Below are 72089 nucleotides of genomic sequence, written 5' to 3' on the forward strand. Positions count from 1 at the left end.
TTCCCTATCTACCCTCCTCTGGATGCCACTCAGTCAAGACTTGTTTCAGTTCCTTAAAAAACTACTGAGTCTCCAGCTCACAGGACCAGCTGGGTCTCTCCTCCCTGGACACACCCATTTTGGCTTGTTTGACCCCACCCATCCTTCAGATCTGTAGCTTCTTCTGAAAAGCCTTTCTGCATAGATCTGTTTTCTTTTTCCTATGCTCTTACAGTATTTGTACCTTTTTTTTGAAAGATAGGTCCCCTAGTATGATAAGACATGTGTTTTATATTTGTTTGACTCCATATCTATTTCTCCCTCAAGATGTATCATAGGACTGGAGGTGAAAAGTAGAAAAACAGCCCGTTTTTGTTTTCCTTTGGATCCATATTGTCTAATACAATGATAGAGGGGTAGAGGGGTGAGTGTGTGTGTGGAGGGGGTGTGAGTGTGGGTGTGGGTGTATGTGTGGTAACAGTCATCCCTCGCATTTTAGTATTCCCACTAGATTTTTTTCCCCCTGGTTGTGGGGCTTGACCTCTGGGCCTACGCGCTGTCTCTGAGCTCTTCAGCTCAAGGCTAGTGCTCTACCACTTGAGCCACAGTACCATTTCTGGTTTTCTGGTAGTTAATTGGAGATAAGAGTCTCAGGGACTTTCCTGCCCAGGATGATATCAAACTGCGATCCTCAGATCTCAGCCTCCTGAGTAGCTAGGTTTACAGGCATGAGCCACTGGCGCCCGGCTCCCACTAGATTTTTAATTACTGACTTTCTTCTTTCTTTACTCCAGCTATTTGAACCTCAGTGAGACCAAAATTTTTACCACACATGTAAGGACAAGGGAAACCCAAGTGGGAACTGAGAGAAATTTCTCTTGACTTTCCATCTGTCTGTTTTATTCAGCAAAAGCTTTTAAGCACATATTGTGTAGGCCCTATTCTCTTCATTTTGATCTAAATTCAGGCTCAACCCAGGATGACAAGTTTATTTTCATCTCTCCTAATTGCTTTGCTCCTGGGAACCCAAGTCTGCAAGTTAAATCAATCTTAATTATCAGAAAAGTATACTGGGCACCATCAGCATGACATAAACCCAGGTTAGGTAAAGGTTTTTTGTTAGGTCCTTGTGTCCAGGACCAAAGGATGAGAGCTACAATTGAGACAGTGCTCAGCCCTCTTTGACACCTGTTGACAAGTTGAGTCAAAGAAAAGATGGCATGGAAGGTGCCTATTAAAGTCACATATCTGGAAGTAATGCCTAGTGAGTACATTGACATCCACGCATGCTGTGTTGAGGCCTAATAAGGAAGATCTTTGTATTCTCAACTTCATTTTATAGTTGCAGAAAACCAGACCCTGAAGAGATCAACAACCTGGCCATAAATTGTGCAGCTGGTAACTGAGTGAACCCAACATCTATCTACAAAGACTCATTGTAGATATGTTGTTCTTAACCTCCCTGTATATTAGAACTTTCTTACGTGCTTTCAGAAAAGAGCCATTGTTGAACCCTTAAGATTTCTAATTTCATTGCTTTCCTTTAAAAAAAAAAAAGGGAAAGAAAGCTGTTCAGTGAACTCTGTGTACATTCAGAACTGACTACCATTTCCTAGGTCCTAACAATTATTGGAATGTTGTCCTCCCAGAAAGTAAGTCAAACGTTCCGACCAAAGCACTCGAAAGGCTTAGTGGGGATATTGTTGAAGATCAGCTTTCCTTTTGGGTCACACAGTGTGCAGAACGAGTCTCTGGTCTACTGGCCACTGATCTCACAGAGGAAGAGCAATGTCCTTGTTCTAGTTGCTGGGATTCTATTACAACAGCTGTGGGGCGATTGCCAAAAGCCAGGAGACACTGTACGTCCACTATCTCCTAGACACTTAAAAAAAATGTCTCCAAAGTAGACAACAGTAACATTCCTCATCATATCCGATTTGAGGTTATATGCCCTACTTCTAGCCTGATGGTAGCAGGTTTCAAACCTTAAGTGTTTTGGCGTTAGTCTTTGGGATAGCCACTTTATTCCACAGTCTGTCACTGTAGAGGCCATGCTTGCCTCTCACCAGCTCAGACAATGCAAGTCTTTCTCTACTTGCAAGCAGTAGGGGAGAGCATGGAGAACTGAAAGAGATTTATTCTATCTAAGAGTGGAGTCTATATTTGAGGGTCTATGACACTCCATGCATGGGTATTTGGGAAATGTACGTTTGAAATTAAAATCAACAGCCAGGTTTCATCTGACAAAGCCAAAAGAAAATAGACTTTGCGTAGGAAAGAATACTCAGATGTCATGGTGGCTTCAGACTTCCTGGGTATCTACACGGCAGAGATGTTAACAGAGTGGGGTGCATGCTGCAGTTGTCTGCACACTTTAGGTATGAGTTGCTGTGATCCTATGATCTGACTGAAATTCTTGCACACTCAATCAGAAAGTGAGGGCTTGATCATTTACAGTTACACAGAGAGATGTTTCCAGGAATGATTTCCCTGTGGCATTTTAATAAGTACTCTATAAATAATAATTTATCGAAGTTGCCTACTGTGTTAGCAAAAGAATATATTAAAGAAGCTCAGCTAATTGAAGCTGGCAGTTAAGTTCCCTGAATCGAAACCAATCGGTTTATCTACATGAATTTAAAGATTTGGGATGAAAATTGCTCATTATAGTCTAATGTCCTGATACCCAAAGATCCAGATGTTTCTAAATATATTGACATGCCCTTCCAGGAAATGTATGTGTGACACTGCGTTTAAAGTGTTCTGATACAATTGAGAATACATTGGATCAGAAAGAGTCTTTATTACTTTTTGACTGCAAGTTGAAGGAACTAGACAGGTACTGAAAGATCTTTGGCCAAAGCTGGTTACATTGCTGGTTTTAAGTTGCATGAGCATCCCACCCGAGTTCCCTGTGATAGTCCAGTTCACAAGTATAACGCCTGTGTAAAAAGGCAAGACTGGGCTGGGAAGGTGGCTCAGTGGTAGAGCGCTTGCCTTGCATGCCTGAGACCCTGGGTTCGATTCCTCAGCACCATATAAGCAAAAAGAAAAAATCCAGAAATGGCGCTGTGGCTCAAGTAGTAGAGTGCTAGCCTTGAGCTGAAGAGCTGAGGGACAGCGCCCAGGCCCAGAGTTCAGGCCCCACGACCGGACCCAAAAATAAAATAAATAAATAAATAACATAAAAAGGCAGGACTCCCTTTCCCCTCCTCTGTTTAGATAACCGATTGCATAGTCTCTGTGATCGTCGCAGTTATTTCATGAGGAGAGGGATCAACAGGGCAAAGAAGGAAGTTGAGAATATCCCAGTTTCCAGGGATCAGGGGTGGAGGAAAGCACAGACCACAGACAGGATGGCAGAAGTATCTCACCATTGTTCCAGTATTTTTCCCCCTCCAGTGACTTAGAAACCTCTCAGACATTGTTCCTATTCTACTCTTACATGTATGCATGTCCCCAAAGGAATCAAAACTCTATAATGACTTGAGGTTCCTATTGTATTATTATAGGGTAGCTGAAGAAAATGACTCTAGAGACAAATGTATGATGTCTAAAATCCTCTGCAGATTCCCCCGCCCCTTTCCTGGTTTAGAAGCCCAGAGTAGTTTCTTCAATCCTTCCTCATGATTTCCTAATAACAACTCACATAACTGAATACTTGATGAATGAATGAGGGAAGGATAAGTATTTTATTTCAATTCTCATGTGAGTTCTGTAAGGTAGGTGTTTCCTTGGTCTTTTTTTTTTTTTTTTTTTTACAGTTAAACGAAACAAGATTAAGCAAACAACTTGCTGAGGTTGAACAGAAGATGGTGAGTGATTCTTACACAGGAAGTCTAGCTCATGCGCCTTCTGACCAATACTTTTTTTATTTCAAGCAAACTAATTTGCAGACTCTACCAGCAAATATTTACTGAGTGAGTTGAGATGAGAAGGGGAAAAAATAGTCCCTGTGTCATGACACTCAGTTTCCATGAGAGGGGTGTCATAGCCCAACCAGTGAGGATAAAAAGCAGAATGAGTAAGTAGTCTGAAAGGTACAAAGATCACTGCAGACATGTGTCAGGAGCCTTAGGAGTGAGCCTCGGTTCTCAGATCCTACATTGGTACTGGACTCTCATAAAGTTCAACTGCATTAATATGAAGCATGTAGATTCCCCATCATGGCCTCTCTCCCCTACTTCCCATTACACAGTTCTCTCCTGTGCTTTATTCTCCAGCCCTACATTATTAAAAAAAAATCATCCTCTATCCTTTCATATGGTTTTGATGCAATGATATTGTCCATAATTTTCTTTCATATTGAAATATTCTTTTTTTTGGGGGGGGGTCTGGTTGTGGGGATGAACTCTGGGCCTGGGCGCTGTCCCTCAGTTCTTCAGCTCAAGGCTAGCGCTCTACCACTTGAGCCACAGCGCCACTTCCGGCTTTTTTCTTTTTTGCTTATTTGGTGCTAAGGAATCGAATCCAGGGCCTCAGGCATGCAAGGCAAGCACTCTACCACTGAGCCACCTTCCCAGGCCTGAAATGTTCTTTCTATTGGTGTTTTCCAAGATCTAGTTTCATGGTTTACCTTAAATATTGCTCCTCCAAAAAAGTCTAAGTGGCTATCCTGAGTATGTAATTTCTTTTCTGCCTTGCACTTGAATAGTATTAAAATATGTTTCCGGTGCTACACGTAATGCCTGACATAGGTTAGGAGCTCAATAGAATGAAATAAAACCAGGGAGAAGGAGTTGAACGGATTAGAAAGATGGACCTTTGAGGTAGCAGTCAAGGTCAAAGGCTTTGTACCTTGGTACTAGTGAAAAATATATTTGTAAGAATATCATGGAGAGAAGAGCATGAGGATGAAGGATTGTTGAGATCTAATTCTGGCTTACGGAAATGAGTTCCTCTTGAACCGGTTAGCATGAGGAATCTAAACATAGGGAGAGCTTTGGAGCTAATCTAACCCAAGAAATATCCTCTTTGCACTTGTTAAACTTCCTTTGCAAGGATTTACCATTTACCCCTTTCTTCATAGAGGAGCTTTTCCAGTTATTGGAAAATCTAAGCCAAGAATTGCATTCAGTCATGCAGGCAGTCATTCATCCATTAAGTTAGCATGTGACATGTACTGATGGTCTTGCAGAGCCAGAACCCTGGGATGAGTAACATTTCCTCTCCTAGGAGGCTTAAGAGGCTAGTGGAGGGACACAGGCTTGGAACAAAAGCTTCTTTTTATGTGAAAGAGTCTATCTATCATGTCTCCCCGAAGTCTTGCCTACATGGTCTTCTGATATGAGGTCATTATTTTGTATTTGCTGAATTAGTTGTAGACACTGATAATCTCACAAAAATCTATTAAATGTCAACTTGTTCTTTTCCAGCAAACTTAACTAGCGTATGCTTTCTTAGAAGTGTGTGATGGTGGAGCCTGTGGATGGGGTTGGTAATAAACAGATGCAATGAGAATTCAATAAGAACATACAGAGCCACTCATGTTTCTCAATTAGAAGTTAAAAGGCAAAGCCTTGGGAACTGGTTTTTCTTCACTTTGGGGAAAGTGTGACGTAATAATCCTTCATTCTTAAGAAATAAAGAGAAATGAGTGGTTTGTTCAGTTCTTGATATAAAAAAATTTTTAACTTTAAAGCAGCATCTTATTGGAACCATAAGTTTTGTTTGAGAAATTTTAAAATCCGGAGTTTATTTTCCTTTGGTGTTGCTACAGAAAGTCAACAGGAATTGAGATAATTTTTTTCTTATATTTTTGCCCACTTATTAAACACACATGTGAGCTAGATTCCTTGCATAGGTGCAAAAAAGGATTGGAAAGGGGAGAAAGGTACAATTTGGTCCATTGACCTGTTTCCCTGCCCTCAGGACTCTTTCAAACAGCTGTGAGAAAAAGGAGGAGGGGAGAAGGAGGTAATTTAGCAGCTCATATCCAGATGTTCATTTCCAACACACCCTGAACAACTTTTGCATGGTTTATTACATTTTCTGAAACCATTTTTCACAAGCCTGTTTTCTCAGCTGGGAAACTTCTGGTGTAGTCTTTTCAAAAAAATATTGCATTTGGCATTACAAGAAAAAAAAAAGAACTTTGGAGACTCAAAGGACAATCTGTTTGCCTTGGTCTTCAGTGGGAGCAGGATGGGAATGCAGGCATCTGTACCACCCAAAGTATAGGTGGAGGAAAGTTCCACTTTACATTTTGTTTGTCTGGGAGCTCAAGAGCTCACAGCACTCTTTTAATGCTCTGCCATATAAGATTGGCCTGAAGTATCAGAGACAAGAAACTGGCTGGATACAAACAGGGCCAGTGGAAGAATCTACAACTCAAACCAAACCAGAAACATCCACATGGCACTTCAAACACACGAATCCATTTTGACAGCATTCTATGCTATTCCAGTTCGACTCACCTTCTGAGGAGAAATGGGAAGGACTGGAAGGAAAATAGCTACGAGTGCCCAGGAATCTCATAGAAAGACGCCCATTGGCTGCCCTCCCCGTGGCTGTGCCATTTGCTTTAAAACCCAGGCCCTACCACCAAAAGAGTTGGGAGTATAGGGTAGCCTTCCACCTCAACATAGAGGTGGTCTCCTCACCAGTTGTCCAACAGTTACAGCCACTTTTGATGTAAAGCTTGTTCAGGCAGACTTAAACCTAGAAATAGCCTAAGGTAGAAGTAAACAGTCTTAAGAGATTGAATCCACTTGGATTCATCTGTGAAGATCTCTCTATGTCTTTCTGTGTGTGTGTGTGTGTGTGTGTGTGTCTGTCTTTTTATTGTGTCACTGGGAATTTAACTCAGGGCCTTATGCTAGCTAGCCAATTGTACTTTACCACTTGAGCTACACCTTCTACTTTAAGATCTGTGTTTTAAAGGAAAGATGTACAAGAAATTATGTCAAAAATGAACTTTAAAACTTTGGTGCAGGGGTGGGGAGATGGGAAGGATGGGTAGGGGAAGCAAAGGAGGAGGCAACAATGCTTGATAAGAAATGTACTCATTACCTTGCCCATGTAGTTGTAACCCCTCTGTACAGTATTTTCACAATAAAAAAAAGGAACCCACAAAAGTAAAATAAATCAGAAGAAATGATAGCACAAAATTTTGATGTGGAGGAAGTAGAAAGTGCAAAGATCTTAGAATCTAAAGTCAGTCTTAGACGAATCCCTCAGTCCTCCCAGACTTTAGTTTTCCTGTTGTTAGAATTGGAGAACAATCTTTACAAATGTATGCATGCTTTGAAATATCACATTGTGCCTCATAAGCTGGTGTCAATATATGCAATTGAAAATGAAATAACCTACAATAAATATAAAACAATTGGAGTTGAGTGATATGATGTATGAAATACAACCAGTGGTGGTAGGATATTACAGTCTCCATTATTAGTTAGCTCTCCACATTAAATTCCTCTGATGTAAAGTGATCATAAAAATAATGTCAGACATCCATAAATGTTTGTGTTGAAGGCAGTTTGTTATACAAATCTTATTGCCTCTCTGGGGGCCTGATCTGAGGACTGAGATTCAGTGGCCATCTCCTATTAGTAATGAACACATTTGGGAGCCTCCAAGACCACAGAATGTTTGAGGTAAAAGGACACAGAACAAAGCTCCCAGGATACCATGTTGTAGAAAAAAAAACACAAAAGAAGGCCCTGCAAAGAAAATTGAACAAGAACAGTTAAAGTGAAAAGTAATGAGTGCAAAAGCAAGAATGTTTCTAAAAGAAATGAGAGGGAGCATTTCGGTAAAAGAGTGGGCGGGGCTAGGAAGGTGGCTCAGTGGTAGAGTGCTTGTCTTGCATGCATGAGGCCCTGGGTTGGATTCCTCAGCACCACATAAGCAAAAAGAAAAAAGCCGGAAGTGGCGCTGTGGCTCAAGTGGTAGAGCGCTAGCCTTGAGCTGAAGAGCTGAGGGACAGCGCCCAGGCCCAGAGTTCAGGCCCCACGACTGGACACCCCCCCCAAAAAAAAAGAAAATAGAGTGGGCAACAATAACCATTGTACAAACTGCTTATCACATTGTGGAATACCAGGAAGTTGAAGTGAAAGCCATAAAATGTGCTAAATCTCTCAACTAAAATAAGACAGAGCGAAGAAAACCCAGTGTTTCTTCTTGACCTTGATAATTAGAGGATTATCAGCTCAAGTGTGTTATTTGGCAAAACTTAGTAAAAATGCAAAACAGAATGATTCATCCCAAATTACTAGAGGAGATTGAAGGAATCAAAGCAATTCATCTAGCAAAAGGCAGGAAATGGGGGAAGTGATAGGAAAACAGAAGAAGGTGATCGAAGGAAGTACAAAAGTGAATTATTGTAATACTACCCTTCAGTATTTAGGAAATGTCAGTTGAGGCAAAAAGCAAAGAAAATACATCTTTGGAGTAGATAATTTTCACAAAGTGTTTCAAAAAGTTGAAAGGTAAATTCTGTGGGAAATGTGTACCAGAAACGTGCAAACAAGAACAACAGATGTGCCTGTGTGAATTTCAGATAGAGCAAGAATCCTAAGTAGAAGAAACAGATACAAATAGAGAAGAATTGATTTATTTTGAGTCATATACCATTATGGTAAATAACTATGAAATACTTCACTATTCTCACTAATACAGAATTAGTTATATTAGTTAATCTTTTGGTAATTCTAAGGGAAAATTATGTTTGAGATACTTGCATACATATTACTATCAATTACACGTATCTTTAGAAATTTTTTCCTGTAGTGTATATTTACATGTTCTAGGGGAAAGTATAACCAAATACTGCTTCAATAACTCACCATGCTTGCCTTATTCAAAATGGCCTCTCTTTAAAAGAAAAAGATAATGATTTTCCTGGGGCCACATGTCACCTTTCTACTCTTATCTATTCCATTCCTTTGCTCACTCATTTATCCATACATGTTTATTCTGTGGGTCAAGACTTCTGCTGGGTATTGGATGCACACCACACTGTACTAATTAGTTCCTGTACTAATGAAGTAGGCATTCTTGCAGGCCTCAAGGAGTCTAGCTTCTAGTAAAGAACCAATCAGCAAGTTAAAACTTGCAAAAGAATAGTATAGTTGTACTAACAGGGCCATGGGCCAGATAGGGTAAAGTATCATCAGATAGATTAGAATCCCACCCATGAGGCTCCTTGGCTCTTACACTGCTTGCCTGGCTGACCCTCTTGGCATTCCCGGACATGTCTGAATATTCAGGATGTACACACTTTAGGCTCCCACTCTAAGACCCTGTTACATTTGGAATATTGCCAACCTCCTTTTGGTTGGTATTGTGGTCTGGACATGGATGGAACAGGGAAAAGTTTGATATGTCACAGCATAAAGGTTGCATCCTTATACCCTTCCCCCACTTACCTATTTATCTTTCATTTTTTTTGGAGCATGACTCCAGGATAAGCAAAATCCAGTAGATTACTGGAAAAAAAATAGGAAAAGAGAGGATATAGCCCTATTAGAATAAGAAAACAAGGCAGACAATAGCAGGTCAAGGATTTGTTTGTTAATTTTGTAAGGTTGGTAAGGAAAGCTCACTTTCCTATCATAGCCTCCTTGTAAATATTGGATCAACTTTTGGAGAACCTTGTCTGGCCTCTACTTCTCCCAATGTGACATGCTCCCAGGACTGGAAAATTACTGATAACTCTATATACTTTTATTTGATGTTTTGTTAAACAATTATTTTGTTCTAGACCATACTAAGTATTTAGCCTGTATTACAGCCCCCAAAACTGTGAGACAAAGACTATTAGCATCCCTCCCCCAATTTATAGGTCTGTAGAGACATAAGAAAGAAAAAAGACTTGTCCAAAACCCCACCTTGAGTAAAAAGGTGAAATAAGAATTTGATCCTGCTAGGTGTTGGTGGCTCATGCCTGTAATCCTAGCTACTCAGGAGGCTGAGATCTGAGGATCAAGGTTCAAAGCCAGCCCAGACAGGAACGTCCATGAGACTCTTTATCTCCAATAAGCCACCAAAAAATTGGAAGTGGAGCTGTGACTCAAGTGGTAGAGTGCTAGCCTTGAGTGAAGAGCTGAGGGGCAGCCACCTAAACCCAGAGTTCAAGCCCCATGACCAGGGGGAAAAAAGAAAGAAAGAAAAGAATTTGATCCTGGTTACTTGATACCCAGAATGCTACACAGTCTTATGGAATGAACAGTATTCTATATGTTTGATTATCTGATTTTATTTTGAATCCTGTGGTAAGAGATTTACTGTACATTTTTGTATCTCTAAGATAGTACTTAAGGTGTTAAGTAGAACTAGGACACTGTGATTAGGGCTTTCTACCACGGGAAAGGTCATTGAAGGTAATCTAGAAGTTCCCTTTAGTAGTTACAGTAGAAGACAAGATAAATAAAAAATGGGATGTATGTATGCAAGTGCTGAGACTTATTTTTCATATTTAAGATGGGACTCCACTCCCACTGAGGTGATTTAGCACTCATCTATTAGCTTTTAATAGAAGTCTATAACAAGGTCCATTATATGTGCCCCTTGCAAAGGTTAGTGGTTGTGAGCACATATCAGAGGGCTGGACTAGCTGGGCCTAGATCCTGGTTCTGCCCCTGACTAGTCTGGAGGAGACTAAGAAACTCACTTAATGTGCCATGCCATGAAATATTGGTGCAATCCCAATTGCCATGTTGTAATGAAGGAAACTTAAGAACATGAGTGTTTCCCAACCAATAGGCCTATTTGAATTACCAGGACAGGAACCATGAATGAGAACAGGTGAATACTCAGGTACCTATATGAAGGGAAACGTGGGGCTCTGGCAGAATCATCCGCATGTTTAAAGAAATATATCCACAGTGGGGATGTGAGGTTGAATCCTTGAAGATACAAAGTTGTGCATGTCTCCGACACACAAGGTGAAGGACAGAAAAACTGCCATCGAAAAGAAAATAACCCAGCAGGGCACTCTTACACGCCTGCAAAAGGAGGACAGTGCTTGAACTACTGGGGCCTTTGTTAAAGGCAAACCTGGAGAGAAAGATGGGATTGTGCAGGAACCCTCAACCAGTTAGTTCAGACTTCACACTAGCACTGAAAATTATCCAAGAGGCAGTACTTAAGTATAAGTAAACCATGCTTTCTTAAGTCTCCTTTTCTTGTTCATTTGATTGTTTTTTGAACTTCATTAGCTTTTAATGAAAAAGTGCTTTAAAAATGTCCTCCCTGGAGTGAGATGTTGTATAGTTATTATAAATGTATCAATCTATAGAAAACTCATCAGTAACACTTAAAATTACATAAAGTGCCACAACTGGGGTGAGATACTTGTGAGCATTCTGCCATATCCCTCTCAGAACACATTCATGTAACTTTGGTGATCTGATTAATAATCTTTAATAAAATGTTTAAAAATCAATAATATGTTATGGCAGCCTTTCCAAATCAATAAATAAAAGCATACATTAACATTTTAATGAGTGCAGAGTTCTCTGTTTTATGGAGGTATTTAGTTTATTTGCCTGGTCTTTATTGATAAAAAATTCCCTCTCTAGTTTCTGAGCAATATAAACAATGCTTCAACAAACAGCTCAGAATGCAGTGCAATAAAACCATAAAATTATAGATAAAATGCAAAACATAACAAGAAGATTCCTGAAAATTAAAACAAACTCCCCACTTTAGCCTGCTGTGTCAGGGGAGGAGAAGGGAAGATGATGTCTTGTGCCTCAGGTGGGGGTTTATTCACTAGCTTTTGATTATTTCATTTTTGATTCTTTTTTTTTGTACCAGTATAAGGACTTGAACTCACAGCCTTGAACTCTTACTTGGCTTTTTGGCTCAAGGCTGGGTGCTGCAACATGAGCCACACCTCCACTTCTGGCTTTTTGCTCATTAATTAGAGATAAGTCTCACAGACTTCTCTCCCCAAGTCTCTGTCCTCAGATCTCAGCCTCCTGAGTAGCTAGGATTTCAGGCATGAGCCTAGACCAGGGCCTGGCTTCATTGCTTATTTACTAAGCATCAAACAGTGAGCCTAACGGAGTACAATGAGAATCATGTTAAAAGCTTTTCTTGCTAGTTATATTCTTAAAATGTTTTTTCTTATTATCATTCTAATTCTGAGTTTCTATGGGGCACACTAGTAATTCAATACATGTATATATTTGTAATGATCAAATCAGACATGAAGCCAACATTGTTTAAGGGAAAGAGATGAGAAGTTAGTAAACAAGAATGAAGTGGATTACTGGATAGCTAAGAGCACTAAATAAAGAATGAACACAGGACCACAGGTCATAGTAGAGCCCACCTTAGCTAGGCCATCTAGAAAGACTTCACAAAGACCTTTCCTTCAACACTGAGGAATGAATGGCCAAAGGATTCAGGAAGGTGAAGACAAGGTTGTGAAAAAGGATACGCATGGCAAGATGAAGCAAGAGAAAGAACAGGAGGATACTAATATGTCCTGGTGTATATTGGACATGGAGAAAGGCTTTATGAAGTGAGAGTATACAAGATCAGGAAGCATGTTGAATACCGGAGAGATGTTTAGATATTATCTTACTTACAAAAAACAGACCAGGCGGAACTTGATTTAAGATTTTAACAAAAGTTCAGGATAAGGAGATAGGAGGATTGCAGTTCGAAACCAGTGTGGGCAAAGGGCTGGTAAGACTGGATCTCAAAATCAAGCTGTGATGGCATGTACTTGTGATCCTGGCTACTTGGGAGAATGAAGTAGGAAGATCTTGGTCTGAGTCCTGCCTGGGAAAAAAAATGAGAAAACTTACCTGAAAAACATAAAATGCAAAAGGACTAACAAGTGCGTAGCCCTGAGTTTAATACCCAGTACTTCTAAAATACATAAAAATGAAGAAGAAAGAAGGAAGAAGATTGTTCAAGGGCTGGAGATGTATGTAGCTCAGTGGTAGAGTACGCATCCAGCATGCACTGAAGAGCTGGATCCATTGTTATCTGGGGATTTGAGGTTGGATGGGATTACAGAGGGAAGCTCTTGAGCCACCTGTATCAGGACCTTGGGGTCAGACTCTTGCTGACATTCAGATGCTGAGCTCACCCTTGATTAACTGATTGACATGTTGGTAGAGGGCAAGGACAAAGCAGCCTGTCTGGAACTGTCTCCAAAACAGCTCCTGGTAGTGGCCATTGAATTCTCAAAACAGAGGAAAGCGAAGTGGAGGGGGCCATATTTGAATACTTGCTGATGGAAATTATTTCTGGAGGTCATGACATAGGCCAGAACTGTGAGATCCTGGATTGAATGTTTGTCTTCATGGAGCAAAATGTTTCTTTTTTAAGAGGACATGGGAAATCGGAAGTAGACACTGCTTCTCAGTAGCAGTTGGACTTGGCAGAGAGCCGCTGCTCCTGGGCAAAACTTCTTTGGGAACCTTAGAGCCCACTCTGTCTTGATCAAGTGACCTGTACAAGGGTCCCGTGTACTACTTCCCCCAGCCCGGAGAGAGAGAGAGAGCTTCGATTGTTCTTGCTCTCTGCAAACTGCAGAGAGTGTGATTTAGCTGAATTTGGAAAATAAAATACAAAAAAGATTTTTTATTTCCTATTTTTTTTCTGTCTTCTTTGGTTTTATTAAGTGAGTGTCTGCCAAGGAAAACTGGTACAAACCAGCACCATCAGGAAAGCTGGAGATGGAGCCCAGTGCTCTAACACTTTTCATACCCAAGTGTATTCTTGATCTAAATCTGGATCCAAGTCTTAGTCAGGTTGAGATTTCTGTAAAAGCTGTGTCAAAATAAACCACGGACCAAAGACACCTTTCATGGGTTGTCATGTGGCTCTCAAAATCACTGTGCCAGGAGTAAGTCATTAGCAGCAACTTCTGGTCAGAACTTCCCCTGAGATTTTTCATGCAGCTCCTTCCCATAGCATCCTTCCACCAAGACAGAGTCCTGGGGGGTCCTCTTGCTACCTCTCAGCCTTGTGTTCTCTCATGAGAAAGCACAAGAGAAGCCCCAGCAGAGGCCCTTGTCCTTGGCAGCATTCTGTGCCAGCAAAGCGCCTCCAGCAAACATTTCCATGGGAAGGTCTTCCATCTGGTGCTTGGCAGAGAGGGGACATTTCCTTTGAGGCTCTGCCACCCTTTCCCCTTAGCTCTCCATTAGGTGCAACCTGGAGGCCCAGTCTAACTTCAGGAATGGTGCTGGTGAGTTTCGTGTGACAGTAAGAACACAAAAACAGGTCTTCCTATTTCCCTCTGCAAGTCTGAAAGGCGCTGAGAAAAAGAATGTTGTTTGTTCTGCCATGACTTCCCATCTCGGTGTGCAACAGGTCACAAGATGTGACAAGTTCATGCACCGATTCCTTCCTCTTCAGTTAATAGAATAACACAGATGGGAACACTTACCCTGGGATTGGAACAGCTACAGAAGGAAGACAGAGGTAGCCTGGCCCATTCTCAGCACTTCGCTAAACAGAAATTAATCTCTGCAGCCTTGTTACCCTCCGCTGGGAAGCTCCCCTTGGACAGGAAGGTGTAGGCCTCTGGTGTAGGTTGCAGCCTCACTCTTGCAAATGTATACAGCCTGTTACAGAAACAACCACAGCCCAATGAAACCTCACTGCTTCCCTGAAGTCTATGAGAAATGGTGCTTCAGAGTTGGTACTAAAATGGCCCCCGTGGGCTGCCTTGTGAGATGACAGGTCACTAAGGGGAACAGGGAAGAAAGAAGCAGGAGATCCCTGAACAGATGCCTCAGAGACTCCTGTTGTCCTCAGTGGTCCCCGGGTGACTTGAATGTTTAAGTCTTACCCGTCACCAAGCAATGACCTAACTTTTTATTCAAGGGTTAAATGATAAGGGTTCTAAAGTCTAAGGGACATCTTTAAATCTCAGGCTGCCACTGAGAAGCAATGAAAGTTGGAGTAAATTAGTCAATGCTTCCTAAGAATTCAGTTTCTCATTCGTGAAGAATTTGGGACAATATCTTTACTTTTATTTAGTTGTTGAAGATCAAATGAAATATCTATAATAGTGAACAGGATTAAAAATAGAAGCTATAATTTATTGGCAGATAGATAGATAGATAATAGTATATATGCTAAGCACTGAGTCCCCAGCACCTAATAGACATGCTCCTAACTCATCTTCACTGAAAAGAAGAGCTCTGAGGCAAATATCATTCTCAGAAGCAGAAGTTCAGGGCTAAGATTCCACAACTTGCAAGAGCTGGGTTTCGGTTTGAAAGCAGGTCTTCAGAGTGCAAGCGACATCCATATGGCAGTGCTTGGTAAATGACATCTGCTATCCTTTTCATCATCATCAGTACCACCAGCCAAACACAACGTACCTCCATGCCTTGCTCAAGTTTGCATGTGAGCATTTCAGCATTCACATAAGCATGTGAAGATCAGATTTGAATTGGAGATTTCAGAGAACAATCCCTCACTTGGAATTGTTTTGGAAATCAAAAAAGAAGGGAGTGACTCATACATCTGGGAATTCAAGAAAGCTTTGATTCTGTATATCAATTGTTATCTGCTTTTAACTCCTTTTATCATAGTGAGAAGTGACCTATCTCTGTTGCATGGGGATGGTATCTCCCATATGCCTACTGTACCAGGCTTCCAGACAGAAAGCAGTCATCATGGACCTGATCCACAAAGACAAGTACATGGGGTAAGACTCTGAGTCAAAGCCCCCATCTGGATTATGCTGGAAGATAGCTCATGTTGTTGTCAGAAGAAGGAAAGTGCATCTGTCTTCTGTCACCAGCAATGCTGGTATGATGCAAAGCTGGAGCTTTTTGGAATTATTTCTTCTTCTTCCTTTTCACATAAAGGGAATGAAAATAAGACAGGAAGAGCCGAGGGGTATTCAGATAAGTAGAGGAAGAGAAGAAAAGGGGATGAAAAAGGGGAGGAGGGAGAAAGAAGGGAAAGGAAAAACGGAAGTGCATACCATTCTTTTCATCTCGTGGCTCTCCTGTACTTAACATCAATCTGTCTCTGGGTTTCATCATTTTACATAGAACACTAGTTTTCCTAGCATGCCCTAGATTGGTTGACACTGAAGTCATGATTAGCCTAAGAAAAGTAGGGTTCTTTTTTTTAAAGAGTAGTTTCAGTGTTCTAGGGAGGATCAACTTTGGAATCCTCTCAGTCTTGGTACTCTATCCCCGGGGCAGACATTTGTCTTTCTCTCTCTTCCAAGGAATCCAGAAGCACATTTTAATGAAGTTTCTATTGTCACTGTATTTTGGTTGCATTGGGTGAGGGGAAGAGAATGAGCTTTGAAAGCAGATAATCTGAATTTCAAATATCAAGATTGGCAGAATATAAGTCTAGGATCTTGGACAGATGGTTTAAGATCTCTGAATCTTGATTTTTTTTCTCATTTTTAAATTGGCTTTGCATACTTGGGGCTGGGAAGATGGTAGCTGGGCAAATCAAATGCTTTTAAAGTAAAGCAAAAAAAAAAAAAAATAGTTCCATCCAGCTCAACTGTATACTTCTAAGGTAACACACAAGATTGATATTGCTTGGTATGATGGAAGTTCTACATGACCTTGATTTCTAAAAGATAAGTTGAAACAAATACTACAAAGCATCTAATTTGGTCACTAAGTGATAAATAATAATAACTATTATTATTATTATTATTGTTGGTCATGGGGGCTGAACTCTGGGCTTGGGCGCTGTCCCTCAGCTCTTCAGCTCAAGGCTAGTGTCCTGCCACTTGAGCCACAGTGCCACTTCCAGCTTTTTTCTGCTTATGTGGTGCTGAGGAATCGAACCCAGGGCCTCATGCATACGAGGCAAGCACTCTGCCACTGAGCCACCTTCCCAGCCCACAAATTATTTTTCACACATCATTTGACCCTTCTCTTATGCTTGCTGCCTTGTACTTGTACTTACCAGGTCCTCGGCTCTCACTGCCCCTCTTCCAGGGGTGTGAAGTGATGATGATCTGGTGGCCTTTGCTGAGTTCTGGCTATGAGAAGATCCCAGTGCTTTATACTGTCAGCCATGCCTTTGCTCAGTGAGTTTGTTTTCAAGAAGGAAATTTGTACATTGCATTGCTGGAATATTTTAGTTGATGCTGTTTTCTTGCCTTTTTAACTTCTCTAGAATCCTGTTCTGCAATGTCTCCGTCTGTGTCTCTCTCTTTTCTGTGTTGTTGTGGCCTGGTTCTAGGCAATAGGGGCAAGACTGAATAAGGTGCAACCTCTGACCTCAAAGAGCGTATAGTGTCTTTGAGGACACATTCTGAGAACAGTTTATGATGATGATTTCTTTAGCTGGCAACCAAGGAGGTGGAGTCAAGTCCCATGGCAGAGAACAGGCCTGGCTTCTCAACCCGGAGAGGTGACATCAAAGGGTACTAGTGCCTCACATGGTACCCAGATGCCTCCCTGTGCCCCTGTGAGCCAGTTAAGAAAAGAACTATCTTCCTATAAAAACAGAGAGCCCTAATGCCTGGCAGACCCTGGGTGGAAATTTCAAACAATGTGATTTAAGTAAAACTTATTTAAAGTGAAAGTTGTGGTCACACTGAAGATACAGCCTGTCTTTGTTTTTGTGCCTTCCACAGTTTATATGAAATTCCTCTCCTTCTCATGCTTAATGCCCATTGGCTATAGGTATCCTTTTGGCTGATTTAGAACATTCATGGAGAAAATCAGAACCAGGGCTTCATCTCTTCTCCTGAAAACCATTTCTCCGTTGCAAATAAACCTGCTGGTAAAATGTTTATAAGGGGGAGATTTCACACGAGAAGGAGAGGATCATATTAGCTGTAAGAAAGGGAGGATCTGGCACCTCATTCAAATAACATCTCTCCTACTTCTGGAGTTGAAATATGAAATCCATGGGTCCAAAGGAGAAAAAGATGGAGCAGGATGCTGAGATCCAAAGAAAAAAAATCTCAGAAGGAAGAGCTCCAACCAACCATCTGTTGAGCTCCCAGTCTTTTGGGGAATATGCTCATCCATAAACTCTGATTTTCAGTTTAAAGTTGGCCATTCCCTTCCATCCATCAAGTGAAATAAATTAATATTTATTTACTATCTACTGTATTTTATAAGATAGAAAAAGTAGGGAGAGAGGATGTTAGTCACTTGCAGCACTCAATGTGAATGCCTACTGTTCAGATATCTTTGACAACTTTGTGTTTGAGGTGCCATCTCCATGAGGGATTTTCTTTACTAAACATTTTCTCAGGCTTTTTCAGTCTCTGTTTTCTTAATTTCCTAATTTTACAAATTGTCTATGAGGGACCTGAGCAGAGACGACAAGACTGACAGAGTGAAACTATGTGGGATTTAGTTGCACAGACTAGAGAAAGTCTTGGTGTTGCTGAAGGCACAAGTTCAGCAACAGTCTCTGCAACAGAACACAATCAGTTTCCTTGACACCCATTTGAAAAGGGAACTGGGGGAGGGGCAGGGAGCTACAGGTTTGTTTCCTAATAGAACTGAAAGGAAAATCTGAGTGTAGTCCATTAAAGCCACTGTCACAGGATGTCCCCAACAGAGAACAGCCATCATACTGGAGGGCAATCAGAGGGAACCCAAAGTGCTTTGAACAGACTGATCGGGCCTCATGGGGTGCTGGGGTGGAAGTTATTGGGATCCTGGGACTGGGTTATTGAGATCTTGACTAAATGTAATGTTCTGCCTTGGGGAGCATGCAAGACCCTAATCTTGTGTGCTGGTGAGCTGATCGAGAACGTTTGGAGCCACAACGTGGCTGAGGCTACACTGTATACTGGGGAGAAAGTGGTGAGGAATCATGAAGGTGGTCTGTTGTAGTCTCTGAGACAGGGGAAAAGAATAAATATTTCATAGTCCTTATCCAATCTTGGACATTGACCAAAAGCCATGAAGTAGTGAGAAGAGATAATATCTTTATTTTTGAAAGGCTAGCCATCTGACCTTGGGGTTATCAAGGAAAGACAACTGAGGGGGTCAAACATCCTCTGATGAGCAGATGGAAGAATGAGGCTGACATGACATTTATTGATCATCTACTAAGCCAGTGCCAGGGACAGAATGCTATAAGAAAGTCGACGGGTGGCAGGGGCGGGGAGGATGGGGGAAGAGAGGAGTTAATCAAGAGCTCCACAATAATGCAACAAGTAACTTGAAGGAGAAAAGCTTAGGATACTGAGTGCATATCTACCTTAGTGTCTGTCAATGGCACAAGCAGCCTTTTCACCCTTATGGACACCATTCTCATTTAGGCCACCATTGTTTTCACTTGATAACGTCAACAGGTCTGCTTGGGGAGGTCCTCATACTCATGCACTCATGTTTTAAAAACACACACCATCATATTACACGCCGACCTAACCCACTTCAGTGATAACTTTCACTCCAGTGCAAATACTGTCAATAATTTTATTGTGAGCAGCATGGCTTCATAACACCTGCTTCATCTCTTTCCCCCAGTTCTTTTCCTATGTTGTGCCATGCACCATGAAATGAAAATATATTAAGGTCAAGATCCTTACAAGATATCTAGACAAAGATGTGCTAAATTATCTATATTGCAAAAGAAAACTTTAAATGAGGAGAGAAATGTCTCTGAGAAGAAAGTACTCTGAGGAGGATTGATAGGCAAAATTCTAAGATCCTTCAATCCTCTCTCCCAGCTCCCAGTATTTTAAGTCCCTTGTGAATGTATATCTACTCCAAGTTATCAAAAAAAAATACTAATCTGGGTGCTATTTTGAAGGGATTTTTGCCAACATAATCCAAGACCCAGATCAACTGGTAGGGGAAATCTCTGACTGGCCCTGATCTCCTCACTTGAACCTATAACAGAAGCAGAGAGTTTTCTTCAGCATCATGGAAGTTAGAGGTGTGAGGCATGAGGAGGATCCAGGACATGACTGCTGGCCTGGAGATGGAAGGGGGCGTTTGGCACCAAATATGGTGGCCTCTAAGAGAAGAAAGCAAGCCCTGATGACAACCAGCAAGGAAACGGATTTCCATCCAACATCCACAAGGAAGTGAATTCTTCCAGCAGCCAGCAAGCTCGGAAGAAGACCCAAAGCCTCAAATGAGACCTTCATCCCTGCTTACATTACCTAACATGTGATCCAAAGGGGAAAATTTCATCATACTGTGCCCAGACATCTAACCTTATATAAACTGTGAAAGAATACATTTATAAAAATGATTCTAAATTTGTAGTTACAAAGGACTAGAAAGCTAATATCGAAAGAAACATACTCATTAGCTTTCTCCAAGGCATGAGTGTATAGTTGTTAAGTGGGCATCCCTTTGTTCTCCTGTTCTAATATGTAAGGCAGGAAGGGAATGCATAGCATCTCCCCTTAGAACAGGACAGGGATTAGCTCTACTCTCAACTGCAATGAGAGTTACAAGTCTAATTTTGAAATTTTGATAACTAGATTCTTTCTTCTACAATATGACTATAAAGGATTCCATATATTTTTCTTTTCTTTTTAAAATTCAGTACCTTCATACACAGTGAGACGCAAAGAGGATACTCTTAGAGGAGAAACACAGAGACACAATGCCTATGTACCTCTGAGCATAATATTTATCAACACAAACTCCAGGAAATGGAAACATGAGGTTTTGTTTTTTTCTTCATTGCTGGCTTTTCTTTTTGTCTTGTTTGCTTGTTTATCTGTCTTTGGGAGATTTAGGGAGGACACAGAAATGGAGGGTCAAAGGGTGAAGAAATGCAGCAGTGGTACTCACTAGATACTATGTTGAAAATGAACTATATAATTTGTAGGTTAGGACAGGAGGGAAAAACTAGGAGAGAGTGAGGGAAAGGTTGACCATTGTCCCCTAAAAGTGTACTCATTATTTGACATATAATTGTAACCCCTTCTGGACATCACCTCTATAATAACAATTGAAATTTCTTAAGAAATAAAATTTTAATATCTTTAAATAGTTGTACAGAAGGGTTGCCTTTTAAGGAAGCAGTTTATAAGTACAGTGCATCTCGATCAGTGTCACCGTTTTCAACATTCTCACCCAGATAATCTTCTGAACAGCTAGGATTGTGCAAAAGGTGAAGACAAGCTGAAAGCTGTGGTGTGAGCCATGAGTACTATGGACCTGTAGAATGAATAAATGATCACTTTAATTTCTAAGGCTGCTCCCAAATGTCCAATTCTACAAGTCCTTGAACTGAACTTGAGAATACTGCATCCAGATCCCAAGTACTTGAAGAGGATGGGGGGGGGGGGAAGCCAGAGGACCATCTATGGCAATCTGTTGGCAGATAGCACAACTGGAAGACCTACTTTCTGTATGAGATGTGCATTGGGCTAATGTTGACACTTGACCTGTGGCATTGTTCTCCAAATATACATAGCCTGAGTCAAGAAAAATCTTTGGCAAGTGAGAATTGCTGGCCTCTTGCCCAATTACCAGCCCTTGCTTGTTTTAGAGAAATTTATTACCATAAAAAAGGGACAAATTATACAGCTTAGACTTCAGTGTTGAAAAATTAATTGGGCTTTTGGCCCTCTTGTCTCAGCATATGCAAAGAATGTCCTTATATTCTTAGCTACTTCAGTGATGGGGGTTAAATATATGTATTATTGAGATTAACACTTGTGTTGAAGCTTTTTCAAGAGGGAAACTATGCTAGAATCAAGAACCCATGTAGTCTTTCTAAGGAACATATCAAGAGAGGGCAAATAAATCGGCTTGCTGATTGTCAGAAAAGCAACCCTAAGGTTTAGAAAAGAGTTATTCTTACATTAGGCAAGAGAAAGGGAAGGAATTCTAAGTAGAAGTTGCAGAATGTGTAAAGGTAGTGGTGTGTCATGGATTAATGAAGACTTTGAGACAGTGAAAGTCAGAATCCCTGTGCTTGAAGAACAGAATTCAGTCATTGTCAAGAAGACAAGGGTCTAATATCTAAAATATACTTCAGACTTAAAAAATTAACCCCCCCCAAGACAAATCCTCAAAGAAACACCTACCCCATTAATAACTGAGCTAAAGACTTAATGAGACTTCTCTGAAGAAGAAATAAGAATGGCCAATGGACACATGAAGAAATGCTCAACTTCTCTGGCCATAAAAGAAATGAAAATCAAAACAATATTGAGATTCCACCTCACCCCAGTTAGAATGGCCATTACCAAGAAAACTAACAATAACAGATGCTGGTGGGGATGTGTCCAAAAGGAAATGCTACTACACTGTTGGTGGGAATGTAAATTTGTTCAACCACTCTGGAAAGCCATATGGAGTTTCTTCAAAAGACTAAACATAGAGCTCCCCTATGATCAGCAATCCCACTCCTGGACCTTTACCTAAATGATCAAAAACAAGGCCACACTAAAGCCACCATCACAACCATGTTCATTGTGACATTGTTACCATAGCCAAGATATGAAATCAACCTAGATGTTCCTCAGTGGACAAATGGATCAAGAAAATGTGGTATATATATACAATATAGAATTCAATACTTCCATCAGAAAGAATGACATTGCCCCATTCATAAGGAAATGAAAAGACTTGGAAAAAATTATATTAAGTGAAGTAAGCCAGACCCAAAGAAACATAGGCTGCATGGTTTCCCTCATTTATAATAACTAGAATATGTCTATAAATCTGCAAGTTAATCCAGTGGATAATAAAAGACAAATAATTACACTTGGACATGATTAATTAAACAAAGGAGGGTATTCTTAGGAGAGGATCATAATGGCTCAATAGCTATGTGTATGTAGAACCATATAAAATGATGGTTTGGAATGAACTCTAAGAAATGGAAATAAGAGGGTTTTTCTTAATTGTACAGTTTGCAGTTGTTCCTTTTTTTTTCTTTTTTTCTCCTTTTGTTTATTCCCTATTGTCACTGTTTTTGCTTTCTGTACCCTTATATATATATATGTTTATCTGGTTTGGGGAAGGGAAAGGGAATCACAGGAATGGTGTGACAAAGGGTGAACCAATTCAGCAGTGATACTCACTAGACATTATGTTGGAAATGAACTTTACAACTTGGGGGAAGGAGGGCCCTGAGGGGGAATAATGGGAGACAATGAAGGATAGGGTAACACTGTTCAAAAAGAAATGTATTCATTACCTGACTTATGTAACTGTAATGCCTCTGTACATCACCTTTACAAGAATTTTTTTTAAGACTAGGACAACTTTGGAAAGGTCAGTCAGAATCACAGTAGTAACCTTGAAGCCATCCTAGAGGGTCTGAGCTTTAACCACTAAGTACCAAAGGATTTTACTAAAGAAATGACATGGTCATTCTCTTTTAAGAATAATATCTCTAAACATGGCATTTGGTAGAACTAACTGATAAATCTGGGATGATACCCCATTTTCTGGCTTGTTAATGTCATCAGGAATGGAATTGATAAGAGGAAATACAGTTAGCTTTGAGACATGTTAAGGTGTTATGTATCTATTACGCAGAATTACTGGGTGTCCATGGTTTCCCTTATTTGCAATAACTAATATATGTCTGAGACAAGCAGAAATGGTCAGATAAGTTGATGTTAAGCAAAATAAACACCAAGATAAGGACACAAATGTTTTTTCTTTCTTGCTATTGTTTCTAACATATTTATAAGATATTTCTTTGTTGCTTTGTATGTCCCTCCCCCATAGTGTAACCCCTGCTTTCACTGTATTTGATGTTGGTATAATTTGTGGAGAGGAAGGGAAAAAAACAAATTGTTTAAATAGGGATACAGGTGGACCCATTGCAACAATGAGATGTACAAGACATTATGTTGAAAAACAAACTTTACAACTTTGGTGTGGGGGGGGCAAGAGAGGAGGGGGAAGAGATGGTAAGGGGAAACAAAGGAGGAGGTAACAATGCTTGATAAGAAATGCACTCATTACCTTGCCCATGTAATTGTAACCCCTTGGTATTTTCATACAAAAATTCAGCTTAAAAAAAGAATTACTGGGTGTCTATTACTAATGTGTCTGTTACTCCAAATATTAATTTTACTCATGGTCATGTCCAGGGAAGCAGGTAGCAGAGTTTTCTCCTCTGCTGCTGCTGCATCATCCTCCTCCCCCTCCTCCCCCCTCCTCCTCTTCCTTTTCTTCCTCCCCCACTCTTCCTCCTAGACTGGGAATTGAACTCATTACCTGACACTTTTCTCACCTGAGCCATGCCTCTAAGCCCTTTCTTTTCTCCTTCTTTTTCAGTTATTTCACCTGTAAATCAGGATGCCCTTTTATTTCATGCTGCATTATCTTAATTATTAAACATTGTAATTATTCCATTTGCATGTTCGTTTATCAAGCATCTGCAATTTAATGAGATTCTGTCATGATGGACACTATTTGGGCCCCAAGGAACTATAGAAGAGAAGACGGGAAAGTCTCTGACCTCACTACGGAGCAATAAAGACAACTAACAAAATTACCGAATAAACTAATGTCAGAAAGTGATGGGCACTATGCAGAAAAATTTTAAAGAAAGTTTAAGGACATCAAATATTGCCAAAGTGATGGTGGTTTTCTATGGAAAGAACATTTGAGCTGAGACTCATGTGAGACCAGAACTGAGCCAGGTAGAGCACTGAAGGCAGAAAGAGCAGTATCTGAAGAAAGGTCAAAGACAGAAAGAAAGACACTCAAGAAGAAGGGGGTTGAGGGTATCCAGATCCCCATACATGAGAAGAAAAAATGGTTGGAGATGCAAATCAGGCAGCTGATGACTGATCACAGTGAGGCCTTGGGTCTAGGGCTGGTGAGTGTGGATGAGATGGAAAACCACTGGGGGATTCCTAACAAAGTAATGATTCAATGTTCTCTGGAACAATCTTGTTAGTTTTCATGGTTAATAGTGATTCTCCTGAAATATTATATTACCTATTCATGATTCATCTAGTCAGTCACTTAGCATTATATTCTAGAAACATGTTCTGCATTCTGTCTCTGTGCCAAGCATTGTGAGAAATATTAGGGACGTAGAGACTACTAAGACATGATTCTTTCCTTCAATAATATGCAGTCTTAAAAGTATATTTCTGCTGGGTGTTGGTGGCTCACACCTGTAATCCTAGCTACTCAGGAAGCTGAGATCTGAGGATCTCGGTTCAAAGCCAGCCTGGGCAGGAAAGTCCGTGAGACTCTTATCTCCAATAAACCATTAAAAAACTGGAAGTGGCACTTTGGCTCACGTGGTAGAGCCTTCTCCTTGAGCTGAAGAGCTGAGGGATAATGCACAAGCCCAGAGTTCAAGACCCATGACCCAAAAGAAAGTATATTTCTTAAGTTATTCATGCCTATAATCCTAAATACTCGGAAATTACTGAGATATGAGATCACAATTTGAATCCAGCCAGGATAGACAAGTCTATAAGACTCTCTTATCTCCTGCAAAAAGGCTGGAAATGGAGCTGTGGCTCAAGTAGAGTCGTTTTGAGCTAAAATGCCAAGCAAGAGCACAAGATCCTGCCTTCTAGCCCCAGTGTCAGCACCAAATATAAAAAATAAAAAGTATATTTGTCCACACCCCACATTAAAGAATCTTTAATTCCATACCTTAAATTACATGTACAGAAGGTAGAGTCAGTGATGGATAGATCTTAGATGTTTTTATTATCTCAACAAGACTCTATATAACTTAGACACATTATTATATAGTTTTATATGTTACTCTTATACTCTTTAACATTTTCATGTATATATTTTTGTTTTCATAAATTATTTTTAAATATAGATTTCAGTTTTATTTTGACATCCCCCTCAAAGGACATATTCCAAGCCAGCAGAAGATAGCATAGTTCTGTAGATTTTGTATGGAGGCCAAGAGTCTATATTTTAAGTTAAAAAATTTAGTTATTGCTACTTCTGTTCAGAGCTTCTCCCAGTGGGAAATATGAAAACTCAGTTGTATGTTTATAAACTGCCTTGAGGGAAAATAGGGCTGATTTGTATCAATAGAAGATTTTTATATCTCTACCATGATCAATTTTAAGCTAACAAAATTTTACCAACGAGGCTGTGAAAATCTCAGATATTTAACCATTTGCTGGAAGTGTATTCCTGCATGCTTTTGTTTTCATTTTATGTGTTCCTAGAGTAAGTGCCTGCTGAGGACATTGTGTTTAGTCACAATATTCACTGGGCATACATCAAAAGTGAAGCTAGGTAACTAGAGGGGATGTGTGGGGTTGGGAGAGATGGGAGCGAAAGATGGAAGGGGTGGCATTGACCAAGACACATTATACTCATAAAACTCATTGTATTCTAACATGTTGAATTGAAACTCCTTTGTACAACTCCTTAGTGATCATAAAGAATAAAACATTAAAATAAAATAATTCATCTCAGTTTGATGTGTTCATTTTCCCAAGGTAACAGAAACTTTCTTTACATGAAGAATAAATGAGATAGGTGCTATAGAACCATTGATGAACCCACCCGGAAAGTGAGTGCTATGGTAGAGTTTTGTTGTTATTATTTGTTTGCTTTGTTTTTCAAGAATAGTTTTAAGAGTTTTGTTATTCAGTGAACTGTGAACCATACTGCTGAAGTGTATTGTGTGCATATGGTCTAAGCCAACTGTCTAATCTTGGCTCTGTGAGCAACTGTTAGCCAAAAGTGGGGATGGCATGTAACTGCTCTAAATACTGTCTCAGCAATGTTTATACCCCTTCGATTACTGTGTTTGCTGGAGCTGGTATCTGCTGTTTTTGAGTAAAAAGAGTAGAATGGGGAGGGCAGTAGGTCATAAGAATATGGGGCATGCTTGGACTTACCCAGTTAATAAGGAGAGAAGCTGATTTATTGCTAAAACATTCAACTGCTGCTTTTGAGTTATGCAATTTCCAGATGGGCATCTGATATTTTAAAAATAAGTGGAGCTGGGTGCTAGTGGCTCACACTTGTAATCCTAGCTACTCAGGAGGATGAGACCTGAAGATCATGGTTTGGAGCCAGCTCAGGAAGGGAAGTCTTTTATCTCCAATTAACCACCAAAAAGCCAGAAATGGAGCTGTGTCTGTGGTGGTAGAAACTAGTATTGAGGGAAAAAATCAGGGCAGTACCTAAACCCTAATTTCAAACCCCAGGACCTGTATAAAACAAAACAAACAAGCAAATAAAAATGTATCCTTGCTTCTTGTAAGAAAATAAATAGTTCTGAGAAGCAAACATCTTATATATATATATATATATATATATATATATATATATATATATATATATATATATATACTCTCTTGTAATCTCACAAAAACTTGAATTGCCCTTAGTATCTTCTGAATCTCATCAGGAGGAAATCAGACTCTCAAAAGATGAGCATATCCAAGGTCATACATAGTGGAAAATATTAGCATGGGTTTGAATTCAGACTTTATGTGTCCAGAGTTCCTATTTGTTACTGCTATCTCTTGGTACTTCCCAAATGTCTCCAACTTGCTTAGTGCCTGGTTGGGTGCTCAACATATATGTATCGACTGAATTAAAAATCAGTCAGTGGTGGTCAGATATTCAAGAGAAGAAGTGGAATTGGAGCAGACAGATTTTTTTTTTTTTTTTTTTTTTTTTTTTTTTTTTTTTTTTTTTTTTGTCGGTTGTGGGCTTGAACTGTGGGCCTGGGCGCTGTCCCTTAGCTCTTCAGCTCAAGGCGAGCGCTCTACCACTTGAGCTACAGCGCCACTTCCGGTTTTCTGGTGGTTTATTGGAGATAGGAGTCTCAAGGTCTCTCCTGCCCGGGCTGGCTTTGAACCGCGATCCTCAGATCTCAGCCTCCTGAGTAGCTAGGATTACAGGCGTGAGCCACCAGCGCCCGGCTGAGCATACAGATTTTTGTAGCTTTCAATGTAGTAAAAGACTACGTATATGAAGCTGCAGCACTTTTCTATGGATGTTGCAAATTTCATTCTTTCTTAGGCACCTGCAAAAAGAAAAAAAAAGAATATGAGCCGAAGGTAATTGTCCTTTTATTCTGTTATGCTTGTCATAATGCCAACATCCACATTTTTTCCCTCTAAGGATGAAATTAAAATGCCAAATTTTCATGATTATGAGATGATTACAGAGTAAAGTGCCGAGGGAAGAATCATAAAGTAGAAAGGAGGCTGTATGACTTTCCAACTGAGAACCAACCTTGGCATTTCAGAGTTTCGCTTTTTATTTTGCAGGGCGTGTATTACCTAGGAGTCCTGTTCTAGGTTCTCACTATATAGATTGGATATCTTGATCATTCTACAGCCCCTGATTCATTATGACATGTGTTCTTTTATGAAGAAGTGCTTGTGAATACATTAGCACCATTCAAAAGACAGTTTATCCCAGCCAGAATGAAAAGACAAAAGAAAGTTCACATTAAAGATCAGTTGTGTTTTGTATGATCTATAAGCTTTGGATAAAAAAAAATACACACTTTGCTACTACCAAGAACTCCTCTCAGTGATTAGAAATAATTTCATGTAAGAAAACTCTGACTGGGGGGGGGGGGTGAAAAAAGAAAAACCTGAGGTGTTCACTATACATATTTCCCCTTTGAATTTGAAGCTACTGTATTATTTGTTAGTGGCATGCAAAAGAGAAAGCAACAATGAAAAAAAATCAGGATGGATTCTATCAGCTTGATCTAAAGAGTGCATTTCTGATTGAAAAGAAAAGCTACTTAAAAAAGAAAGAAAATCCATTCCTTGCTCTTTAATTTCCCCATTCCGTGGGATGCAGACAGATCTGTGAAGCATGTTGCAAAAAGCCAGCTGGAGGTCCAGGGCTCTCGCTCCTGGGGCTGATTCTGATTATTCTCTTGCTGACCATGGTCCCAGGTCAGGTAGATGAAAAGAATGCGTGGATTCTGATGGAGTTCTTTGGTTTTCCCTCTGGGGCTAGTAGGAGGGGACAAGACCATTTGTCCTGTTTTACAAGTGCAATGTCTTTCCTTTTTTTTCCCCCTTCTTTAAAGGAAGAGCTTGCCAGATGCCATCTACCCTACTATCCGTCAAGCAGTGGAAAGAACTCAATACGGACTAAGAAGTACAATGCCCAAAGGGACACCATCAATCCTGTATTACCACAACTTCCTCGTTCCCAAGTTGTTTATATTGATTTATCTTTTGCTCAGGTAGAGTGACTTAGAGTAATTTTCTCTGCAAGAGAACACAGATTGCCTCTGTTTGAGCCGTTACTCGTCTCAGAATCCTTTTTCTTCTGCTTTCTCATAGAATAACTGGGTATGGAGTTGTGGGGGGGGGAACAAGTCTTTTTTTTTTTTTTTCTGTCAAGCTGGCAGTTTCTGGCTTTTCTTGGACATATGTGACCAATATCAGAATATGAAGATACTATGATTTGGGATTTATTTCAATACTTCTACCCTTTCTCCCCACATCACTCTGTGAGGATTTATGCTTTATAGCTTTATATTTCCACTGATAATGTATTACCTGGAGAAAAATCTTGGGTTCTAATTTTGCTCAGGATAGATTCCCTCTTCATTAAAAGATGAAGATTTTTTTCTTTACTCCAAGAATGTTTTCTCCTTTTATTCCTTAATTTATGACTTCTGACCTTTGTTACCTTTCTCTTGCATGTCTCTTGTGAATATATATGTGAACTATGTATGTGTTCTATAAACTCTGGATTTTTCTAGGCTTCTCATTATTGGCTTTCAAAGTTCTTTTTCCTTTCTCTTTAAATGCCTTCAAATTCCTATCAATCTCTTTTCAACTGATATATATGTACTTATATATACTTCATGTACTTTTTCCCCTGGGCTTCTCACTCAAAAATCATGGCAAGCCAGGTGCCAATGGCTCATGCCTGTAATCCTAGCTTCTCAGGCGGCTGAGATCTGAGGATCCCAGTTTAAAGCCACCCCAGCAGGAAAGTCTGTGAGACTCTTTCTCCAACTAACCACCAGAAAGCCAGAAGTGGCACTGTGGCTTAAGTGGTAGAGCACTAGACTTGAGCTGAAGAGCTGAGGGACAGCATCCAGGCCCAGAGCTCAAGCCCCATGACTGCCAAAAAAAAAAAAAATCATGGCAATAAGCATTTAAATTTTTTAAATTATCTTTAAGTGGTTGTACAAGGAAGTTCCCATTCTACAAAACTGTATATGAATACAAAGTGTCTGATAACATTGTCACCCATCACTCCTAACCCACCCCTTTCTTTCCTTCTTTTTTTAAAACTTAATATTAGGTGATTATATAAATTTCACATATTTCACAGTATTGTGGACTAGTGATAGTTAAAGTCACAAACACATTTTAACCTTCACAAGGCAAATTGTCATTATCATGGTCTATAAAGTTTGTGAATTCTATGAGCTTTGACAATACAATTACTTCTTCCACATCAGGTGATGTTTACATTTCTTTCCTTTCAGGCAATAAGCATTTTTTAAATTTACCCTCATATCTAGCTTTTGTGAATTCATATTTTTTCATTTATTATTTGTTCATTTTTATTTCAGTTCAACATTAATCAGAATTGGTCTAAGCTGTCTGTCTTTGAGAGTTTTGTTCTAATTCCTGGAACATGTAAACTGTGGAGGTTACTCTGGAATCCATCTGAAAGGCCTGCTTTGCATGAACCGATTGCCCAGGAGACAACAAGGTCAATGTTATCCTTGTCCTTCGTCCTTCTCTCTGATATATTTTCCCTGGGTTCTTTCTTAATGCTTGGATAGTTCCTGAGTTTTTATGTAACCAATAAAATGTTGTTGGCAGGGAGACAGCAAAGACCCAAACCATTCCTTTGAGTTCTTTTTCTGGTTTAATTTCTATTTGGAAATGTAAACTTGGACTCACTTCAAAAGAACTTCCAACCAGGGTTCTAGGGTGCAAACTCCAGAAATAACCTTCCAGAAAAGAAATATTTTCCATAATAAAACACTACTAAGTAGCAAGGCATTCAAGACATCAGCGATGTCTAGTTGTCACTGTGGACACAAAGTCTGCCCCATTATATAGTAAAAGTTCCTTATCTTGTGACAGGTTCCCTTATCTGTGCCTCTGTGGCTGTAGGTGTAGAGGATAACAAAGTACTGATCAGCTTTTGCTGATAAATCTGTCTTGTCTGTTGCAGATCTGCATGTCATTTTTATCTGCTTGATAGAAATAGCAAGCTATTCTCTCTATTCTAATCTTCTGTTCTAATAAGCTACTCTAATAAGCCATGTAAGACTTATGGTTGTATTTTCCCCATGCTTTTTATGTAAGTAATGACTCACAGATGTGAAGTATTTTGGAAATTCATCCACAGACTCATCCTCCTGTGTCATGCATGGCTCTTGTCAAGTTCCACCCCCAGTAGGTGCTGAAAATCTCAAATTATAAACCTGTATTACACTTTTGAATGGATTCATACCACCATCAGTACCTACATTTTTTTTTTGAGTACTTACTTTGTGAAAATGACTTACTTTGTGAACACTGAAAATTTTGTTCCTGGGGTTGAAGGGGTAGCTCAGGTGGTAAGAGAACAAGCCAATGAGTGAAAGCATCAGATACTGAGTTTGAAACCTGGTCTCCAACAAATATAAATAAATAAATGAAAAAAATTTTTTAAAGAAAATGTAGTTCTTACGACATCCAATCAACAAATCTTTTAAGTCAATAATGCATAAGGAGAATTTAAGGAAAACTCTTTTTTTTAGTTTCCAGAAGGAGAAAGAATTCCAATTTTCTCTTTCTGGTAAAATAAGATATAGTGTATGCAAGGTACTGACATTTAAATAGTCAGAGATGTTTTAATTGACCTAATTATATTTAGTTCATTTTTAAAAGATCCAGTTGTTAAAAGAAAATGCATAAATGCATACTAAACCCCAGGAAGCATGGTTTCCTAGGGAAAATTCTGCTTTCTGTCTTGATACAACTCAAGAAGGGAGGATATATAGATAGCAAAGATACCCGTCCATAGCCAATCCCACCCCTCTCCCTTCCAGAGCACAGGAGACACACTAAACTTCCAGTGGCCTACCCCAGGATGATGACAGTGACTGACGGGAATTGTCTTAAATTCATCAGGAATGAGCATACTTGCTAATGGCCCATTTCCTTCCCCTACATGAGTCCCTGCAGTCAGGAAGAAGGCAGGAGGGACCAAGACCCTTGGCTCAACTTAAGCCCTTTCTCCTCTTTCCTTTCCCAAACACCCTCTCCTCTCCAAGTTCCTTCTGGATTCTTGAATTCCCATCAATTTAGAGGGGAAGGGGAAAAACAACTTCTTGCACATTTTGTTGGCAAAAAAAAAAAAAAGATATTATCTTCCATTGTTCTGTCCACCATCCGGTTTGGGCTTGATTGAGGGCAAGGATGAAGGGATACATTCAATTGTGTCCTATGTCCTGTGAAGGATTCAGTCTTTGCAAAAAGAAGCCATCTCAGATAGTCCTCATTTGCTTGAAATATGAGTAGTAAATGTAACTATGTTATCCCAAAGGGAGTCAACTGAAATAATTCAAAGCACTACTAAACACCACAGACAAAAGTCAAACTTAGTAGGGAATGAGGTCCTCAATATATGGATAAAACTTTCAGGGGATTATAAACATGGAGGAAAGGAAACCAAGGAGAAACAGGCTCTAGGAACTTGTGACAATGGGTGTGCTTCTTCAATATACTAGAGTTGAGCCAGCTTTTAAAATCATTAATCATTGCTCAATAAATATTTCTGAATGAACACTATATTCCCAATATTCTTGCCTTTCAAGGCAACTGGGTTTAAAGGGAGAGTAACTATAGTATATAGAGCAGAAAGCTTGGAAGATGTAAGTTGTACTCTTTAAATTATAAAAATGGGGTTTATGGTTAATTTGGGGGGGAATTATTTGTGAAGTGATTAACCAAGAGAGTACAGAAAGTTTCCATTGCATCTTACACTCAATTTTCCTTTCCCTTAACGTTGTCAATATAGACTTTTAACATTTGCCAAAACTAAGAATTCGATTGGTTCCTTACTATAACTCCAGACTCTACTTGAGCTTTGTTAGTTTTTCCATTAATATCTTTCTGGTTTGGTGTTTGGATCGTATTGAGGGTAAAGCATTTCCTCTTCAGACACACTCTCCTTGGAGTCCCTTCCAGTCTCTGATGGTTTCTCATTCTTTCTTCGATATAATTTTCAGGATCTTGTCCCTTCTTCAAGGATATTGGTAAGATGTTTTGCAGACTGTTCCCCAGATTGGGCTTGTCTGATATCTCCCCATGGTGTGACTGTCATTGTAGACTCCTGGACAGAAGAACACAGAGAACCCAGGGTGTCCCTGCCATAGAGGACCCAATGGGTCAGAGGTCAACACTGGTAATATTAACTTGTACTGCTAAGTATGGTAGTGGTCTTCAAGTTTCTTCACAGTAACATTATCATGTTTTCCTTTTGTGAGATGTTTAGTTACCCTTTATTAAAGTTTCAGTTTACAAAGCTGGTGTGTAAATCAGGAAAAGGCTGTTTATTTTGAAATGAAAGTAAAGAAACAACTTGCTGTACTCTGGCAGGAAGGTCCCTTTGTACTTCATGTTGTTACAAAATCCAATCTTTACAAAAATTGAAGGGTGGTAAAATGGCAGTAAGAGTCCAATCCATTCCCCTTCTCTCTGCCCTCTCTCTTAGGCATTGTCTCCCATAGGTATTGCTGAGAACAGGAATCCCTTCAGTCTCACTTGGACCTCTTCCATTTTCTTCTCTTTACCTTCCTATGGTCCTTTCTTAAGCTTTTCACTTATGCTTCCTGCACATAATGCCACAATTTGTTTTTCTTCTATGTGTAGTTCCTAGCCAAATAAGTTTTATTAGAGGCTGAGATGATGGATGAGCAAGGGAAATGGCCCTCTTGTTGGTGTGAACCCTGGATGAAGTGTCTACCACATCATTAGACCTCATACTGTGTGGAAATGAACTTCCACTAGCATATTTCTGATATTTAATGATACTTCAATGCTACTGATTTTTCTTTTCCCTTCTTGAGTTGCTGTCAAAGATGTTCCTGTCTATTGTGGCACTGTTGGGAAAAATAATTTCTAGTTAGAGAGGTCTTGTGAGTTGAAATGAATTCATTTGTTTAAAATATGTCCTGGGGAAGTGGCGCTGTGGCTCAAGTGGTAGAGTGCTTGCCTTGAGCTGAAGAGCTGAGGGACAGCGCCCAGGCCCAGAGTTCAAGCCCCACGACTGACCAAAAAAAAAAAAAAAAAAGAATTGCGTTTTAAAATATGTCCTGGGCTTCATGTTATCACAATAGAATACAAAAGAATAATCAAGAAATAATGGGAGTCCAAGCTTCTGCTTAAGTTCTGTTGCCTTCTGTGGTTCACAGGGTTCTGGGTCTGTCTGTCCTACTGCAAGAAGGGTTCCCAAAAGAACCTCATTGTGTAAGGGGCAAAGTTTCATCCTTTATTTGGGAAAAGGAATTGTAGTCTCAAGAGTAGGACTTTAATTCACAAGGTGATAAAATCAAGGAAAAGATAATTTTAGCAGTTAATGATTTTGCAGTTTCAAAAATCAATACATAAATTATAAAACAGGATAAACTTGCCAAGATTTGAAATGATGATGTGAAAATGAATTTGATGAAAGGGGTCATAAACAAAGCAGAAACACAAAGTGATAGGTTTAAGAGGAAAGGGAAGAGCCAGGAAATATAATTGGTATCACTGGATTTGCCGAAAATGACAGAATGTGAGAGTAAGTCCTGTGAACCTGAGTGCATGTAGCCACTAAAAGCCTGCATTTTCCATGGGATTTCACTTCCTCATGGCTGTGACAATGTGGTTTTTGCTCCTGTTGATGCTTAGGTAGGTACCTGGAAGACACAAAAGTCTTTTTCTTTCTTCCTTGCTTTCCAACACAGGGACTGATTTCAAAACCGCTTATAACCAAACAGCTCATATACACCTAGTATAAAAACACAGATGAAATATTAAAAAGTAAATGCAATGGTCCCTTGAAATCTTTCTGTACTAAGATAACCAGAATCAATCTTATTGATCATCTTTCTCACATCTCTCTCTACATGTGTGCATGCATACATATAAATATTATTCAGCTGTTTCAAATTTCAATGCCATCTCTCTTTTCCCCAATTTTTGGTATTTGCTTTCTGTCTCAGGTAACTAATATTAAATACATTTTTTCCTTCCATAGCCTCTTCCCTGTTCACAGGATACAGCAGCTGTAGCTTAAATATTGATAGAGATTTAGTTATTATTAACGTGGATACAGACAACAAAGGTGAGCCATTATTTTGCTGTTTAAAGTAACCACAGGCTAACATGTACAGGAGCATATATACATCTACGTATATATATTTGCAATTGTGAGAAGATTGGAGTAGGTGCGAGAGAGTGTTAAGATTGTGAACACTTTGCAAATACCTTGCATCAGTGAATAATGATCACGCAATGAAACTCACTGGAAGCTGTTAAATAATACAGAGAAGCAAGAGCATGAGGAAAGGGAGTGGGTCATCTGATTAAATGACTATGGATGCTCGTGTGAAATACCACACTGAAACCTTCGAACAGTCAAAAATCGATGATGTACACAAGGCCTGTTTGGAGTGTAGGTACTGCTGGGCGGGGGATGAATGAGAGGGTGAAAGAGGGTGAATATGGTCAAAATAGTCTGAAAATGGAACAGTGAAGTTTATTGAGATTGGTTTGAGAAGGCCAAGGAAGAGGGACATTGAAAGAGGGCGAGAATCAAGTCCAAGTATATTATATTCATATATGGATATGCCACAATGAGCCCCCTCAGTACAACTCTCATTAAGGCTAATAACAATATGGAAAAAATTAAAATAGTAAATTCTCCTACATTTCTCCAGATACTGGGGAAGAGATGTGTGGAGTAATTAAGTTTCCAGTACATCATTTTCAACAGCAACTAGAAACATAAAGTTCTAATCTAACAAAGCATTGAGACATTTATGACAGATTTCTTAACTGTCCATAATGAAAACCATGTCTTATGAAGTTAAACATACATTTACCCCATGGGACCTAGCAATCCTCTCCTAAGTATTTGCCAAAAGAATTGAAAACTTACATTGATCAAGAACAGTAACAAGCAAAGAGGCAAAAGAAAACCTGTGAATATTACAGTAGCTTCATTCAAAGTTGTCTCAAACTGGAAACAACCCAAATGTCTTTCAAATGAAGAATTTGTAAACTATGGCACATCCATACAAGAGATCTAGCATTACTAGTGCTACCATACAAGAGAACTAATATTACTAGTACAAGGAACTGCTAGATTACTTTCAAGTGTATGATGTTGAGTTAAAGAAAAATACTCAAAATAGCTTCATATTGTGTCATTCTTTGATGCCATTCAGGAATAGACAAATACTATAGAAACAGGAAACACAGCAAAGATTGTCAGGAGTTGGAAATGGAGTTCGATTTTGAGCAGTTGATATTAATATCATAGACATGTATTTTCTAAAAGTTATAGAACTGCATATCAAAATGATTTTATGTACATATTTCATACCTGTATGAAATAACATAGAGTTATAACAGGGAGTAAGGATATTTAGAAATAGGTGGAGCTGGGGCTGGGAATGTGGCGTTAGTGGTAGAGTGCTTGCCTAGCATGCATGAAGCCATGAGGCCCTGGGTTTGATTCCTGAGTACCACATAAACAGAAAAAGCTGGAAGTGGCACTGTGACTCAAGGGGTAGAGCCTTAGCCTTGAGCACAGAGAGGCTCAAGGACAGTGCCCAGGCCCTGAGTTCAAGCTCCAGGACTGACCGGAAAAAAAAAAAGAGTAAAAAGAAATAGGTGGAGTTTTTTGGTTGTTTTTTGTTTTGCTGTGCATTTTGTTGTTGTTGTTGTTTAGCAGCACTGGGGATTGAACTAGGGCATAATGCTTGATGTGGTTATTTTTCATAATAGAGTCTCACATTTTTGCCTGGGCTAATCTCAAACTGCTGTCCTCCTAGGTAGCTTGTATTATACGCATTTAACATCACAGCCAACCCTGGAAGTAGTGAATTCTTTTTCTCATTACCCTTTATACATTGAAAATCAGCACTCCTGGCACCCACAAATGCTCTGCCTTAACTTAGAAGTTGTGGAAATGGTAAAGCCAATCACATATCCTTATCTTTTCAGGGGACTCCAAGTTGGAGACTAATGACAAGCTGTTCTACAGATCAGGGAGGAACTAGGAGTTAAGTCGTTTAGAGTTATCAATCAACTTATAGCCCCAACATGAATTCAGCCATTTGACTGACATATATTTTATTGGGATATTTTATATTCCTCTGGCCCAGTGGGCCAATGGATAGAATTCAATAAAAACAATGTCTATCAAAAGACTGACATTATGTAATTTTAAAACAGAATTAATCGGTCTTTGCTTTGGACTCTCCCAGCCTCCATGTACACTTCTTGATTACAATGTTTATTAAAGTGTATTTTAATTATCTGTTTGCATCTTGCTATTCTCCACAAGGACTCTGGGTGCTTTAAGGTCAGGGATTTTATCTTACAGACACTTGAACTTCAGGTGCGTTGTAAAGTGGATGTTTAACACATCTTGTTGTGAGAATGAAGGAGGAACAAGAGCTCACAGTTTCTCCCCTGCACATAACAAACCTACCTCCCTCTTTTCTTTTCTTTTTTGTCCATTGTGGGACCTGAACTCAGGGCCTGGGCACTATCCCTCAGTTCTTTTGCTCAAAGCTAGCACTCTACCACTTGAGCCACAGCGCCACTTCCGGCCTTTTCTGCTTATGTGGTGCTGAAGAATTGAACCCAGGGCTACATGCATACAAGGCAAGGCAAGCACTCTACCACTAAGCCACCTTCCCAGCCCCCCTCTCTCCCTCTTGTCTGCTGTTTCTCCATATATTTCTTATGTTGAATTCATTCAGATTTTCACCCAGCCTCTGTCATGGCTGCCACAATGATCCTCTTATTGCCTTCATGGTCTATACTTGTCTTACGGTCTTACTTCCTAGCACCAGATCTTTCTGAAGCACCTGTCAGAACTCTAGCACTCTCGGGCAGAAATCCAGTGGTTTCCAGCAAGGCGTCGAACAACTAGATTTTTCTCAATGCCTTGAATTTGTTCATTGGAGGCTACTTGTGTAGTGGCTTTTGAGTGAGAGTCTTGACATCACTGATCCCTTCCTTCTTATTATGCCATCTTGTTCTCAAAGACTCCAGTTTGAGAGGCCTTTCCTGTTCCTACTATCTGACCTTGTACTCCATCATATCACCTGTTTCAACTTCTTCATATAGAAGTTACCCCAATTGGGTCTTTGTATTATTCTTGACATATTTGATAACAATTCTGTCTCCTTGCCCTGTACTGGATCATAGACCCTGAGAGAGAAGGAATTTTTCATGAACCATGGTCTCCTTCTGCCTTCTGCCTAATAAATGTTTAATGGACATTGGTTGGGAGATAGCCATCTCCTAGTTGTGTGGATGGATCATTGAATGACAGAAATCATCTCTGAGGTATGAAAGAAAGAGCCATTTTCTATCACAAATCCCAACTTACCTTATCCACAAATTTTCCCATCTTGTGGACATATTGGAAATATGTTGCAGACAGCCCTACTGATGGCTGCCTTTATCTGATGTGTGGTATTTGATCCAGGTAGTATAAGAAGGAACAGAAATTCAGGCACAGTTTTCCCTGGAATGGGGAGAGAAAGTTGAGGAACAAATATGAGTTCTTGCTTGCTTTGTCTCAGACATCCTAGATCCATAGTTAGCTCTGACTCTCCTGAATAAGTAACTAAATGCATCTACTTATTTGTTTGCTTGTTTGTTTGTTTCATTCTCCCACAGCGGATGTTTATTCTTTCTCATCAACTTGTTCATAGCATTACCTCCTTTAAAAAAAAGGTCATTTGTACTCTTACTTCATTACTTCTGCCCTGCCAGTCCAAAGTTAAGGTTAGATTTATCATGACACAATAGCATGAGTATCAGTATCATTCATGGTTTTAAGGACAATCTGCCTTTCTATGGCTTCCAGAATTTATTAAAGTCTATGTGACTCTTCTTTATAAATGGATAATAATCTGCATGTTCCATTATTACTTAAAAATTGAGGCATACATTAAAAAATTAAACTCTCTTGTTAGTCAGCTGGGAAAAAAAGGCTCTACACATCTAACTTGAACGACAGATGTACCATGTAAAGTTGAAATCCAGGATGTCTTCAAGTCTGAAATCTTACTGAGCACAAGCAAATGGCTGCCAGGACTTTCCAGATTTCCTGAGTTCTGGAGTTAGATTTCCTGAGTTTAAACTTTCCCATCCCCAAATTGCAATCCACTTAATCTCTACCTGTGTTTCTTCATTTACATAGATCACCACAGTCCCTCCTTCATGTAGAAAGGTTGAAGCCTCAATAAGCAAATGCCTACAAAACACTACCCCACAGTCTACGCTTATTACCCAATGTGTCCACAAAATGTAATTATAACTAGAGGGCAGTGAATATTGCTATTGTTATTTTTTCCTTCCTAGAAATCACACCAGTTCTCTCCAATTCTTTGGAGCAACATTACTGAAAATTAAAATAGATTCTTTCCTTCAGTGATGGCTGTGTGTCACTCCTGTCCTGTTTTTTTTTTTTTTTTTTTTTTCAACCAGAGCCTGGAGGAGGCAGGGAGGGAGCTAGACAGGAATACTGTTTGCCTCATCCACCAGCAGCTGGAGTGAAATTCTAGCAGGCATTGCAACTCTATAGTTGGTAAACCTCCAGCACAGAACCCTGAAGGAAGTAAACAAGTTCCACCCACTCCACTTCCCTCTGGTCTGCATCTGGGGACTCACACTCACCCCCAGACTTCAGAATGCCCTCATCCTATACCATAGGTCAACTGGCAGAGCAAACCAACCACTGCCACAAAGGATGATGTATTTGTGGCAGACAACACTTACCGAAATCAAGGCTGAAACTTTTCATGGTGGTTTTAGGAAATCTGATTCTCAAGAGCCCTTGGGAGAAGCTGTTGTCTTCCTCAAGGGAAAGGACAACACATTGTGTCATTTTAATCCACACCCATGGATATTGCGTCTGCAGCTGTTTGAATTATTTCTAAAGTCTGAGCACTATTGGTAGGAGTCTGTAGTTTTAAACCCCTGCCGAGTTCGTTCAGCCTGCTTGACCTCGGCCCTTCCACACACCTTGGTGGTGATGAACATGTTTGAGGATAGATGCCTGTTAGCTTAGTAAAGCACTCACAAATTATTGCAATTTCAACTCTTCTCAAAACTGAAGAGCATCTTTTCCTACACACACACATACCACTCTCACACATGCACAACCAGAAGCAAAATAGAATTCTATATGTCATCATTATATTTGCATTTATAGTTTTTCTAATGTCATCATTGACATTTGGAAAATTCCATCAGAATTGAATCTTGAGTCTAGGTTACCCTCAATACAAACCTAGGCTTCCTTTCAAGGCCAACATCTGTCCAAGTCAACACACGCCAGCCCCTGGTCTGCTTGCATCTGTGGAGCAATCATTTTCTACATTGCCAGTGTCTATGTAGCAAACTCATCAGGTGTCACTTAAGCAGCTGGCCTGTGCCCAAGGGTCCACTTCTACAGGTCCTTTAAGTCAGTGCTGATGCATGTTCACCTTCTACTGATCTCTTTCCTGGGCAATGAAGGTAATACCTGGCCCCTCTGATTTTGTTGTTCTTTACTCTTCTACACCCATCTGCCTAGTGATAACTGCAGCTAAGAGGGCTGTGAAGGATGGAACACACACACACACACACACACACACACACACACACACACACACACAGAGTATCAGAAACATATGGAAGCAATAGCAGAAAAATTCCCTTAGCTTATAACCTTATGGAATTTTGTGGCAGTATGTATCAGCAACCAAGTTAGGTTTTCATAGGATTTGATTCAACAACTTCAGCTTAGATTCTTCATGGTTGCATGATGACTGCTGAAGTTCCAGTCATTGTGCCAGGCTCAAGGCAAGACCAAAAGGAAAAACATAGTTCCAGTTCTACAGAAGTAAACACTTCACTAACTTTGATCTCTCAGTTTTCAAATGAAAACTTAAGTCTTTTGGCCAAAAAATGGGTGCCATGTTCCTTCTGACTGGAAAAGAAGCTGTAAAAGATTTAAAAGAATTCTTGTGACAGCCTCGGACTAGTATTGTTCAAGTTTGTTATCCTTGTCATTTGAGGTTGGGTAATAAAGATGTAAAGAGCTGTAATAAAGATGTAAATAGCTGTCCTGTGAATTATAGGGTATTTAAGAACATCCCTGGAATTTACTAAATGTCCATAGCAGACCTCCTTCTTTAATTTTAACAACTAAAAATATCTCCTGACATTGCCAAATGGCCCTTGGAAGAATGAAATCGTTCCTGGTTGAGAACCAGCGTTCATGACCAATTATGACCCATTGCTGGACATTGGATGCATAGATGACATGAAGAAAGATAAGATAGCAGGAGAGGAGGACACAGGTAGATAATAGCATCATGCCTCAGTTTCACTCATATGCCAGACCTCCACTACTGCATTCATACACTTATTCATGAACATACATGATTGGCTTTAGAAGTCAATGGCATGAGCAAATGCTCATGTTGTGGAGAACACATTTCTCTCTTCCCTTCTAGGCTGCTTTTGTTTATGGGTAGAATGTTAGTTGCTTTAGTTCTGTGCACTTCAGTTCTGATTAGGAAAGCCCAGTCTGTATCCACGGCCATAACACTGAAGGTTTGACATGCCAAATACTCAGAGTGAAGGGGTACAACCGCTACTGTAAGGCAGCTATTCAAATCAACAAGAGGAGAAGAGGGTGAGAATACAGTAAAAAAAAAAAATCAGTGCATATTGTACAACATTAAGAGCAAGGGAAGGGTTAGGGAGGGGAGGGATGGGTGAAAATGTTGAAAGTGGTGATATTGATCAAGTTACATTGTATTAAAAAACTGCTTTGTTAAACAGCAACCCCTTTATACACCTAAAGATAATTTAAAAAATGTATATATGAATATATATGTGAAGAGATGCAGGGTTTGGAGTAAAAGGAGCCTAAAGAATCAAGCAAAGACCCAGAAAACGAAAATGTTCCAAAAAACAGAAGGAAAGCAAGGAGGAAAGCAAGATGCATTATAACTTATCACTCATGCAAGTGGGAAAATTGTTAAGAGGAAAACCACAACTCCTCTAGGCAAGGGTGGTGTTAGTGTGCAGTCAACAAATAACAAATAATGATCTCTTTGGGTAAGTGGCGAAGGATTTGATGTTCTGTCTCACACAAAAGGATGATAAGGCTAAGCATAAAACGGTCCCTGACTAGCAGAACTAAGGAACTCAGTGTAGGAGGTGCTGTTACGGGATCAGAGGAGAATGAACCTCTTCCCAGTTCATCGTTAGCTTAGGTCTATATAGTAGTAAATAGGACCATAAATTGTTGAGGTAGGAAAACAACTTGCACTCCTTATTCTAAGTTATAAGCCATATCAGACACAGAGACTGAGAATTCTCTGCATCACGACTATGAAATCTGATCGCAGAACATTGCTGTCCCACTGGGTGAAATGTGATACTAAGAACAGAAAAAGGGTAATTCAGAAAAAAGCAAATTTGCTTAGGTTAAAGGTGACTTATTGCCAGGAACTGGACGCTCACATCTGTAATTTTAGCTACTCAGGGAGCTCAGATGTGAAGATCCCCATATGAAGCCAGCCCAACACTCTTATTGCTGATTAGACACCAAAAACCAGAAAGTAGAGCTGTGTCTCAAGTGGTAGAGCACTAGCCCAGTTTTCAGCAAAAAAAAAGCTAAGAGTGCCTAGGCCTTGAGATCAAGCAGTAGCAGCACACGTGCACGTGCACGCGCACACACACACGTACACAAGACATATTTATTCTTCCATTCCTAACCAGGTTTCTCCAATCCATAATGATAAATGATGTTTGGGAGTAAACAGTTGAATAGCATTATAATTACATATATATATATATATATATATAATTGTACCATATATAATTTCAAATTTGTTGGCTTAAGTAGCGCAGGTATTTGCATGTATATGCGTGCACAACTATCAAAATATTTATCCCACTGTTTTGATTTTTAAATTACCCACCTGTGTCCCTCACTAGATTATAGCTTCCACAAGTGCAGGGTTTATGAATGTTATCTGTGTTGAATAATCAGATCGTTTATGTATATATGTGTGGGTGTGTATGAGACACCTATTAAATTCAGAGTAATTAGGTGTTATACTCTTTCTTAGGACCTCCTGCCTTAGCTGTATATCTGGCTAGACACCGGATGACCTCTTACCCAACCAAGCATCTCCAAAATCATCATACTGTGGACCACCGGCACGATGGCATCATGCCCATAACAAAACTTGAATTATTGGAAGACATAGCTGGGGTTTTCTCCTTCTGCTCTAGAAAGAGAGGAAGAAAGATTGCATGTCTCCAGAACCCCACTATTTTTCCTTTCCATTAGACTTATGAGAGGTATCATTCATTCTATTATAATCCTGGTGTCTTTCCCATGTTGTTCCTGGCACGCCCTGTGCTTTGCAACAACAAGAACATGAAGCATCCCCTGAGAAACCTCAGGTTATGTTTATTTGACTTTCTTGAAACAAAAAAGATTCAAGCCAGAAATGAAGTGGGGCTGCATATTGGTTTTTTTTTTTTTTTTTCCAGACTGAGTGGAAAGAGGCAGACTGTGGGGAAGCCAGAGATGGGCAGGGCTGGCTGCCAGCTGAACACACAGAGATGGCTTCTCCCAGTAACTGTATGATCATGGGCAGATTGGTCTGGTGATTGGGCTTGGAGCTTCTCCTGCTCATTTCACAGAAAATGCAGGAGGTTTCTGGGACTTCCAGAACTCCCAGAGCTCTGTGGGTTTGGTGATTTTCCCGGTCTGTTTACATGCACGAATCTCGTGGGACTTCCCGGGGCCAGGCAATAACTCTGAAGTGAAAGTTGGTTGAATCTCAGAACACATTTGATTGTAATGACTTCTGGGCCCCATGGAATGAAGGTGGAATGAGGCGATATCTCTGGTTTTAACTGTGTTCATGCCAACTGGCAATGTAGAGCAAAACTCAGATGCCCTGTTGGGTGCAGTGGACTATGATAGACACAGAACATGTGTAGGGGGGTCATTAAAAATGCTCAAAAGGTTTTGAGTTTGCCAAGATTTGAGCCTCCAACTTCAGCTACATTGTTCAGTGTAATATGAGCATTCCACTGAGAGGTAAGGAAAAGTATGGGAAGTGATAGGAAAAATGACTACTGGAAAATTTAAGAGAGAGGACCTAGTCTCTTCTATGCCTCACCTGGCTACTCAACTTAGCATGAATAATGCCTTCTACCTGGAAACACCAGCCCTGAGTCATAAACATAAAAAATGCGGTGTACTGAAATGATACAATGGAAAGAAAATACACCATTTTTGTAAGGGGAAGATTTTGATACCTAGGGATAGCGAGTTTACATCTGAGACCAAAGCCATATGTGGGTTACATGATGAAGAGCCATGCAAACAAGAGGGCCACCATACTGAAACTGCTCAATCCAGGCTCCATGCCTGAATCCTCGGATGGCAGCTTTGATAAACAGGGCATTCTGAATTCTGGTTGGAAACTTATTTGGTCCTCACCCACCATCTGAGACTACACCCTGCATCCCCCGGTTGCTTAGCTTTTGTTGTAACGCAGACAAACCTCTATAATTGTAAAACCTCTATAACTGTAAATATTTATTATTTATCATGATTCCCTGGAACTTAGGAGACTCGTCGTTTTCTGGCTGGAGCTTCTTCTGGTCTGGGTTGGCTTGTCTTAAAGCTGGGTGGTCTAGGATGGTCTCACTTATCATCTAGTGGTGGATACAAGGACAGCTGAAGATGGGGAGAAGATTCAGCCAGCCGTGGGTCTTTCACCACCCTATTGGCTGGAATAGCTCATTTATATGTGTTAGTTCAGAAGTCCTCCAGAGTGGCCATTGAGAGCCAGCCCATTGTGCAGTCTCTGGGTCATATTGGTCAAAGCAAACCAGGTGAGTGGTTCAGAAACAGTGTAGGAAGGAAAGGTTTGACCAAAGGCCACGGATAGAGGAGAGGAAAACAATAGGCGTGCCTCCTTCTAGACAAACCACCAACGTCTTCTTCCAACCTCATTCTGTTTGTTCCTGACAAATTCCTCTCCCTGGTCCATTCATAATAACTGGTCTGAAACACATTCCCTAGGAAGGAATCTTTTCCACATGCTGGATGAGTGTCATCCATTCAGTGTCAGTAGTTAATTAGATTCTCACCATGGCCAGGTTACATTGACTGAGGCTAGTCAGAATGCTCCACATCTTTGCTATATAAACAAACAACCCCTCCCCACTTCCCCGGTCCCCAGCTTTCCAGCGAAGTCCCAGGCTCAGCACCACATTTACTTTCTCCATGATGAACTGATGAAACCATTGCTTTCAAGAAGAATCGTCCTGGAGCCTTTTGTTCTTTTGATTGAAACTAAATCAGCTTCTTGTTTGACAAAAATGACAAGCTGCGTGAAAAGGGAAATAGAGTTTGGAGTTTGCTAATCCTAATTCCTATCAAACATCAGAAGAAAATAAGCACTTTCTACACAATTTGTTTTTCAGACTCAAATTTATCACTTAAAGAAAGAAAAGGGGAAAACACACCCTGTTTAGACTTTGGGGGAAAAGTTGTGTTTTTTTTTTTCAGATAGTTCTCTTTGGGGCTTTTTGCATTAAATATTTTTTTTAAGAGCAAGACAATCTTGTGCTCTGTACTCACTGTGGTAGGGTAGAGCCATAGGGAAGTGAAATTTTGACAGATCGCTTCCAGATGATGTGTCCTGACATTTTGTCTGTTACTGGCACAGAAGGTCCACCCTGGAGCTGAGGTTTACTGCCTCCCAAATCTCACCCAGACCTTGAATTCTGACCCTACGCCCTCATGCCAAATGTCATGAAGACAGCCAGCATTTCTAATTGTGTTACTGGGAAAGCACTAGATTTGGAATTAGAAACACATTCATCTTGGCCAGACACTCACTCTAGCTGTATGGTCTTAGACAGATTAAATTCATTCTCTCAGTTCCATCTCTGAGCTATATTCCCTCTCCTTTTTGAACAGTTATTGGAAGTTTGAAATCTGAGAATGGACATCAGTAGACCCAGCACTTAGTGAAAGTGCTCAGCAAATGGTTTTTTAATGTCATCTTCTTCGTCCCTTTCATAGCTTTCCATGTTGGTTCCATTGTTCCTTTCAGTGAAATATGCAGGCTAGCACATCCTCTTTGAGTGAAAAGACTGAAGAAATCATATTGTATGTCCATGCAATAGAATATACAGCAGATATTCAAGGGAGGGGCAGATTTGAACCACTTCCATGGTTTTGCAGTGAGTGGTCACTCCTGGGTAGGCATGTGGCTGTGTCCCCATCAATGAAACAGATGGAGGAATAGATCAGAAACAGATCACCTTTCCATGGTCCCTTAACCATTAAATACAGAGACTGACTGGGTTTGAGTCCAAGAAATAAGGGTTTCAGAATCTATATGCTTTTCTACTGGACTGTTAGTCTTCAGTTATATGAATTAATTTTCTCATTCATTTACTCATTCATTTTTCAAGAATATCTGATTTTCCTATTATTGTTTTTATTATCCTTAAGTTGTACAAAGGGATTTCAATTCAGCATGTCAGTTTGTGGGTGCAATGCATCTTGATCAGTGTCACCCCTTTCTTCATTCTCTCCCAACTGTCCCATCCCCACTCATCCTCTTAATTTACCCAGTTCCATTCTCACATATGTACACTGAATACTATACGGGTCTGTGAATGCAAAATAATGAATGTTGAGTAAGAGCCTCATTGACATAGAGTTACAGAAAGGAAGATTACAAAGGATTCAGATAATAAGGCAGAACTACACTCAACCTTGGAGCTCATTATTTCCATAGTTAGTTGAAATTTATGAATTGTGGTCTCCACTCTGCCTTAATAGATTAAGGGGACCTTGCTTGAGGATCTCAGTTTAAACTAATAATACAAGCAAAGTCCCATAGAAAGGAACTTAAATCAACGCCTAGTACTCAACAATCAATGTTACTAAAGAGATTTCAGTGAAGAGTAAAAGTCACTGTGTACACAGACACTTTCAGAGATTCTCCAGTAAGACACAGAAATTGGGATGAGAACAGTAGGCAGAGAGAAAATACAGTAAACATCAAAGGATAGAGCCAGATAAGTAGCTTGGATACAGGAGCCAGTGGCGCTCATATCACCTGGTATTTAGGAGTCCCATAGTTAAATCCTGTCCCTGACACCCATGAGGATATAGTCAAGGTGCTACATATCTGAGAACCTGTTTCTCCACCTGTATCACAGAAGTGAGAAAGACCACCCTCAGGAAACTGTGGAGGTTTAATGCAGTAATGAATGGAAGTACCCTGTCTATGATGCTGAATGGATGACATCATAGCAGACTTTGGCTAATGTGTTCATTGAGAGCAAGGAAGATGCACAACAGTGAGGAAGATTTGGCCACACAAAGCTCTAGGTCTGCATCAGAGTCCAGACAATGTCCATTAGCCATGTAATTCTGACCTTCACATGATTTCCACCAAACACTTTTGACAGTGTTTGGCTCTGATGGGCAGCGTCTATTGGATGTCTGGAATGTCCATCAGGTATCCTTTTCTTATACATCAGGCATAGACTGATCACCTTGAAATAAGATCTTATCTTACCAACGTCCAGCTCAGATTGAGAACTTGGAGACATCGGTATTAAGGAAGCATGGGGCTTCAAAAATTTTCAAAAAAGCTTTTCGCTTTGATGCCTTGGGAAGTCCGATCTATATGTAGAATTTGACTTCAGTGAAAGTCATTGCCAAGCCAATGGTCTTCACTGATGACACTCTCCAGTGTAACAGTGTACTCATTTCCCATGCCTACCCTCCAGTCAGCCTACCCTCCAGTCTGCCCCTTTCATGTTTCAAAGACTTCTGGCATTTGGAGGGAGGGGTACGTTTCCAGACACTATGTGTTCTTCAAAGACAGCTCTCCTGTTATCTCATGTGTGAACTCCCAAGTGTGGGTACAGTCACTTGTCCCTACAGAATTCCTGAACAAATGAGTGAACATGAATAACCAGCTCGAAGTCCTGTCATGGACAGGGGCTGGACTCTTGCAGGAGTGGCCACAGAAGATGGGTTACTAAGCAGAAGGGTGAAATAGAACTGTGCAAGGAGTTAAGTCCTCCAGAGTGGGTGTCTCCCTAAAAGAAAAACATGGAGATTTTATAAAGCTTTAAGCTAATACCAAGGGAAATAAAATGTAGGTCTTCCCAAATTAACTGTGCTTTGACTCTACTCAGTGGTCAGCATCTATTTTTTTTTATACTCTCCTGTCTTTCACACTAAGTGAGGGAAGGGGAGGCCCAGCCTGAGCTGAGCATGAAAGCTGGAAGTCTGTGATAGTAGGAGACCCTGGAATGTCTTCCAGTAACCTGACTGGGACTGTCTGACACTTATTAAGAAAGAAATAAGAGTGGAGAAGAAAGGAAATGGTAGCAGGTGAGTTGGGATTGTGACAAAAATTAACATGCAAATCTTGGGCAAGTGACACTGAATTTTAAGTGGAACTTTTCAACACATACCAAATACAGTTGTGTTGTTTCTAACAGAGATTTGTTTCCTTAGGTGAAATGACAGATTTCTGTTTCTTCTTCTCACAGGAGAAATAGGAAGTCAAGAAAAGAAAGAGAGGGAAGAAAAGAAGGGAGAGAGGGAAGACGAGAAGGAGGGAATGAAGGAAAGGAATGAGGGGAGAAAGAGAGGAGAGTGAATTTCCATAAAGTGAGACCCAGAAATATTAAAGGGAGTCACAGTAGCAGAACTGCTTTCTTCTTTCCTTTTTAATCTTGCTTTAGATGTTCTCCTGGTAAAATCATTACAAAGGCCGTTTATTTTTAAAATTGAAAGATTGAGAAGAGTCATAATGAGATATTATGTGTAAGAGTTGCACATAAATTTCCTCTTGTCATATTTTGGGCTTCTCTAACGCATCCCCTTGGCAGGACAGAGGGAAGTTGATCGCTTTAGTATAGATTGAGTGCGCCTCAGAAATATTGCCCTAGGAGAGCGCTCCTGGGTGGCTGACTTGGCTTCATGCTGATTTAGAAATTAGCTGGGCTTTTATTGGCCACACTAAATTGTTCTCAAGGAGAGAAAAAAATACATTTTTATTACAGAACAAGGGGCAGATGATTGAAACAAGCCTGCCTTCTCCTCTGTTTGGAGTTGTGTTTTCCACTGTTAAGTATACCTTCCTTCTCCGGGGTTCTTGCTGCTGTTTAATGAGAGCGTGCAATATATACCAGTAAAGGAATTACCTAGCTTCTCTCTGAGTCCCCAGGGAATCCCTTATCCTTTAATAATGTTCGGTTTGAGTTCTCCTGAGTGCATGAGTGGGCAGCTTGAGGAAAATGGAGACCCTGTGGAATTTATTATTATTATTATTGCAAGGTTCTGGAGGAAGAGGAACTGAGAGGTGTCCTTAAAGAGGGGAGGGAGTCTGTGAATCTGGCCACTGGCCATTGACTCCATCGCCAGTATTCACGTCCACGCCACAGAAGACACAGGACTGTGATGATCTAGCACAGGCAGCCCATGTCAGGGGCCTACAATGGTAAGGTGAGGCAGAGCCAATCAATCAGAGGTGACTCTGGGAGCAAAGGAAACTCATCTTAGTAGACAACTCCCAGATCAACCCTTGATGACAGCTTGACTCTGACTTCCATCTCTGCTTTAGCCCAGGACTTCAGATTCCTACTCATTTATGGAAAATCTCTGAAACATCATCATGGAGCTGTCTACTCTTGCCTTCTTGTATAATGGCTCTCCTAATATGAGACAGCCTCTTGCTCAGAATCTGCTCCAGCTACCTGCCTGATGGTGGCCCCTTTCCAGAAGAAATACTATATCCATACCAAAGGGGACAACTAGCTGGCTTCTGAAACTTTCTGAAGATTCGTTGTATTTATGAACAGCTAAAAGCCAGGCCTACAATCATATCCAAGGTAAACTAGTAGAATAACACAGAATAATGGATGCTTGAGAAATAGCTATTTCAGCCAACTGAACCATCTTAGTAACCTGTCAAATATAATCCTTCATTTCATTTTTTAAATACTTCTAAATTGTGTCCTCATACCTTCCAGCATTAATATGCAATATGATAGAGCAGTTAAGATCTCAAACTTAACATTAAGCCACATCTGCGATTGGTATTTATCCTGCCACATTCTAGATCCTCTTTCCTCTGCTATAAAATGAAGATAATCCCAGCCCTATCAGTGAGGTTTTACATGCAGTATATTTAATGTAAGGATATATAAATTAAATAAAATATATTTTAAGACAAAGATAAAATGAAGGTAACCCCAGCCCTACCTGTGAGATTTTACATGCAGTATATTTCATGTAAAGATATATAAATTAAATAAAGTATATTTTAAGACAAAGATAAAATGAGGGTAATCCCAGCCATACTAGTGAGATTTTATATACAATATATTTAACGTTCTGATAAATAGATTAAAATACACTCATCTGTATTTGATATGCACTTAGTGCATGAATATATTAATAGATATATTGAAACATTCTTAATATATGTGAAAATGCATTTAATTTAAATAAGCCAGCCCCATACCTAATGTACACTATGAACTCATTAGACACTAGCTGTTGTCATAACCCGCCATCAGCACTCCTTGGCTGAAAGGTAGATTTATTTTCCCCACAAGCTAAATTCTACAACAGAGCCAAGTCTCACAAGAATTTAGTGGTTAAGCTAAGACAGAAAACATAACTTTTGATTACTTATCCTCCTCCACTACACTTCAGACCACACGGCCTCCTATTAAAATTAATTTCTGTTCCCTTCGAGTGGAGATTTAAATTTGTCATGCCTCTCTAAGCCACTGGACCCCAAACTCCATCACTGATCACTCCTTCGGGAAGCCTTCACCACTTGAGGTAATTAATCCACTATAGGCTCCCCTACCAAGACCGAATTCTACTTGGTTTCTTCCTAATTAGGAACAGGGCAGAAGAGAAAGAGAGAGAGAGAGAGAGAGAGAGAGTGAGAGAGAGAGAGGGGGGGGAGAAGATAAGAGAAGAGAGAAGAGGAAAGGAGAGACAGAAAAGGGGGTGAGCTAAATGGGGTGTGGTTCACATGTGTTCCCAATCATGACCACACAATGAAAATGTTTTCTTTCTGGGGCAATCAGGCAAAATCTTGGAAAGATGAACTTTTTCCCCCCTGTATGTACAATACTGTAATAACAATAACCAAAATTTGAAACTTTTTTCCCCTCAATCTTGGCACAGTTTGGCTTCCAAAAAGAGTTTGGACAGGATCCAAATTCGGATGGCCTGTGAGTGACCCTTTTCTCTCAGGTCCAAAGCACTCACTCTATAACAATAATGAGCAAACGTGTGTTTGATGCACACAACATGCCATGTTTTGCATATAGTGGTTAAAGTTCAACCTCTTTCAACAATCCTGAAATTCAGAACTCTTGTCATCTCCATTGAGCAGACAAGGAAACTGAGGCAAGAAGTCTTGCAAAGCCATTTTGTCTGAAGTCAGTCAGCTAATGTGGAGCAGAGACAGGTCTGCACTTGAGCTGTCTAGACTCCAAGTCTGTGCCATGATCACTTGTACCTTTCTGCCATGCAGTCTGATCAGTAGGAGGCCAAGGGAGGGGAGGGGGGGATCTGATCCGAAACTTGCAGAGCATAAGCACAAAACTAAGATGAAGACCCACAGGAAAGGAGGCCATGTCTACAGACCTGGACTCTGTCTTTCTGACTCTGTATTTTGCCAGCTCATGAACTCAACACTGTCCTTGCTCCCTTCTCTCTGCAAGCCCCCTCTGTTCTACACTTTGATTGACATCCAGACTTCATTCTCTTACACTCCTGACCTTGAATTCCATTTCTAGCCAGTGCTTCCCTCAGGTCCCGACCTCCACGCCTCCAGCTTTGGCCACGTACCCTGATCCTGGCTTCTAATTGCTCCCTTTGCTTAACTCTTTAGTCTATGTTTGCAACCTTGAACTGGCCCTTGGCTCTGATTAATTGCAGCTCGGGGCTCAGTAACAGTGGTCTGAGTGCCATTTCAGTCACCAGAGTGGCCACGCAAGACCTCAGTGGGCTACATGATGGAGGAAGCCACATCTACCTGTACAGAATAGAGGCTGTATGAAGCTCACCTCATGAGCCAGTGCATATGCTACAGTTGTGATTCTGCCAGCAGAAAGACCATCAGAGGCTGCCATCAGCTGAAAGGCAAGCATGGATGGACTGATGAATGGATGGTTGCATGGTGTCTGACCTCTCCTTCCTTCCAGGGTTAAAATATTTGAATCATGGTGTTCAGAGGCCTTGAGACACCAATATTCCAGGAACAGCTGGCTGAGCTGGCTCTGTTGGAGCAGTTGGCGACCTATGGGGGCAGAGATTAAGTTTAGGCCAGGAAGAGAGGCACAGGTCTGGATACAGAACAGTGATTCACAGATAATGGGTCTAAGTGGACAAGAGAAGGAAAGAACTGCATAATCTGTAAGGGATGCTGATGGCCCAGAACCATGACATGCAGTTCTCAATAAATTCTCTCAGTTCAACTCAAAGCCCTGATCTTTCCAGTAAGGATGGAAGGTACTTGGGGGCACATTAATCTCCCAGAGCGGCAGAAAGAGAGCCCAGACCTCTGATCCCCTAGCATAGATTCGAGGATAAACTTATCAGAAGTGACATGAAGAGGTCTTAAGAAAGGAGCGGAATGTCTCATGCATATGCCGACTGCCCATTAGATGGGATTGGCTGCTTTGGATGTATTTGTTGGCTCCCCAGATGGAGTTTTAGAAAGCTAGAGATCAGTATGTGCTTCATTGAAAAGTGATCTTTGAGCAGAAGTTTAAAGAAAGTGAAGGAAAGCATCACACAGATACCTTGAGGAAGAGTATTCCAAAGACAGGAGCTAGCTAGTACAAAGACTCTGAGGCAGAATCAGCAATGCAGAGGCTAGTGTGACTAGAAGGGAAAGGCTGATGGGAGAAACATCGAGGGAGGAAGAAAGAATTAGCAGGATCAGATAACGGGACCTGGAAGACCTCATCTAGCTACTTTGTTCCCAGAGAAATGGAGACTGATAGAGCATTCACACATGCACGACTTCATCTGACTCACGTCTCATAAAAGGCTTTCTTTGGCTACTGTCAAAGGAGTCAAGCCTTCAATCTGTAAGGTCATGCAAAGTAAGTGGCAGAGCCAGAATTCATGCCGATTTCCCCCCTAGGCATTTTACTTGATTTCCTCTCTAGTTCTCAGGCCCTGGGTCACTCTTTCAAATTATTCTCCCCTCAATACAATCCTGTATCTTTCTGTCTTCACTCTGATATGAGAAACCTCCAGCAAGTTCTTATCCTATTGAACTGTCACTAGAATTACAAAATAATGTGAATATCCTTTGAGATCAGTGCAGCATGATTATGTTAGCATGTGCCTGGCACTGAACTAAGGACGTAAATCTCACTTGATCCCTACATTAAAGCTGTGTGGCAATGCTATAATTGTGACTGTTATGCATACAGGGATCTGAAGCTGGGAGACTTTTCTTACTCACCCTTATTTCTTGGGGACCGCAGCCACTTTTCAATTGCCTTGGGATCACAATGGCTGAGAAGTCTTCCAGCTCCTTAAGACTTGGTTCTGAGTCTTACCTTCTCAGGATCTGTTCCTGAGCTATCATCCTGTACATGAAAAAAAATCTAGTATATGTTTTTTTTGGGGGGGGTCTGGTCATGGGGCCTGAACTCTGGGCCTAGGCGCTGTCCCTCAGCTCTTCAGCTCAAGGCTAGTGCTCTGCCACCGCCACCCCCCACTTCTGGCTTTTTTTCTGTTTATATGGTGCTGAGGAATTGAACCCAGGGCCTCATGCATGCAAGGCAAGCATTCTACCACTGAGCCACCTTCCCAGACCTAGTATATTTATCTTTGATCATTTTGTCTAACAACTGATGTTATCCTAGCTGTGTTACACTTAGAAATATCAAGCATTCCTCAGGAGGTTATTATAACTATATGATAAGCTGCAAAGAATCTATTCAACATGAAATACTTGGATGTAGCAAGTTTAGGAAATTTCTAATGGGTGATGGATTTACACTTGTTGATCTTTGGATAGACATGAGTGGCTTTAAATCCAATACAAATCTCCTCTTCTGTAAATTAGGTACTTCATCTGAGCCTCATTGTTCCCTTATAAATAGAGATGCTATGTAGACTGCCATTGTCATTGAATGATCCTCATGCAAGTTAAGTATGTATGGGATGCCTGGTCTATAGTAGGTGTTCAGTCAATGTGACCAGGTATTACAATAAAAGCTTGGAATTCCTTTCCTTAGCCCAGAGATGCTCAGGCCACATCTGTGGTAGACAGCACTAAAATCCTTTGCATCCTAGGACTTGGAGTATATGTGCCATGTCAGTGGTATGCAGGTCAATGTTTACCAACTAGTCCTTAAAATTTTAAGGTCAGGCATCAGTAGCTCATGTTTATAATCCTAGTTTTATTTATTTATTTATTTTGGTTGGTCATGGGGCCTGAACTCTGGGCCTGCGCACTGTCTCTCAGCTCTTCAGCTCAAGGCTAGTGCTCTACCACTTGAGCCACAGTGCCACTTCTGGCTTTTTCTGCTTATGTGGTGCTGAGGAATCTAACCCAGGGCCTCATGCATGCAAGGCAAGCACTCTACCACTGAGCCACCTTCCCAGTCCCAGTTTTTTCAAGAAGCTTATATCTGAGGAACACAGTTCAAAGCCAGCCTAGGCAGAAAAATCTCCTGGACTTTCAGTTCCAATTAACCAGCAAAAATGCATAAGTAGAACTGTTGGTAGAGTACCAGCCTTGATAGAAAAAGCCAAATAAGAGTGAGAGCCCTGAGTTTAAGCCCTAGTAGCAACACACACACACACACACTCACACACACACACACACACACACACACACACACACACACACACACACACACACACACACACACACACACCAATCAAAATAATTATTACATTGGCCATTTCCCAATTTCCACGGGGCCAATATTTCATCATGGCTGATTTTGTTATCCAGGTAATACCCTTGAGCCACCGTCCCCTGGCATCTTCACAATCCCACTGCAGCAGCAGGGTTTTCTTTGACTATTTTAGATCAGACCCTCCACCTAAGTCCTGTAGGTTCAGTCTCCTCCTCTTTGCTTATCAAGAGACTTACTTTTGCTGTGCAAGTAAGCAAAGTAATTTTACATTTGTTTTAATGAGCATTTTTAAGAACAAGGACTTCACACATATTAACTCGTTTAATCAATAATCATCCATGGATTCAGATGAGATAACTACCCTCCTTCCTCCCCCTTTTTATGGAGAAACAGAGCCAAAGAGGTTAAGTAACTTGCCTAGGGTCGTGCAGCTAGTAAATGGCAGGGACAAAATTCAAATTAAGCCACCTGGCTGTGAGTCCATTTTCCTCTCTGCACTGCTGGCCAGACACAGAGCTGTTGGAAGGTCTGAGCCAGACTGTGGACCGGAGAGGAAATCCCAGAAGCCTATTGGTCATTCTCAAACCTGTCTTCTGGGCTGGGGCCAGCCTAGGAGCTTTCATGCCACAGTGTTTCCTGCTCTGCGTGAACCCATTCCATTCCAAGTTCATTGCTAGTCAGTAAGTACTTAAAGGAGCCCAGGACACACCTCATGCTTTTCTCTTTTGGGAAACTCTGTCTCATGGTTGTGTCCAATCTACTTCCATCCACGGAAGGAGTAAACATACTGCAGGGAACCCAATAGCTGCACTGTAAACACAGGCCCCCAGTGGCTGGGACCAAGACATTCTAATACATATTGTTTTTGCAGACATGTTATTTCCAAGTCTTCTTTAGCTTACCTTCAACAGGCCCAACAGCAACTCTTGCTCAGGGGCTGGGTTTCCCAAGGTTGTGTTGGCAGCGGAAACACAACAGCTGCTCAGCAATGGATGATCCAGCAGCCCCAGAGGAGGGGTGCAGTGAGGACTGGTGTCCGTCCTGTGCCAAGCCCAGCACCCACCAGCTGCCTCCCACCCCCTTCCAATGGAGCAGGAACAGCATTAACTCTATCAGCACCAGCAGGCAAAGGCCTGGCAAAGGAGTGGAGTTTCCTAGAGGCAAAGCTGCTCATAGTCTGACAGTCAAACTTACTTCTTACTACTTCTTACTTCTGTGTCCCTACTGTTCTGCCTCTTCTTGTCCCGAATCCACTTCTGTTTCCTAGCTATCACATTCTTGCTCCTTTCCCCATCTATGCCATTCCTGCTTGCCTTTCAGCCAGGAAGTGATGGCCACATACATTGTAGTCTAACCATTGAACTCTAATAGAGAGACAATGCACATCATGGCAAGTTGAGTGGTTTCTAGCACTTAGAGGAATCTATTATGATTAGAAAGCCACTTGCTACATCATTTCTCTGTCTCTGAGTAGCAGTTAGCATTCTTGGCTGTCACAACGCATAAGCAAAAAGACAGGGAGCTTCCTACTCCTCTCCTTGATAAGCAGAGAGTGGAAAGCTTCATCCAGATACTAATTCTATATTGAAAGGATAGAATGGATCTTTCTTGACTCCTCCCCTAGGATCCAACTTAGCATAAGCCACATGGAGGGGGACTGGATCCTCAAAGACCAAAAGCTCTTACACCAAGCAGAAGGCAAACAACAAAACAACACAGGCTCAGATGCAGACATGGATAAATAAAACAGACAAATCCACATATGGGAAGGCTCCCCATCCCATCCCTGCCTCCCTGAGGCCTTACAGATGTCAGAGTAGAGCTAACTGGCATGTTCCACGTTGTGCAAAATGAGTGCCGTGGTTGCTCTTGGAAAAAATGGAAAAAAGGAAGTATCTTTGATTTGAAAAAAAGACGACTTCTTCCGCCCCCCTTCCACATGAATACGGCTGTGGTGCTTCTCTGTTTCACTGGCATTTGGGAACAGTGCAGTCTTGTTAGTGCTCCTTCTGCAGTTGGCTGAAGTGGGATTTGCACAGCCTCAGTGCATTGTTTCTCAGGGGTGACCTGGTCTCTGGTCCACAAAAAGATCAAATGTGGAACTAGATTCGCAAGTCTGTGGATGTGGAAGGAGGGAGGCAGAAAGATCAACAAGGACAGACAGTGCATCTTCCCAGATCTTTGACTGATTTTATGAAACGCATATTGATAATTTTGATGAGTATCTGTCATTGGGTATAAATAACCAACTTAGATAATGGTCACTGTTATTTCTCTAAAATTAACAATCTTTAATGTCACAACAAGATTTATTCCATCTTAAAGAGGCTGTTTTTAAAGAGACGAAGTAAAAATCATACTATGCTATTATAATAATGGTTTGATGTTTACACTTCCCATTCAGATTATTTGTTGGTGAACATTCATTTATAAATAAGAATTATTTGATGTCCTATTAGTTATTATGACCCTATCTTGTTTTTACTATTCTAATTCCAGATTTTACATGATTTTTTCAGCTTCACGAGTCTTCCGTGTGACCAGTTTTTCTATAATATGTAATTTTCAAAAGACTGAAAATTTCACAACTTACTAAGCCATTCCATCACTATTAAATTTTGAAGTTGTATTCATGTACTGTACATTTTCTGTGAAGCCAAGCTTTGGTTCCAGCAAATTATTTTCTTCAAATATTTCATTGAGAACTACTGAGTAAAAAGAAAACTAGGATGTGTGACTTTTGTGACATTTTGTCATGCTACTTTTCTAAAAGCATGTGTTAATTTTTCAAAGCAACATCATCCTAAGAATCTTACCATCTCTGGACATTACTGGTATTTTTTAAATTTAGTAACATTAAAAATATTGGGCACATTTAGAAATCTCTCTAGTCCTTACCTTCTATAATATTTATGAATAATGCTATCAGACTTCAAAATATATTACAAAGTTATAGTAACCAAAACAGCATGTTGCTGGCATAAAAATAGTCACACAGACCAAGAGGACAGAATAGGAAGACCAGAAATAAATCCACACATGTATTGCAAATGGATTTTCAACAAAGTTGCCAAAAACAGAGGATGGGGAAAGCACTGTCTCTTCAAAAAAAATGGTGCTGACAAAACTGAATGTCACACATGGAAGAATGAAATTGGACCCTTATCTCTCTCCATACACAGAACATCAACCCAAGATTGTTTGAGAATTTAAATGTAAGATCCCAAAATTTGAAATTATTGAAAGAAATCATAGAGGAGAAGGTCCATAATGTTAATCTGGGCACCAGAGAACATAGCATCTGCATGATGGATTTTATGTTTTGGATAGGACTTCAAAAGCAGAAGCATAAATCCCAAAATGGAGAAATGAGATTGTATCAAGTTAAAAAGCTTCTGCTAGGCAGAGTGATGCATGCCTAACACTTAGAGACTGGGGGGGGGGGGGGGGCGGCAATTAAACTAGAAACCAGCCTGGGTTGCACAGCAAAACCCTGTGTCAAAACAAATGGAAAACAAAACCTCAAGAAACAAACAAACCAAAAGAGTCTTTCCATCTAAAGAAACAATCAACAAAGTTAAGAGACAATCTACAGAATAGGAGAACACACTTGCAAGCTGTGTTTCTGGTATTAAAGTAACGGAAATAATTACTCAATAGCAAGAAATAGGAAATAATTACTCAGTAGTAAGAAAACTCAGTTTTCTTAGACACACAATACAATAAATTTCTTGATAGAAGACATACAAGTGTTTAATAGGTTATAGAAAAAATGGTCAATAGCACTAGTCATCATTAAAATGAATTCCATAACTACCACCCAGACTGTCCCACAGTCAGCACTACCTCATGATCAGAAGATACTCTCAGGGCAATTACGTACATTTGGCTATGCTTCTCCTGACCTCCTGGCCATGAGTAGGGAAAAGTATACTACATCTTAAAAAACATTTATCAGATGAAGGGGTGTATTTAATAAAGATAGCATGATTTATTTTGGACAAAAGGATATGAAAAAATGTCAAATAATTTTTCAAACTTCTACTTAATTTTCTAATTGAATAAAATTTAAAATTATGACATAAAAGTAACAGTCCAGGGGCCTACATGAACATATCTCCTCGATTTCTTACTTAAATAGTGGGTCATGAAAACTATGCTTTTAAAGACAAAAAAGGCAAAACCATGGGACCTATGTTTTTTGGGGGCCTGGCTTACTTCACTTAATATAATTTTTTCCAAGCCTTTCCATTTCCTAACAAATGGGGCAATGTCATTCTTTTTGACGTAGGCATAGAATTCCATTGTGTATATTTACCACATTTTCTTGATCCATTCATCTACTGAGGGGCATCTGGGTTGGTTCTATATCTTAGCAATAGTAAATAATGCTGCAATAAACATAGTCGTGCTCGTAGCTTTAGTGTGGTCTTGTTTGTGAACATTTGGGCAAATGCCCAAAAGTGGGATTGCTTGATAAGAAATGTACTCAAGAAATGTACTCTGTGGATCACAGTTCAAAGCCAGCCTGGACAGGAAAGTCTGTGAGACTCTTATCTCCAGTAAACCACTAGAAAACCGGAAATGGCGCTGTGGCTCAAGTAGTAGAGCATGAACCTTGACCTGAAAAGCTAAAGGACAGCACCCAGGCCCAGAGTTCAAGCCCCATGATGGACAAAAATAAATAAAAATAGAAATCACTAACTAGGTAATACTTTGGTTAATTTCCTGTTACTGTTAGCTTTCAGTTAGGGCCACAACTTCATCTATGATTAGGAACTGGTTAAATGCCAATTTCTAGCCTTTTTCTAGGTCTATCACAATATTTCTAGAATAGGAGTTAGGAATCACCAATGGAGTGTCTCAGAATTTCTTCCGTGGTTCGGGGGTCAGGTGAACTTCTTGTGCCTGAAATTTACAAAGCATGGAAGAAGATGGCCTGGCATTAGTTCCCCTTCAAAACTCTGGACCGGTCTCTCACTCACTCTGGGCCTTCTTATCTTCCCACAATTTCCACAGAATCCACTTAAATCAGAAAAATGTTTGAATATATTAACTACGACAGAAAAGACTCCTGTCTGGACCTAACATTGAATAAAGATTTTTTTAATGAATGCTCTTAAATATCCCTGTCAATCTTTTCTTAGGATGAAAATGAAAGGAAAAGAATTAGCCTAGAAAACCCAATGCTAAGTGAGACAGAGGGTGGAAGAAGCTTAGGTAGAACTTAAAAATGCCTCACTGGCTCTCTACAGGTAGTATCTCTTCACTTCTGATCTACTTCTTCCAGAAATAGAATTAGACCTTAAGTGACACTTTTTATGAGTCATCTTTGATCCCAAATATTGTACACTATGACACCTACCCCTTTTATTAGTCACAGATCTGCTAGATCATGAGTACTCATTACTTAGAAAACTTCACCCACTAACTGTAAGCTATCTATGAGCTGTTTGACTTGCTTAGCTTTTGTTTTGCAGGTAGCCAAGGCAGGACAGTTATAAAGGAACTTATTTGAAGCTTCTAGTTATTATAGGGAGAAAAAAAACAGAGGTAGACTTTGATAACATGGAATTTTTGGTTTTATGGTGGAGTTTGTGGACAATCAATGTCAGTGTTGTTTGCGTGTGGCAACAGGACAGTAGAGTCTCCAGAGGGAGCTCACTGCAAGATCTCAGCAGGCCAGGACTAGAAATGGGAATTGTCAGAGTTTGGCAACTACCCATATGAGAGTGGTACCACGGAGTATGAGAGCCATTGATCTCCTTTGCTAGTTTTTGTTCATTTTTCTTTCTAAATATTGGAGACTGGAGAAAAACCTAATCACTCACTTCTATTAATGGATTCTAACCAATCAATGCACGTAAGGCTAAATGTGAACCAAAATACACTATTCACGTGCCAATCTAGCCCTCCTGTCTCCTGTGCCAGTCTGAAGTTGTCCACTGCACTGTAATGTGACCAGTGACAAATAGAATGGTTCTTCCAAAGTGGAGTTCCATGCAGACTCATGAGGCCACTGTTGTGAGTGTATTTTTCCTATCCTCTGTGTTTACGCTCTTTGGTTGTGTCCTTATAGAAGACTCAGAGGTTTGTCTTCTGTTTTTCAATGCTTAAGAGAATGTGTGTAAGTGGTGGTGTGTTAGAACGGAGCCTGGACCTCAACACAGATTTTGTTTTTCTTGTGTATTCTCTCAACACAGTTGTCCCATCCCAAGCCATCCTAGATCAACGTCATTAGTTTCAGCCAGTTGAATCCCCCAATTTTTGAAATAGTCCAGACAAGTTCAGCAAAGCTGACCCACAGTTGACCAAAACGAGACATAGATGAGTCAGGATAAAATTAGAACCATCTGATGGTTGTGAATGAGACTTGTGAGTGAGACATTCTATTGTGTCCCATCACTGACTTTTGTTATGAGTTGTTTCACTGCTATACTTAATTCCATCATTCCTATGGCCTGTGGGACCAGGCAGATGAGGAGAGATGCTGGCTAATATTATTAATGAGGCCCACCCAGTTCACATCAGCTCCTCTCTGATTCATCATCACAAGGAAGAGATTAGAGAGAGGCACCAAATAGTCCCTCTGACATGTCTTCTATCTAGTTCTCTGAACAAGCCTGGTTGGAGGAAGAACTTTCTTCTTGGGACCAACTAAGTCACCAAACTCTCACTCAAATCTATTTGAATCCTCTCTCCAAATCTATTAACTACTCCGGTAAACTCGTATTTGAAGAATATTATTATGTCATTTAAGGTCTGTCCATTAACTAGGACTAATTTTTTTAGAAAAAGAAAAGAATAACAGCAATAGAAAAATCTACAACGCAAAACTAACTAATAAACCTTTCATCTTACTTTCTTATGTCGCCCCTCAAATAGTATCCATGATTGTGTGTAACAAAATATATATAAAAACAAGCTGTCAGTTTTCCGACACAGTAGATACCTAGGGGCAAACATTTCCACTGAACTTTTGATGGAGCCCTTGGGAGCAGAAGAGGTCCCAAGCTGAAAGGAATTGGCAGCTGGGCTGGGAACTCAACCTAAGGCTCGCTTCCTTTTCCACAAAGAAGGTTTTGTTTGGGTTGTGAGGCATGGTGAGTGAGTCTTTGGAGTCATGGGGATATGTTGAGTTCTGGGGGAACATCTGGGCTGCCAGTTCAAGCCAGGCTGAAACTCTATCCTAGCCGGAGCTGCTCCGGTGAACCAGGTGTAGGTGTGTTTTTACAGGATGTTCAAACCACATCTTACTCTGAGAAACAGGGTTTTGTCGATAGAAGTTTCTTTCCAGAGGGCAAGCAGTCCTTCTAGGTTCCCATGAAGGGCATATTTACAGAGGCTTCATGCCCAAAGAATCAAATCTAAAGACTAAAAAGCATGACCCTCACACATCCTTCTTCAGAGTTCTCACCAACAAAATCCCTTCTCACCAGCAGGCTCACTTCATGCCATTACCACGTTGTATTTCTAATGCACTCTCAAGAGGTTGATCCATCATTTCAAGCAAACACCATTTCATTTTAAAATTTCTACTTTCATCTTCTAAGGATAGTTTCCACACCTCATCAGGTTCTTCCCAGCTTATTCCACCTTGGTGCTATGATATTGCTTATACTTCTGTTTTCAATACTATTTTATTGTTTTCCATAGACTCCAGGGACAAGTAAGTTATTGTATTACACTTACAGTCCTGAACATGTAAAGTCTTTTCACATGGCTTAGTATAATTCAATCCATCAACACATTTGAAAGAACTTAAACACATCTCTGTAACTGAAGAGATATTAAGAAAGTATTTAACAAGGCAACTGAGTCATGGGTGGTTAGAAATGGAACTGGGACTAGAATTCTAGAATCTGGATTCTAGAATCTTGATGTCAGTCATTAACAGTGGGTAGTTGGTGTGTAGGGACTAGACAGATAACAGGGCAAAGATATAGGCTGCTCCCAAGGGCACAGCAGTATGTATGTATTTTTATTGATTGCTAGCATGCAAATATTTGAGCGTCCACATGAAAAATCCTCTGATTGCTTAATCAAATAATGTCAGTTCCAAAGATGGATTCCATGGTTCATAGAATAAATATGGACATAAGTTAAAAGAATAAGCAAATACCTTAGAACTGAAATATATGAAATCCTGGAAGATTACTAAGATGACGTTGAACTTCAAGAAATACTACTACAATTGCCAAAAAACCCCAAAATACAAATAAGAAATGATAATGTGAATTAAATGGAATGATACTGGAACTTGAACCATAAAAACGGTACTCACTGGAACCTAACAAAGACAGGGCCTTGTGAGATCTTTCATTGCTTTTTTATTACATTCAAGAAATTTTTTGTGAATGTCTACAAGATGCCTCGAACTTCTGACTCTTGAACTGACAACTATTGCCTGAACTGAATACTGTCTTCTTGCAGGATGTTTGTTATTTGAACACAAAAATTTCAGATTAAGGTGTTTATTCTAAACCACACATTAGCAAGAGCCTTTGCTAACCATCAGACTAAGTCATTACTTTTGCTTTTAGGAACTTTCTGTTCTCACTCATTAATAAAATGTGTCTTATTCAGTATGATCACACCTGAGTTCTGACACAAGTTTGTTGCTATAAAGAAGCCTGGGCATTCTTTCAAGTTTGTAAATAATGTGCTCCCTGTAGCATGGAATCTTGAACTCATTTCCATGTGTTTATCATGATAACTTGGGTTTTAAAGTCAGTGAGATCTAAGGAGTATTCTCACTAGTTAGTTACTAGCTTAGGAAAGATGTTTAAACTTTCTAAGCTAATGTATCCTGTCTCTGAAATGGAGAAAAATATCCAAGTTTTAGTGATTGGAATGACTAAGGTACTGTTTGAAAGTATGTAACTCAGTTCTTGGGATATGGGAGGACCTCAATGAGAATGAGATGAATAAGTAAATAGTTGAATAAATGATAGAAACTAAACGTAAGGAAGAAATGAGGTAAGACTAGAATGACTTTTTTATCAGGTTATTGAGAATAATTTTTCACCATGAAAAAAGTCAGGTATATTACAGATAAGCATGAATAAATGTCTCAAAATTCATAGTACATGCTTAATTATGGGTACCTCATCTTGTCTAACAAAAGTTATACATTAAAATCATCATAAAATGTGATTTAAATTGTGTGTCATGGTATACTTTTTCACGATAATGAATTTATTTTTCAGGGCATGGCATATACATAAAGTTTATTTACATATGCAGATATACTTCCTATACATAATCAGCATTTGAATTACGGGCCAGTTTTTAGCCAAAAAGTTTATAGCCAAATTATTTCTCAATAAGTTTGCTATTTTTTATCTACTAGAGAGCCAATATGCCTACATCCTTTTAAATTTATTTCTGTATCTTTGTCATAACAAAAGATTTTAAATAGTTTACATTGAATACGCTAAGGCCATTTATTACAGCTTATAAAACTGGTCTTAATCATTTGTCACAATACTGCAAATTACTTCTCTTATAAAATACTTGAATTCAATGATTTAACAGGAACTAAGTAGTACTAGAAGCAAATTTTTGTAGTAGAGACAAAGATGTCCAAATGGCACCTTAGTGACTATAAATATATATATTTTTGTTGCTCATGGGACTTGAACTCAAGGCTTGGGGGCTGTCACTGAGCTTTTCACTCAAGGCTAACACTCTACCATTTTGATCTACAGCGCCACTTCTTGTTTTCTGGTGGTTCATTGGTAATAAGAGTCTCAAGGACTTTCCTGCCCAGGCTGGCATCAAACCAGAATTCTCAGATCTCAGCCTCCTGAGGAGCTACGATTACAGGTGTGAGCCACTTGTGCCAGGTGACTATAAATGTTTAAAACCTACTTTCATATTAAACTTCAAGCAAAAATGCAGAAGAGGAAGGAAACAAGCAATATCAGTAATTATTTACAACCTTATAAAAGGTTATTGCGTCACCCTTCACATCCTCAAACTTATATACCTATGGATCACACTTCTTCTCAAAGTCTTCTTTCTACTTTTCTCAGGTTGTCTCTGTGTAAGCAAGCTGTACTTCTCTAGGTTTATGAAGGATAAGTTCTTAGGTCTCCCTCTTCCTTGTCTAGAAATAAGATACAGATGACAAGCAAAGTGACCTTTGCAATAGACCTTCTCAAGGGAAGTTGAGTCACTATTCTCTAATGTGATGGGAAAAAAAACATATTACGCTAAGAGCAGCTTACATTCTTAATATGTATGTGTTGGTACTGGTACTTAAACTCAGGACCAGGGTACTGTCTCTTAGCTCTTTTGTTCAAAGCTAGCAGGAAAGTACCTGTGCTATATAGCTTCACCTCTGGCTTTTGGATGGTCAATTGAAAATAAGTGTCTCATGGACTTTCCTGCCCAGGCTGGCTTTGAACCAGGATCCTCAAATCTCAACCTCCTGAGTAGCTAGGTGTGAATTACTGGCACTCAGCACCTTACATTATTAAATATATATTATTGTATATAATTAACCTCTGAAAATTTCCAAGTCCACCCAATACAAATGTGCAAGTTCTGATGGACTTTGGCATTTCTTTTATTATAAATAGACTTTTCTTAATAGCATTCATGATTTTCTCACCAGTGAAACCAGAGAAAGCATTGCCATTGGAAAGATATTTCAAAATGTGTTGGGCCTTACATGTCCTCAAAATTATTTTTAAAAATTATATTCATTAGAACTGATACTAGATCTGCTTATTTAGTGCAGTAGGAATTTTGGAATGTTTTGCTGACTTAAATATAGACTGGTTTGTCTTGCAATTGTATGAAACTAATTGACGAACTTCAGTACAGTCATTGGAAAAGAAGCCATCCATTCCCAAAAGGGTCTAAAGCACAAAAGCACCCTGATATTTTCAAAGTTCCCCTCTTCCATAAATCATCACTGATATTACTATATCTCCCTGCCACACAGCTTTGTAGGGGGAAAAAAGTCTCTTTGAGAAACAAAAGGGGGATTATTCTTCTCTTCATATGACTGACACTTGCACAGGAAAGGAGCACCTTTGTCAGGGCCTAGCAGCCATGTGTGATCTCTCTGACCACAGTCCCTACCCCATCTGAGGTTCAGGTCTGCCAGAGTGCTGGTATGCACCAGGAGGGCATACTGTCTGTGCCTGTGTTGAGGTGCTCTCATGATTGTTAAATAAGTTCTGCTCTGAGCTCCCCACAAGCCCTCTGCCAGTGCCCTGGCCTCCTCAGCCTCCCCCCCCCCACACACACACACAAGTCTCGAGACCTCCCACTGTTCAGGAACCTTAGAGTAAATACTTGGCAAAACAAGACCCTGTAGGAACTAACTCCAAGTGCATTGCTGATTCAGTTCTCATTTGTCAGCACTCAGCCCTCACTGATGGTGGGAAGCCTTTGGAATCTCCACCCTGTTGGCTCTTCCCAGAGGAAGCAATCCAGCTCGCTAATTGGGTCTTCCCAAGCTCTCATTAGAGATGAGGGAAAGGGGGTACTTCCCCTACTCTTCCTTCTTGGAAGAGCCCTAGGGAAAATATTTCAAGACATTTTCCCCAAAGGGATATCCATCCCTTTCATCTACAACCTTAACATTTTTGTACCTTTCAGGTGGTCTCTGAACCATATATTTACATTAAGTGTTCATTCAATGAAATTATTTCTGGCAAATAAGTCCTACACACACACACACACACACACACACACACACACACACACATGCACGCACACACTCGCAAACACATACTTCTACTTGGCTACAAGGAGTCCTCTTAGGACAAAATAGTGAACTACAGTTTGCTTTCGCATTGGCCTTTGACAAACCCTGAAACTGGAAGGCAGAGGAAATGAATAGCCCAAGGCCTCCAATCTAAAGATAGATTCCACTAATCCTGAGCAGATCACCTCCTCCAGAGAGAGGCTGGCCCTCCTGCCTCTCCTATTTCTCCAGTCCCTGCTACCTGGGCTGCCCTCCACCCCCTGCTGTAACTCTCATCCTGCCTCTGATCCATGTTACCAAATAAACAAGAATAACCAGGTCAAACTCATCTCTCATGTCCTGGTGCCATTTCAGGGGGGTTGGCTGGGCAGAGGTGGGGGGGGGGGAGATGTCCAGTATATGGAATAAACAAAAGAGAAACTCCTGCATTAGTGTTGTTAATGTGTCCATGTTCTGTTTTGTGGGTTTGACTCTTAAAGGACAGGCCATTGTCTTCCTGCCATAATCCTTTACTCCCTGGCATTTAACAAGGTCTGCCTTCAGTGACTCAGCTGGGGTTTCCTTAGACAGTAAACAGCAGTTTATTGCCTTTTACACCACCAAGTAAATGAGATTACCCTTGAAGGAGATCAACAGCTCGGGGCTGCTGTCGAAAGGACGCTTTGACTGTGTGTTTGGCTGCAAGACACCGCGCAGTCCAAGCTTGTTTAAAATTAGCCTGCTCCATAAATCACTTGCACAATGAAGTGCCTGCCTCTGCCCTCTGACATATTTGTGTCTCTGTTTATTTTTAATGATGACATGGCTTTTTTCTTACCCCATTGGCTCTTTATCTTCCATGCTTCCAAATACTAAATTCTTGTGCCAAAAGTACAAAATCTAACCTCAAGGAGAAAGACTTCCCATTCTCCTAGCTCACAAAGGTAATGGGGGGAAGCTGAGCTAGCCTCTTGAGTCTTTCATCCTTAATCAGATTATTTTGTCCTATTCTTCTTAGTGGAGGAGTGAAGGGGTCATGAATGGTCTATAGACAGGATTTGGGTTACATGGGTATTTGGGTTTGCAAAACTCAGTGAATGTACCTTTACTTTTTCTGTGTTTCATTACATTAGATTTTTGCATAAGAAAGAAAATGAAGTGCAAATAAATCATGAGTCATAATAATACATACCCAGAAGCATAGAAAGTAAATTATTATCCACAACTTACTTTCAAATGCATTCAAAACTGAGATGGGTTAATTGATGAATAGAAGGATAGATTTGTGATAGAGCAAGTTGTATAAAATGTGTAGATAGTGATACAAGTAGAGGTAGTAAGCATATACAATTGATGTTAGTAAAAAAGTGCTACTTGACATCCTTGGCTAATTTTTTGGGACCACAACAGGTTTTCACTTTTTAAAATCGTCTTCGCCATCTAAGTTTCATTTCTTAAAACCTGCTTTCGTATGATTAACTTCAATAATTTATAATAGCAGGAAGAATAGTATTTGACCCAGTAGAAAGGACCAAAAGATAAAATATTCTTAGAGACAGGTTAATTTTATAAGTTAAATAGGTAGATGTCGTCTTTAAATTAAAATGGCATCTGTTAGGAAAAGCTCTTTATATGACATTAACCCATCACATAGAATACAAATAAAGACCAGCAAAGACTATATCACAATTACAACTCATGGAAGAGGATTTCAAACACCAAAAAGTTGAAGGTGTCAAACTGACAAAGTCTAGCAATGGTGCACCAACAATCTAGTATCAGAAACAGAGTGTATTTAGATACATTTGTATTCACGTGTGTAAGAGGAGACTAGGGAATCTCTCTCCTGATGAGTGCTACCATTTTAAACAAACAGTATTTTTATTTTCTTAGCACATTTGGCAACTTCAGTTTAAAAAACAAAACAACTGAAGGATTGGCAAGGATTGACGTTCTGCCATGACCGGCTGTAATATTACACTTTCTGGACAAGAAAACTCACAGTAGCTATGTACTGTGGGGATCGTAGTGAAGTTGAGGATGCTGGGTCTAACAGGCACCATCTTGGCCACGTCATGGATAAGAAACTGGGTTAACTGGCACCATCTTCATGATGGAGGAAAGGGAAGTCCCACCTCCCAGCTGATGGGCTTGCCTGAATTCCTAGAGTCAGGGTCATGGACTTGGATGATAGGTTACTGGACCTGTCAGTCCTGTGCCTTGAACTTGGGAGTTTCCTGTGGTCCCGCCCCTTGACCTGACTGTACCAGTTCAGACACCAGTATGCCAGGCCTCCTGTGCTCTTTCTCCTGGCTCCTGGCTCCTGTGAGGTCAACATGGCTTCCCACTTCAGCTCTCCACTGGGGTTGGTTGGGGTTATTGGTATTGTTTTTCTGCGCTTTCCTTCTTCTGCTTTCATGGCTCAGTTTTCTAAGTGTATTCGCGAGGCTGCAGGACTTTGTGACAAGATTCTGCCTGTAACTTTCTAATAAAGACTCCCAATTCAACCTCTCAAAATGTGGCTTCTCTGTATCTCACTGACTGGATTCACCTTGCAACAGTAACTTGCTCTTCATCTCGCTTGTTAGGGCATCAGGTGGAAGAAAGAAGCCACTTCTGTGTAGGAGAGCTTAATCAGAGGAACACTGACTAGACACTGAAATTTGTCTAGATAGAGTAAAATTATCCTGTCCTTTGGGGCAGGTAATATCCTTCTTCCATGAAGGATCTGTTAAACAATAAATGGAACAACCATGTAATCCCCAAAAGAGTTTTTCCTTCAAATTAAAATTATGTACTCATTCATTGATACTAGCTGTTGAAAGATTTCCTTTCACTTATGGATGAGTGAACTGAAAACTATTTTAAAATAATACATCTAGGAAATAAAAAGAGATAACAAAAAGATTCAAGAAAAGGTAAAAAAAATGAGATAAAGATTTTTAAAACATAACAATGCCTTAAAAACAGAAAAACTACTATTTGAATTTGAAATGTGAACTAGAACAACAAATTGAGACGATCTCTAGAATACTAATGGAAAGGACAGAAGAAAAAGAGAGAGGGGCAAGACAGATAAAGAGAGAAGGGAGGGACAGAGAGGCAGAAACAGAGAGGGAACATAAACCATAGCTGTGCATGTATCCTAGAAGAAATACTTAAAAAGAGTTGGGAAGAAAACAACGAAATTAATCAACAGTAAAGTCAGAGAAAACATCTCTCTACAGGACATTGCCAGGGAATTCACAATGCTTCTGGGAGATCAGTGAGTCACTACGAGTATTCTACATACCACCACTTGCAACAAGCTCAAAGGTTAAAAAAGAAGAAGAAGGAATAGAAAGTTCTTGATAACTTGACCAAAGCCAAGATCTAGAATGGCTTTCCAGAACCACTTGGAAGGGAGGGATGAGAATGTTGAAAGATGTGGCATTGATCAAGATGTATTATACTCAGAAACTGCTTTGTTGAATGGCTACTCCTTATATACACCTAAAGATAATACACATATTAAAACAAGTAAAAGCCACAAATTAGAAATAACCAAGTCTTTGCTGTTGTTTGGAAATGCTAATGTGTGATAAGTAACCATTTTGAGGCTCAAATACACAAAGTTGTCACATCTTTCTCATGATTTTTTAAACAAATGTTCTTACACCATTGTTAGGGAAAAAAATTAAATAAGTTCCTTTGCTACATTTCATTCATTTACTTCCATTAAAAACAAATATTAATGTTTTGCTCTCTTGGTGGTCACTTTAATAGACCATAAAATCACATATTATGAGCAAATAATAATTTTAATACAACATGTGAAGTATGATGTTAAATGAAAGAGACAATGTGAAATTATCATTTATGATGCATATAATATTTCTCTCCTTATATTCCCCTGCATGTTTATCATTTTCTTTATTCTTCTTTCTTCTGGCATCTCTTGCCTTCCATTTGGAATTATTTTGTAATTTCTATTGGTAGCATCTGCTAGGGCTGCACTCTCTCCATTGTTGTTATGATCTAAATGCCTTTATCTTACCTTCCTTCTTGAAAGATATTTTTTTGGGGCATGAAGTTATAGGATGGTAGTGTTTTTTCAACAAGTGAAATATCTAATTTCTTTTCTGGTTGTTGAGAAGTCAGTAATGCCATTCATTTGAAGGGACTTTCTTGATTTCTAACTTCCCTTAACCTTTCTCCTTATTATATCGCATTCCTAGAAGATCTTTTCTTTACTTTTCACTTGAGGTTTTCTTAATGTGTAGATTAGTGTCTTACATCAGTTCTGAAAACTTTTGAGCCATTATCTTTTCAAACATTTACCTCATTTTCTCCTTTGCTTCTGATATTCCTGTTACATATATATTAGATTTCTATATGCATCCTCCATAACTCACTGTTCAATACACTGGCCTATCACCACATGTGTCTACACAAAGTTAAATTTAACTAATTCAAATGAAATAGAGAATTATAGCTCCTCACAAGACTGAGAACTGAGGATGCTAGTCCAAAGGGAAAATATTCTGACAGACTCTTAACTGCAAGTAAACACCAAAAATCCAGAATTACAGGTGTGGATCAAGTGGTATAGCACCACTCAAGTGAAAAAGTTAAGCAAGAGCCAGATGTCCAGAACTGGCACAAAATTACATTTAAAAATAAAAAAATAATACTCTCAATCCTGTAGTCTCAGTCATCAAAGTTTAAGTACTCAACATATGGATTACTGTGCTGAGTAGAACAAATAAAGAATGTTTTTTAAATTTCTTACTACTGATGAATTCTGTTATATAACAGTGCTCTTAATCTGTTTATTTTCATATATATTGTCTACATTACTTTCTTTTCCATGTTGCATTTTCACCACTATCTGAGTTATCCTTTTGTTCAATGATTACTCAGTTTTTCTAGCTTTTTTTTTTTTTTTTTTTTTTTTTTTTTTTTGTCCATGGGCTTGAACTCTGGGCCTGGGCGCTGTCCCTCAGCTCTTCAGCTCAAGGCTAGCGCTCTACCACTTGAGCCACAGCGCCACTTCTGACTTTTTCTGCTTATGTGGTGCTGAGGAATCGAACCTATGGTCTCCTGCATGCGAGGCAAGCGCTCTACCGCTGAACCACCTTCCCAGCCCTCTAGCTTTTTTGGAGGGGGGGGCGGGTCCGGTCGTGGGGCCTGAACTCTGGGCCTGGGTGCTGTCCCTCAGCTCTTCAGCTTAAGGCTAGCGCTCTACCACTTGAGCCACAGCGCCACTTCTGGCTTTTTTCTTTTTGCTTATGTGGTGCTGAGGAATCGAACCCAGGGCCTCATGCATGCAAGGCAAGTGCTCTACCACTGAGCCACCTTCCCAGCCCCCTTCTAGCTTTTTTGTAACTCAAA

This window comes from Dipodomys merriami, unplaced genomic scaffold (assembly GCF_024711535.1).
Source record: "Dipodomys merriami isolate MVZ:Mamm:240054 unplaced genomic scaffold, mDipMer1.0.p SCAF_39, whole genome shotgun sequence".
Classification (NCBI taxonomy): domain Eukaryota; kingdom Metazoa; phylum Chordata; class Mammalia; order Rodentia; family Heteromyidae; genus Dipodomys; species Dipodomys merriami.